General features: G+C 35.6%; 1 protein-coding gene across 1 annotated transcript; it reads left to right on the top strand.

The window, feature by feature from the left end:
- The first annotated feature begins 2,986 nt into the window (after window positions 1-2,986).
- TMPRSS15 (transmembrane serine protease 15) lies at window positions 2,987-59,142 on the top strand. Its single transcript, XM_065048833.1, has 25 exons — window positions 2,987-3,088; window positions 3,397-3,464; window positions 4,270-4,314; window positions 6,210-6,343; window positions 13,897-13,938; window positions 15,856-15,975; window positions 21,357-21,465; window positions 24,571-24,680; window positions 26,627-26,764; window positions 27,754-27,903; window positions 30,220-30,322; window positions 30,801-30,951; window positions 32,143-32,284; window positions 36,906-36,995; window positions 38,295-38,420; window positions 38,875-39,006; window positions 41,824-41,934; window positions 44,551-44,683; window positions 48,828-48,923; window positions 52,301-52,350; window positions 52,776-52,950; window positions 54,924-55,105; window positions 55,352-55,447; window positions 56,350-56,489; window positions 58,206-59,142. Exons 1-25 carry the CDS (start codon window positions 2,987-2,989, stop codon window positions 58,359-58,361), a joined length of 2,901 nt encoding a protein of 966 aa, XP_064904905.1. The 3' UTR covers window positions 58,362-59,142.
- Window positions 59,143-62,898: the final 3,756 nt, after the last annotated feature.

Below are 62,898 nucleotides of genomic sequence, written 5' to 3' on the forward strand. Positions count from 1 at the left end.
GAATTATTAAAAAACCTGTATAAGCAGTAAATCTGACACCAATATGTTATATTCAATTTCACTTAAAAATATCAAATGAAAAAGTAGTGCAAATGCAGTGACCGACCTTACACTTCTGTGTTTTAGCTTGTTCTTTGTCTGAGACATAATCATGTTTCCTTTCTGAAGAGATTTCTTTTCTTCATATTGCATATCTTGTGCATGGATATGGTTGTTCAGGAATGTTGTAAAAACTGATGTCAATGAAGTTTTATGGTGTAATTAATTTACAGGCTTCTCCTATAAATATCTGTTCAGGTGGATTATTACCCTCCTATTCAGGTTATTTGTGTCTTTTGTCAGTCCTTAATTTATACAAGCTTTTAAGACAGAAATGAAACTGAGAAAATCATCTGATAAGAAATATGTTCCTCTTAGTTACTATGAAATTTTGTTTGTTTCTCTGCTTGCAATTTTTGTACTTGTTTGCGTTGCACTGGTTGTACTTTCATGGCTAGCAATCCAGGAGTTAGAACAAGGTGAGTAGCCAGCCTTTAACTTTTTCAGAAGTTCTTCAGTAGATGTTCAGACTTCAAAGGCAGTGATGGTGTCATTGTAATTATATTTAATATTTCATGCTATGCTTTTAACGCTGGGGGGAGATGGGGGTGGTGTTATGTTTTTCTCCTTCCTGGCAATTGATGAAAACAAAACAGGCAAAAATACAAGCACTTGAAGCATGTTCTGTAGCCATAGAAAAGAATTTTCATGGTTTAGACTTTGCAATAGGTTCTTGGAATACAACTCAAACTGTAAAGATTTGGTTATTCAATTATATTCATCAACTAGGGAAGGTAATACGGCAAATTGCAAATATTTGCTTTTTTCCTTGGTGTATGAGGTCTAACTCAGAAAGATAGTGATAATCCACTGAAGTCTGTGGGGAGCTTCTACATCTCTTAGAATATTTTCATTAAAACAAAACAAAACAAAACAATTATTTTAGATAATTTATTGCTATGAGAGAGATCCTGCATTAGATAGTCAGCTCCCAGCCCTATGTACAGTTAAAATACTTAGCCAATGCTCAGAGTGTGACAGGATCAAGCTACTGATACTCAAAGTAAACTAAACAAACAAAAAAATCAATATAGGATGATTTTCAAATGGAACTGAAATTTTGGTTTTAAGATTTTGTGGATATATGCTAACTGTTTCATGGTAAGGCTACACCTGGAGTACTGGGTCCAGTTCTGGGCTGCCCAGTACCTAAGACATATGGAGCTACTGCAGAGAGTCCAGTGAATGACTGATGAGACTGTGGAGTCTCCCTCCTCAGGGACAGTCAAAAGCTGTCTGGGCATGATACTGGGCAACTGGCTGCAGGTGGCCCTGCTTGAACAAAGAGGTTGGACCACAGGACCTCCAGAGCTCTCTTCCAACATCAGCCCGTTCATGATCTAGATTTTTGTTTGAAAGGAAATGTATCTAGGTCTATGGAGCCCTCACAGCTAATAGCAAAAAGAAGTTTTGAAATGAGGTAAAGGAAACAGGTTAAGCAAAAGGTTCAAGAACTATATTTTAAAATTATAATGATTTTTATAGCTGAAAAAATAACTCTAATACACTGAAGTTTTTGGTGTCTTCATTAACCAGATGTCTACACTATTTCATACTGAATCACATGAAGATTAAAATAACAGTAAGCCATACTTTTTCAAAAAATGTTTTATCAGAATATTCATGTTTATGCCTTTAGTTGATATTGTTTTTTCATTCCTAATTTTAAACCTTGTTCTTCCTACTGACTTCCTTCCCCTCTTACAGAATACTATCACATTCCAGGGAAATAAAATGAGCTTAAAGGTAATGATAGTCTATTGTTGCATATATTTAGAGACAGGCTTTAATGGCTTAGGTATTAGAAGATGAATAGGCAAGAATTTAGTTATGTGCAAAGGATAATTGTAAAACACTTAAAATATATATTTGACATATATAACAAAAGAAACATTTGTTTAAATAGATTTGCAATTGTTTTAAGGATAAATGGCCTTCAAAGAACTCAAAGTGGTCTGCTACTAGTTGACAGTGGGAAGTCAGTGTCACTAGGCTATGTATTCTATCACAAGCAGTTTATTATAGCATTTATTAGTTATCTGCTTTTGTGTTAAAACTGATTTTGGATGTTAATGCCTTCAAACACAAAGCAAAAATACCACTGGGACTGTAACTGGTAAGCAAAAGACATTTTCTATCAACTACATTAACTGAAGTCTTGTCTGAAAATTTCCAGTGTGTTACACAGTGAGGAAATACGTTTGTGTATAATGAATTGCTTTATGCATACCTCATATGCTGTAACATATTAAAAATCAAGATAAAATTTCAAGTAAGGACCTGTTTCTAATTTTCTCATAAATGCTCCCAGAATTTCATGCATGTATTGGTAAAAAAAGTCAGGTAAAAAATAATTTAACTGGTCTGACACTAGTGTTTCCAGCGCTGTTGTCAAAAACAGTGCACATTTATATTAAGAGTATACAGCAGTTAATACAGAGAGTGTGAAGTAGTAATTATTAGTATTTTCAATCCAGAACACACAAAAACTCATAATACACTAACTATCATTCTTCCCACATATATTTGTCCCCTGTTTTAGACATAGCTGGGCATACCATTGTCTCCTTTATCCATTCGCAGTGCAGCTGGGAAATTCAGCATTTAAAACAGAATTTGAGTAATGAGAGCAAACTACAAACAGTATTCATAAAAATATGTTTACAGTTGTGAATATTGTAAACATTTTAAAGTGTCTATCAGTTTTTTAAAATCAGGAAAAACATGTCTGATTACAAAGAAAAACAGAAAGCTAAAAGTTACTGTATTGATGATCTGTGTGGAATAAAATCTAATGTAATGTTTTTCATTTATTTCTATAAAATTCAGAACATTGAATTTTATTTTTAATTATCTAGCTGAAGCAGATGGGAGTATTCATGTCTACATGGGAACATTTAAAATACTCTCTGGGACATCGTTCAATCCTGATTTGCAAAACAGATCATCAGTTTCTTTCAAAGTCCTTGCTTTTGATGTTGAACAACTGGTAAGAACACATTGGTCTCTTGTTAATTCAAGACTATGTAGTAGGTACATTAATTCCCTAACACAATCTGCTGTTGATGGCCTTTTCTCCCTCCAAAATGAAATATTTCAGGTCCTAAGCCTGGTCAGAATTTAATATATTCTCTATGTGTGAAAATCAGTGAAGTATCAAAGAAAAAGTTTGCTTCTGTAGTCTAGATTTGGGAAGGAAATATTTAGTATTACAACCGTGAATGCAGTGTGCAACTGGCTATACTTTTAATAACTTTTAGTAACTGTATTGGTTCAAGATTTCTCTTTTCCACCTAGATACAAAATGTCTTTCAAGCAAGTGATCTGAAGAATGAATTTGAGAGGTGTGAAATTTCCCAGTTCAAGTAGGTACAGTTTAATTAAACTTTACAGTAACTTACCAATAACTTGTTTTTCAAGACATCTTTGGGAACACCCTATATTATTCCTTTCAGTTCTTTTGTCTCCCAAGTGCTGCTGTGGGAAATTTGGCACCACTGGGTTTCCTTGGGAAAACTTCCTTCTTGGGCTCCTGTATGTCCATGCCTGGGCCAAATCAGTAAGGCTGAGTCCTAAGACCAACCTGCAGAACTTAGTTATTTTAAAGAATTGATTATTATTATTATTTTTTTTTTTTTTGCCAAGCTGTATTAGTCATGCTGTGTTTGCAGGGTTGTTGACTCTTGCTGTCTAGAAGAAAGTTCATGTTAGAGATCTGCAGGCATCAGCTGAGATGAATGGAAATACGCTCACATGTCCCTGTGGACACGGCTCCACTTAAATCATATTCCTTAAGGTGTTAGCAAGTAAAGCTGTCTTTTGACACCAGGAAAAGCTAATCCTAAAGAGTCGATAAAATAGGCACAGTAAGACCTGCTTCATTTATTAAATCTTCTTTTATCTCATTTCTCAATATCCCATTATGTTGGTCATCCTACTGAAGGTCAGCTGGCAAAAAAGTCCAGCATATACAGTAAAATCCATAGTGTTAATTCCATCTATACTGTTCTTTATGAGGTCTTAATTCAGTGAAACACATGTAATACTGTCTCCCATTATTAAACTTTCAGAACCTGTTTCCATCCTGTTCACAAGATCGTAAACTCAAGGGGAATTATCTGCTTTTGTGTTGTGCTTTAGTTTATTGTTGTTTTTTTTTTTTTCCTATAGGAAATCTGACGATGGTCATGAAAGACTCGAGATGTCAGAGAATAGGTAATTGTATATGACAAAGCTTATTTAAAATATGAGCAAGAGACAATGATATTATTAATTTGGAAAGTTCTTTTGAGGACAGTGACTGGATGAGAAAATACATCTTTAGAGATTGGATAAGGCCCTCTAAAGAGCATATGAAGCTTCAAGACATATCTTCCCTCCAACAACATCTTTTAGGATTAGAAGAAAAAAGATCTAATAGTTGCTAAGACTGTTAATTTAGAAAGAAAAATGGGAAACCTAAGGACAGTGAATTAGGTAGGAAACTAGCTAGCAAGGAAAGCCTATCAGTTTGTGGAGAGCTTGCTTGTGGAAACCTACTTAAACTGGATGGCTGATATCACTTCTTATCATTGGCAATGAGTTTTTGACAAAGAAAGGTCTGACGACACACTATGATAGGTGAGAACAGAGCAGAGCACAAAAGATTAGGAGTCCAGAAGACCTGGAAAGCCTTGAGAAATGAATTATTAAATTAGTTGCCTTGCAGGTGAGACCACAAAATTAAAGCACACATTACGTGACAATGGATGATGCAATGCTGTGATTCTGTGATACCAGCAGTTTATATAATAGGAATGTTTTCTGTAAATACATAAAGTGGATAAATACTCAGAGGAGAGCGTTCAGTTTGCTTGCAAAAGAAAAACACGTATTAGCCAACTGTGAATACATGTATGTTAACAGTGAGCAGCAGATTTGAATTATTTTTTTGACTGGAATAGTGAGGGCATAAACCTAATTGGTTAGAAAGGTGGAGTATGATCACTTTATGAAGGATTTTATAATGTTAAAGGAATAGAATACAGAGTGGTAGGAGTAGGTCATTTCCATTTTTTTGTCTTTGTGAAGATCAAATCAGCACAATTTGATTTCTGCACATAGAATGGGACTATTCTCTTGCAAAATTTGGGCATAAAAGATGGAGACATCTCTGAGCTAGCTGCTCAAGACTGTAAGTGGTGGGTTTCCAGAGTTTTCACATCTGGTCTATTTTGATGCATTTTTTTAGGAGATCAGTCATGCAAAAGGATAGCTTATTTCTTCCCATCAGTTACAATGGGAATCTAGGTATCTGCACTGCAAACATCTATATAGATACTCCTGTATCTTGACAAAAAAGACCACTGAAATCACAGAAAACTTGATGTCAGTGGATGTTTCGTCTGGTTTTTAATAGATCAAAAAGGAGCTGTCTGCACTTCTGCTTTGAAATAATACTTGAAATATTACTTTGTCTCAAAAATTATTTTCTAGTTGACTATGTTAATTTAAAAGCTTTTACCCCTTTGGGCAATCTCCTCATTATTTCACCCTTGAAACTGCTGTGTCACAAGGATAGCAATAAAAGCTTTTGTTTCGTCAGTTTGGCCTAAAGATTATCAGAAACATGTAAGAAATTAAAGAGGAGAGTTTTTCCCTATATTGCAAACTGCAAACAGTGCTAAGTAAAATAGCAGGATTGATCACCCCTTATCAAAAACAACTGATGAGTCAGTTGCAATAAGGTAGTATAAATGCTTAAAAATAAAAAATTTTGCAATTAAATTTAAGTTAACAGAGAAAACCTTTAGCTAACATATTTTGACACTAACTTAATCTTGCTACAAATATATAACTTGAAAATAATATGTAGAAGGGACGTGAAAATGAGTAGATTAAAAAAGAAGAGTAGATAAAGAAAGAAAAACTGTTTCTCCATGGTTCAAACCTACCTGATAATTAAGAGGTTTTTCTTTATGTTTCATCTTAGTCAGCCAAGATGTAAAGATACTCTGACTTTGTAAATGGAAGCTGTGTCGGAATTAAATATTGTCTATGTGATACATCATATATTGGATTTTCTTCACTATCTTGCATATCTAATCACCTTTTCTGTCTTATGTTGCTAGTGTTATTGTGACCTTCGACCTTTATTTTACCGAGAAGGTAACAGTTGAGAAAGTGAAAAATGAACTGGTTTTGGGTATCAACACAGATAAAACTCAGACTTTGAAAATTGATGTGAACAGCATACAAGTCACAGGTAATGCTAGCAAACATTTTTTGTCTGTACAGATCCTTGAGAACCACAGTTCACACAGATGAAAACTTTGACTCCCAATCAGCAAAAGAGCTCTCATGGGCATTCTCCTTCCCTGTTACAGAACTTTCAGCAGCAGCTGAAAGAAACATTTACAATCTTGTCAATGAGAAAGTGTGAGTCAGCGTTGGGTGTGTTCACTAAGGAGGCACTAAAGGACGAAGTAGTGATTTTCCAGTCAAAACCCCTCAATTTAATCTCTTTTATGTAGCAAAACCTTCGTAATTTCATTTTCCCTCAAGTTAATGCAATGAAGCCCCAACCGTGTTGTTTCATCAGTAAATGCAATTATCATTGTGTTTTGCTAAAGAATAAGGACAAGGGCTCAGCCTCACAGAGAATGAGGACTCATTTATTGAAAACATGTCAGTAAGAACAACAACCTGAATACAGGGTATGGCTTCTGGAGAAGTATGCCCAAGGAACAGACTTCATAATCCTTTAATGCTTAGGTAAAGTGTAAATGAAAAAAAAAGGAACGAGGCTTTAAAGACTAGGTAGTTTTAAATTCTGCAAATATACAAATATAATGATTTTATTTAAGTACTGGAAAATCTATCAAAGCCTAAGTGGAAATCCAGGAAAATCAATGTGAATCATGGTTTTTACCTTTATTGAGGTAACAGGTCTTCACTGAGGATGAGGGTAAAAAAGTGATTTGCATCCTTTGAAGTGGAAGTTGATTAGCTGATATTTGAAGACCTGCGGGAGATACTATTAAGTAGCAACTGATTGCTTTAGGAGGAGTGGGACATCTGGTGCACAGTGTCTCTTATTCTATTCTAAAAGGTTCATTTTTTGCCAAGTACTTCAGATATTCAAAGGCTAAATTCAGAGTCTTGACATCTTTATTTCTCTTTACTGCTTGCACCACATATAAGAAGTTGTTTTAAATAACTGCACATCACTGTGGAAAGTGATTGCTCATTGTACTTCAAAAATGCCACCAAAGAAAAGTACGAAGAGCTTTTTGAAAGGTTGTGTATCTGTTGATGAACTTTGAAGTTGCCAAGCTTTTCTTGTTGTGTATCATTAAAATGCTGCTTTTCACATGATATGTCCATTGCATCAGGAGTGCTTCGATAACATAACCTGTAACAACTGTAACTAATTAACAATTACAATCACATATGGCACTTCTGCATGCCATATCTCAGTATGTTGTGCAAGATGAGTATTATTTCTGTTTCAGAGGGGGAAGGAACTATGACACAGGTGTGACTTGCTTGAAATCACAGTTTTTTCACAGTGATTAAAAGTAACTTGTAAATTATCCCAGGTTAATTTTAACTCATATATCTGATCCAAATACTTTTCTATAAGACACAGGTGCTCTGTAAAGCTCCATAGTATAGAAAATGTCAAGATGGAGATTTCCCAGATGAAGATATATTATATGAAAGACAATAAGTAAGGACTGAGGATTGAAAGGGATTATTATAGACCTTTCCTCCTGAGGAAGATCATAGAGTTTGAGAAAAGGCTGGGAACAAGGTGAGATGGTCAAAAGGAGGGAAGTGGGACACTGCTAGTGATTCAAAGTGAAACAGTCACAGCTAATTTATTTTATTTTTCAGCCTTTCTTTCTGAGTTATATAAAACTAGATACTGTGCTATAAAAAGTGTTCATAACAAACAATATGCTTTCTTCCAGTGGCTGCTGAAAATCCTACTACAATGATGCCTGTAACTTCATCAGGTCAGCATCTTTTATAAAACAGAACTTATTTTTTATTATCAATACAAGATGAAGACACTTGCTATTCAGACGGTATAACTTAGTAAAGCTTCCTTGGCTGTAGTTATGGCTTGACTGTTTGGGTCAATTCAGTGGTAGTTAGCTGCCCTTCATAATTTCTGACCATTTGAGAAACCTGTGATCTGAAGTCTGTAGGAAAGCTCCAAGAGCTTAATTAGAGGATCAAAACAAAACCTGAGTCTCTGTCAACCAGCTGAGACACAAGCTGAAGTTTTTGCAGCTTTAGACCGGTAGATGAGGCTGAAGTCCTACTCTCATGCTGTGGTTACTGATGCACTGAGAAATGTTGACAGACTTTCATTCCACTGTTACTAGAAGTCTTACAATGAGAGTGTATGGAGCAGACACAAATCCTTGGTCTTGCATTTTCACTGAGTACAAATGTGCCAAAAGTTAGTCAGACAGCCAAATAACACAGTAGGTTCTTTGTAGCGCTAGGTGCAGGTATTGTTATCACGTTTGTTCATGGGTAAATATGTATAAGCATAAGTATGTACATATGCCTGTGTGTAAACATACAAATACTAGACAGGTTTGAGAGTCTTCTATTCACACTGCAATAACTGATTTGCTGAGCAACGTTATTTATAAGAAGATGCACTTACACATTTTAGTACTAATATTAAAGTTGTCACAACTTGTTTTGTTTCAACAGATCCCGTGAGTCTAACTACAAGCCCCTTGACACCAACTCCAGGTCAGAACTTCTACATACTGGGGAAGACAAGAAAGCATTGTCATGACGTATTTTGATGGGAGAGAAACACAAAAAGTTCTTTTGGAGTTATTGAAAAGCATGTGACTAGATCTAAAAGAAACACATTTCAAGCTAACTTGGGTTCCACATTAACTTTCTTACATTTATGATGACATTTGACCTTCAGGATCAAGCCACTCAAGCAGGCATTAATGTATCATTACCTAAGCTGGGGTTTGGGAATACAGCAAATACTGCACATCTCATGAGGGCAGATTGGTTGCTGCTTAGTTCTGCCCAAGCAACTGCAGAGACACTCCCAGAGAGCAAGAAGTAATGTTCTAATGTTGCATTGTGTTTGCCCAGGTTCAGGACAACTCACCACAAGCAGGTCCTCAACAACTGCAGGTAGGTAACTATGTATGGGGAGGAGGAGGAAAGTTGTATGAAACAGTCCTCGCATAATTCAGTTCTTGCATCCCATTGCTACAAGTATGCAACATGAGGGTTTACCTTTGATTTGACTAAGGAGATCTCTTCAAAGTGAAGGGACTTGTAAGATTCTGCATTCTACAGAAATGGTATATGTGTTCTTATGTTGATGTATATATTGACACGTGTACTGACTGCTTGTTTTTACTTCCTATCATTTCTTTGGGTTTTGACCAAAAAAACTGTTAGCAGACTCTCACATGACCTCCAATGGAAAGAAAGCCAAAGCTGATGAATTTTGAAAACCTCCACTAGCCTTATCAGTTGATAAAATACATATGACAGATAGATCTTTGTTCCACTGCAAGCATTATGGTAATACAACTCCAAAGTGATAGTCAGTAGTTCGTTTCTGCTATCATTCTGTTGTTTTGAGACATGGTTGTTGTTTGAGGTATTGTATATTATATCACATTATATTTTAGATATCACTAAATAAAAAAGTGCAGATCCTTACAGTTAAAAAGTAGTACTATACATCTCATCAAAATGAATGTTTTTTAGTTACTATGAATTATTAGGTTGGAGTTTACAAGTTTTGCTCACATTTTATTAAAGATATTACAGTCAGACCTGTTCTATAGGACAGAATTTAACTGATATTCTTACACTGGTAGATACAGACAAAAAAAAGCTCACCCACTTGCAGTCAAAGCTATGTACACGCAGTCAAAGCTATGTACACATGATTTAGCTGTGCCCTGGAGGCTACACAGTAGTTTAAGTTACGAATTGTGCTTGAGTAGAACTTTGTAGCTGAAGTGTAGCCTCTTATGTCCACAGCTTTTGGATATGATTTGCATCTCTCCCTGAATCACTACCAAATATAAGTTGTGAATGCCCTCTTCCTTTGTAACTAAGGATGTTATTTCTCAAGCAGTTTTAACAGTCACTGAAGAATACGCACAACTGAGCTGAAAATGTCAGTGATGTGCATAGATGTAAAAATAGACAGAATGTCCACTTAATGGAGCTGGTTGATTTGCCCCTTTTCATCTTCACTGATGCCTGCTATTTCCGAGCAATTGATTCAGTTACCATTGGTTTAGCAGTTTCAGCTCATAACCTCACAGAAACACAATTCTGGCTGGAGGACAAATTGTTGCTCCATGACTCTTATGTTACATTTTCAGTCTTAACATTTTCCATTCAAAAGCCCAAAGCTTTTCTAAATTTATATATCTAGGTTTCTTAGCAGACTTTGCAAAAACAGTGGAATGAGTGGCAACAAGCCATATGTGCGTTTGGGATACCTGCCAATTTTTCCACCTTTTTAATTTTTCACTTATGTGAAAGTAAAGTACAGTTACTAGGGTCACTTAATACAGTCGTATAAAAGCTAAAATTGTCTAGATTTTCAGGAGTGCTTCAGTGTTTCACAGTATGATTTACAGTCAATTCATAATTCGTGCTACAAGTGCTCTTGCACACAATAGCACTATTGCCCTTTAGACAACTTGGTTTGTTTTTTCACCATGATTACTATTCCCTTTAGTACTTCTGATTTTAGAATATGTTAGTAGTTTTAAAATATGGTAGGTGCTTTGTAGCACTAGATGCAGGTATTGCTATCGCATACTAAATACAAATTAACACATACAAATTCTCCAGGGCAGGTTACCAGACCAGGAGCTTCGTGTAATTTATGTGAGTTAAAGAAATGTACCTATGAATATAGGAGCCAAGTATCTATTGACAGTCTGATTATAGCCATAATGATGAAAGAGTTATTATTATTAGTCCAGTTACAGGCCTAGTAACACACATAGTCCAAAGTGCATAGTTACTAGAGATTATTCCCAATGATATAGCTAAAACTGCTAACATAAAATTTTTCTCCTATCTATACCTTCCTCTGCTATCTTGGTGCTCCCCTGATTCATAAGTTCAATGTTGCTAATCTTCCTGAAGAAGAAATGGGGAGGTGAGGGCAAGGTGCCAGAGGAAGGGGTAGGAGAAATGGGAGTTGTCAGCATCCCAGGATGGAAAGGGCATAATGTTCCTGCTGTGGATTCCTTCCCTCTTGCTCTTGGGTCTGCTTGGGGTCATTTTTTTATGTTTGGTAACACTGTCTGCTTCCTTGTTCCTTCTATTTCAGTCCAAAGCCTACGTTATACACAAGTTTTAACACATGTGGTATGTTTACATCTGTTCAGTGCTTGGGGTTTGACTCTGTTGACCCTAAAAACAGCTTTATCCACCTCATGTGTTACTTCAGTGAGATTGCCCAGTGACTGACCATTTGTGAGTTGTGCTTATACCACTGATGCATCTGTCACTGTCTTGTGCTTTTACTTTCATGGCTTTCGCAGTCAACTTGTGCATGCACTTTTGGGAATGTCTGTAACAATCCCAGTTTTTTCAACAACCTCCAAGATACAGCTTCGACTTCCTGCTCTTGCATGCATCCATGTCTTAGGTCTTCGAATGTTTCATTCCTTCTGAAATAATGATCCTTTAGAAAAAGTACAGACAAATATATAGGTAGATATATGTATATAAGACTTTCAAAACTACTGTGAAGCTATGAATGAGGCTTCCTTCTCTGAAAGCAGCTGTGTGAGAACAGTCTGTCCATCTGCACCTTCCCTTCATCTTCTGCTGGGCTCTCCTGTCTCTCTGCTGGTAGAACTTCATCCTTAAATTTGCCGACATAGGATGCTTTGTAACCCGTTTAATACAAAATGGCCTAGCTTAGTTTAATAGCGTCTGCTAAATCAACATGTTTTGATAGATAATTACCAGGAAGTCCTCATGCAATTTGTGCACTGGTAGGTCTGGGAGAGCAGGAATATCTAACAACAGCAAGCCTGTGATGGCCAATGATCAGCAACTTCTGCCAGCAAAACTGGTAGATGACAAACTATAGGGTAGGCCTTACTACACCTCTCACTTTATTCCTTCTAGCCTTTCATTTTATAAACTAAGGGAGGGATCCACTAACTGTAGTGACATGCAGATCTTTTCTGCTGGGGACATTGTCATCCTGCTCACATATTTGAGTCTTAATGTAGTAAGTTAAAACAGTAAACAGGAAACCTAATGTAAATTCAAAGAGGAAAAAAAAAGACTATTTGGGAGCTGAAAATGCCAGAGGCATCCTCAGTATGAAGATCATTACTAAAAGCACCACTAAGTAGGAAGCTGTGTTGGAGCAATCACAAATAAGCATTCATTTTTTCCACAGTGTTTGGCAGTTTACTATCACTAATTCAAATCTCCTAATGTACTTATGCATTCTTTCACGTGTAAATATGTATATACATAGGTTGTACGTATACCTGTATGTAAATATACAAATACTAGACAGCTTTGAGGGTCTTCTATTCATACTACAACAACCGATTTGTTAAGCAACATTATTTATAAGAAAATGCGCATACACATTTTAGTACTAATACTAAAGGTGTCACAACTTGTTTTGTTTCAACAGATTCTGTGAGTCTAACTACAAGCCCCTTGACACCAACTTCAGGTCAGAACTTCTACATACTGGGGAAGACAAGAAGTCATCGTCATATTTTGATGGGAAAGAAGCACAAAAAGTTCTTTTGGAGTTATTGAAAAGCACGTGACTAGATCTAAAAGAAACACATTTCAAGCTAACTTGGGTTCCACATTAATTTTCTTACATTTATGATGACATTTGACCTTCAGGATCAAACCACTCAAGCAGGCATTAACCTATCATTACCTAAGCTGGGGTTTGGGAATACAGCAAATACTGTGCATCTCATGAGGGCAGATTGGTTGCTGCTTAGTTCTGCCCAAGCAACTGCAGAGACACTCCCAGAAAGCAAGAAGTAATGTTCTGTGCTGGTTTGACTGAAAATGGGTTAATTTTCTTTGTGCAGTTAGAAACCTTTTTTTTTCATAGCTAGTAAGCTCATTATTCAGACTTATTTTGAGAACAAGCAGATAACACCCCAGCACAGAGCTAATGTTTTTAATTGCCCTGGTCTGAGCACCAAGTTCACTGAATGCTCTGCCCACAGGTGTAAAGCAACGAGGCACAGCTTGACTGACACCCACACTGATCAATGAAAGTATTCCATTCCGTTAGCGTCATGCTGATTATTTAAGAAGTCAGGGCCTTCTGATTGTCCCTTCTTCCACTTTTACTTGCTTGCTCTTGCTATCAAAGCTAAGGGACTTTTTGGTGTGGGACATTTAGTCTGGCTTTTGCCATTTTGCAGAGACCTCTGAGCCTTTCTGCCTTTTTCCTCTCTTTTCTCTATCCGGGATTGGCTGCGGGACCAGGTGCAGCTTGCTGGGACTGGCTGCTCAGTCGTGGACAGAGTTAGTGAGGAATTGCCTTGAGTATCTTTTATTTCTAATTTATATATATATATATATTTACTAGAAGTGTATTAGTATTTTTTAATTTTATTAAACGGTGTTTATCTCAATGCAAGTTTCTCCCTTCCCTTTCAATTCTCTCCCTTATTGGGGGTGCTGGGGGAGAAGGTGAGTGAGCAGCTAGGGTGGTGGTATTGTTAGTTCGGTTTAAACCACGACATGTTCTAACCTTGTGTTGTGTTTTCCCAGGTTCAGGACAACACACCACAAGCAAGACCTCAACAGCTGCAGGTAGGTAACTATGTGTGGGGAGGAGCAGGAAGGTTGTATGAAACAGTCCTCACATCCCATTGCTACAAATACACAATATGAGAGTTTACCTTTGATTTGACTAAGGAGATCTCTTCAAGGTGAAGGGACTTGTAAGATTCTACATTCTACAGAAATGGTATATGTGTTCTGTATGTTGATGTATATATTGACACTTGTACTGACTGCTCTTGTTTGCTTCCTATTATTTCTTTGGGTTTTTTGAAAAAAAAAAAAAAAACAAACCTGTTATCAAACTCGCACATGATTTACAATTGAGAAAAAGTCAAAGCTGTTTGAATTTTTGAAAACCTCCACTAGCCTTATCAAATGGTAAAATACATATGACATTTACACACATTTTCAAATGGTTCTAATGTATTTACTGCCATTTTTGAGTATAGTAATCACATTGCAATTTAGGGAAATCTGCTTTTTTTAAAAAAAAAAAAAAGTCAAAATGTTTTCCTGAAAATGTTAATTTATTTACATCCAGTAGGTGGCAATGCTGTTTAGTTTTCTGAGTTGAATAAAATTAGAATTGATCATGTCATATATAAACAATGTTTTACTGCATATTTGGCTTATGACAAACACATTCCTAGATTATAGGCTAGGTTTTTGTTCTGGATCTGGAATGCACAGTTTCATCCCTGCTCATCTGTGGCAGTTAATTCATTGGCACTGTATCACCTCCAACACTTGACTAAATACGTTAATTTGTTTCAATTACCAACTGGATGCAAAATGGCAGCTCTTTTGCATTACACTGTCTGTATTGCTAATACTAAAAGTGTTTTGTAAAGCACTTTGAAAAGCTATATTACATTCAAACCAATTCCAGTTTTTGTCATTTATACTGATATCATAAAACACAACAGCATACAAGTATTTACTTAATCTAATTACAGAACTAACAGTTTTGTGCAAAAATAAATCAATCAATAATGGTTAGAGGCTGCAAGACCTATTTTACAAATTAATATTTTACCTTCTTGTGTAAGAAATTTTGACCTTTTCCAGTAAGCATTTACTGAAGTGAATAAAAGGAATCAGCTGAATAGTTTTAGGTGAATAGTTTCCATAGCATTTAATGAATTTTTCAAGAATTTTGAAATGTGTATTTATCTGAAGCTTATTTTAGCTGCATGTTTTTGTTCACTTTAATAAGACCCACTTGAACTCTACAGAAGTCTGAGACCAAAGCCATTTAAAGACTAAAAGAGCATGTTTTCAGTGGATGAGCATTTATGCTTTAGGAAAATACTATTAGTGAGATTCCACAATTTTAACGATCTGCTCGTGTATTCTTTTTGCAGAAATTTGCTCTTAACTTGTACATTTAATTTATAAATCTGAAAAGAATAGGGTTTCTGATATTCCTTGCATTTTGAAATCCATTCTTAAAGGCTTTTGTTTTCAAGATACGCTGGTTAAAATATGAGATTCTTTAGTATCATGAAATGCAACATTTTGTTGACGTTGAAGAAATTACATTAAATTGTATTTAAACTGGAGATTTTCAGTCTTATTTAAACCAAAGTCTACTTTTCTCATTTTATTCAAGCATAAGAAACTGGAAAATGTCATCTACTATCTTGCATAAAGTAGTTTATTCAGGTAGAAGAAGGAAATGGGAGTTCACGGAAATATTCTTCCAGCCCTACTTCAAGCTTAGATTAAAATAATATGTCACTTTTGAGAACTTCTTCTATTCTGCTTCAAAATTCTTTTCAGTATGTGATATTTCATTCCAGGTTTCTAAACATGCAGATTTGTAAAACACAATAAAATGGTTTATTTGATTTGAGCTAGAGTAACCAGAAGTCAGTCAGTTTTCCTTTGTAGTGAAACTGCATTACTGCTGTGCTGTTATTGCTGTTGTCCTTATTATTTCAGTTGAGTGTTTGCCACCTGCTGAACTTTGTAATGATGGTGTAACTTGCATTAGAAGCTATTTATTTTGTGATGGAGTCTCGGACTGCCCAGATGGTTCAGATGAATCTGAAGAAAGATGTGGTAAGAACATAAACCCCTGTAAATCAGTCTTTTTAAACATACTTATACCTGTCAATAGTTGGTAAATAGTTTATAGGTAATAAACTCCACAGTGAAGTTCAAATCAATTATACTACTACTACTAAGAATGACTTATAATCTTTCGCTTGTAAATGGAAACAATTTTCTTTAAAATTCTCTTTAATGAAGAATATGCTCAGTAAATAATGAAGAAATAGTACAATCTGACTATATTAATATAAAATAATATAGAAATTATTGTTTAAAATATAAATATTATTAATATAAACAAATATAATGTAAATTATTAAAAATGTAGACATTTCATATGAAGTTGTGCACCAGTAATATGACATAATGTTCTTTCCAAATAAATTAAAATTATGATGCTATACAGATATAAAGTCAGATTACCTCGTATTAGAAACCACCTAATGGCATATTTGGAGTCAGAAGAGAGGCTTCTCTTTTGTTTCCAGCATTAAGAATATCATAATACAAAACACTACAAAACTGAGATGGGGTGGGCAGGGGGCTGGCTGGGCAGTGGCGGCATTTTGCAACCAGGGCAGTTGAGCATGGCTGCTCAACATGGCAGGATGGAGCCCTGGCAGGACCTCCAGCTCTGCTTGTTGGCTGCTCATCTGCATCTCACTACACTGAGCACTGGGAAACAGGAGTGTCTGTGTCACTCCGACACAAAGGTTCAAGTTGCTGCCACCACAGTGAGAGATGCAAGGTGGTGATGTGAAAATCTGGGCAACCAGCTCCAGGTGGCCCTGCTTGAGCAGGGGATTGGACCAGGTGACCTCCAGAGGTCCAACACCAACCCTTCTGTGATTCTGTGAAAAACTTACAAACCTGAAACTTGACTGGCTTTTAACTGAAAAAGTTCCTGTCCTTCAGTGCCAATGAGTTTGTTTGCCTTTATCTGACTGTGTGGATTCCCTGAGCACCTTTTTTGTACAGAGCAGCCGCTGCTCTGTGGAACAGTGAACACAGTGGAATTGTACCAGTCATACAAAAGCTAAAACTGTCTAGATTTTCAGAAGTGCTTCAGAGTTTCACAATGAGATTCACAGCCAATTCATGGTTTGTGTTACAAGTGCTCTTGCACGCAATGGACTATTGCCCTTTGGATAACTTGGTTTGTTTATTCATCTTGATTACTATTCCCTCTAGTACTTCTGATTTTAGAATATGTCAATCATTTTAAAATATAGGATGCAAGGGTGAATTTTAATAGCATCTTCCTGCATTACACTGAATTCAGTAAAATTCTCAGAAGAGATTCAGGCAACTGAACATATTTTTGGTTGTCTTGTTTTATTGACCAAAATGATCTTGAAGGGTTTCTCTCCAGCTCTGCAATGCAGTGTAGTAACAAAAGGCATTACAAAAGTGCAGTTAGCAATTTCAATTAAAGGGTCTCTAGAGAAACATGAAAAACTGAACAGCATCTATTAATAATGGTTGGCATTGCTGAAAAGCAGCCATAAGTGTACACGTAAGTGTAAGGAAAGGGAGACTGGAGGCTGATCCCAGGAGCTGTTTGCAGTTATTGTATGTGTAGGATAACATTTTGTGACTACCTACCTCACAGCATCACCACAGTGCTGAGAGAGATTAATCATATGGAAGCCAGGAAGTAACATACTGCCTTTGGTACAGAAAGGTCCTGTCAAGTGAATTATGTGGGCTTGATCTGACCAGTTTGGGAGCTTTTCCCAAGGATAACAGGATTAAGCCCTCCTAATGTGACCTGTATGCAACAGAAGTAAATAGAAATAGACAGCAAGATGCATGTTGGGGAAGCAGTGTAAGTGGTTCCTACAAAAGATGTCTCCTGTCTCATTAGGTGAACAACTGAGGCCTTTCTGAGGGCTGCAGGAGGAGTCAGAAATGTAATGACTTCTGTAACCCTGCCCACCTTTAATCACAGCTGCCTTCTCCCTGCAATGAGGAAATACTGTGAGCATCTTAAAGCTGGCTGAGGTCATTGCTGGACCACTTTCGATCATCTTTACCAAGTCTTGGGAAGTGGGAGAGGTGCCTGAGGACTGGAGGAAAGCAAATGTTACTCCAGTCTTCAAAAAGGGCAAGAAGAAGGACGTGGGTAACTATAGACCTCCAGGAGGTCAGCCTCACCTCCATCCCTGGGAAACTGATGGAACAAATTATCCTTGGTGCCATCTCAAGGCATATTAGGGATAAGAGGGTCATTAGGGGCAGTCAACATGGCTTCACCAAAGGGAAGTAATGCTTGACCAACCTCATCAACTTTTATGAGGACATAACAAGATGGATGAATGATGGCAGAGCAGTGGATGTGGTCTACCTTGACCTGAGTAAGGCAGTTGACACAGTCTCTCACAGCATCCTCACAGCTAAACTGAAGGAGTGTGGTCTGGATGAACGGGTAGTGAGGTGAACTGTGAACTGGCTGAAGGGAAGAAGCCAGAGAGTTGTGGTCAGTAGGGCAGAGTCTAGTTGGAGGCCTGTATCTAGTGGAGTGCCTCAAGGGTCAGTACTGGGGCCTGTATTATTCAATATATTCATCAATTATTTGGATGAGGGAATAGAGTGCACTATCAGCAAGTTTGCTGATGACACTAAGCTGGGAGGAGTGGCTGACACGCCAGAAGGCTGTGCTGCCATCCAGTGAGACCTGGACAGGCTGGAGAGTTGGGCGGGGAATAACCTAATGAAATTTAACAAGGGCAAGTGTAGAGTCCTGCATCTGGGCAGGAACAACCCCAGGTTCCAGTATAGGTTGGGAAATCACATATTAGAGAGCAGTGTAGGGGAAAGGGACCTGGGGATCCTGGTGGACAACAGGATGACCATGAGCCAGCACTGTGCCCTTGTGGCCAGGAAGGCCAATGGCATCCTGGGGTGTATTACAAGGGGGGTGGTTAGTAGATCAAGAGAGGTCCTCCTTCCCCTCTACTCCGCCCTGGTGAGACCACATCTGGAATATTGTGTCCAGTTCTGGGCCCCTCAGTTCAAGAAGGACAGGGAACTGCTGGAGACAGTCCAGCACAGGGCAACAAAGATGATTAAGGGAGTGGAGCATCTTCCTTATGAGGAAAGGCTGAGGGAGCTGGGTCTCTTTAGCTTGCAGAAGAGGAGACTGAGGGGTGACCTCATTAATATTTACAGATATATAAAGGGTGAGTGTCACGAGGATGGAGCCAGGCTCTTCTCGGTGACAACCAATGATAGGACAAGGGGTAATGGGTACAAACTGGAACACAGAAGGTTCCACTTAAATTTGAGAAGAAACTTCTTCTCAGTGAGGGTGCCAGAGCACTGGAACAGGCTGCCCAGGGAAGTTGTGGAGTCTCCTACTCTGGAGGCATTCAAGACCTGCCTGGACACCTTCCTGTGTAGCCTCATCTAGGTGTTCTTGCTCTGGCAGGGGGATTGGACTAGATGATCTTTTGAGGTCCCTTCCAATCCCAAACATTCTGTGATTCTGTGATGTTCAGGAAAATAGGACCAGTGCCAACTATTTTTCTGCTCATTCATGAGACACTAAACCCTGACTATTGCTGTGGATGAGCAGCCTAAGGACTTTTGCCTGAGTCTTTGTGTCTTGTTTCAAGTTACTCACTGTCTCTTAAGAGAAAACAAGAAACAAATAAAAGGAAACAAGAACAGAAATGAATTGTTGAAAACAGTAAACCTTTGCATTAATTTTATGAGAACAGTATATTCTCATTTTGTTACTGTCAGTGCTATTAACTCAATTTTCAATCAGGGTGTGTCTTGTTAACCACTTGTTAACAGTACCTCTTTTTTGCAATCTTCATTAATAACAAGCTGGGCTCTTTTTTTTTCTCACACTGATTTTATTATTCTCAATGGGAAATGGTTGTAAATATTAGCCTGTTGGTAATGATAGGAAACACACTAATCAAAATGGACAGAAGAAGTGCTTCTACACCACTATCCAGCTCTAGAGCTATAGCCTATTCTGATAAAAAGATTATATAAAATAGTAACTATCTCTTTCATGTACCTTTTTTCTCTGTGTATTTAAAATCTTATGTGTTCTCTTTTCTGCCCAAAAGCCATGAAGATTATAAAAGGGAATATGTTTCTATTCCGTATCACAAATTAGACACATAATAATTGGTGAAGTTCATTCTGCACAGTCTTTATCAACAGTGCACGTCTGAATCTTACTGAAACAAAGCTTAACTTTTATGTTGTGTTTGCTACAGCGGCAGTCAGAAAGAATTTTACACTTATAAAATGAATACACAAGGAGCCCAAATTTGTCATTTCATGTAGCATTTCCCAGGGGAGGAGTAAGCTCAGTGAAATTTCCATTGAATTTTCAGTATGATTGATTATTCATAATTTGGACAGTCATTATAGGTATGGTTTCATTTCTGATGTTAATGAAAGCACCATCTAATTTCTGACTGTGTCTCACATTGATGATCTTGTCCATACCTCTACAGAAAATCATGTATGGTGCTGATTTTGTCCTTATTTGAAAGCTCTATGATGCTTTCTGAAAAACTGAAGAAAACCATCTTCAGACAGATTCCTAAAGTACTGTTCATGAAATGCAGAAAAAGCTTCAATAGTGCTTCAGTGTCTTCTGAAATAAAATAACTCTACATGAATTAGCATTTTAAATCTTGCTGAGGCTTAAAAATACATTTTTTTTAGGTAACTGATTTTTAAACTGAAGAACATGTGTTGAATGGAATAGTACCACCAAGGAAAGAAAACTAATAAAAGCTTTTGGAAAAGATATATGATGATGGATGACATTCAACTGAGATGAATGAATTTGATAGCTGGCAGGAAACTTGGGATATCCACTTATCTCTTTGAGTACTTAGTAACATACTAGACAAGGGTCTAGGAAGCTCATAAAAGTAGAGGTAGTGATATTTAACCATATCCCTTCTTGCTCTTATTCACATGACATAAAGTTCTTTCTGGTAGTGCACACACAGTTTCCTGATTTAAAGTAGCAGTAGGTAAGAACTGTTAAGGCAAGATCTTGTTTCCTTACCAATGTATAAAATGAAATTAAAGAAGAAGAGTTGCATCAGTTGAATCCAATGGTTGGATTTTAATTGTTTGGATTGGTTTGGACTAGTTTAGTTGTACTGTCTCTATTTTAAAAGTGAATTTTCTGTACTGCTTTTCTTCTCATATAGTGTTTTGAGATGATATAGTCATAGGAATTAGAAGTGGGAGTAAGTTGGTAGTGTGTTTTACTTTGTCTTCCCATTGTTTACAAACCACTTCCAAGGTAATCCATGTAAACTGATATCTAAGATCTCCCTCATGTTGGTTCTGATTCTGTTTTTCAAATGGTATTTTGACAAATGTTCTTCATTATATCTTTACAGCTTCAGTTTGTGATGGAAAATTTATGTTGACTGATTCCTCTGGGTTTTTTCACTCTATGAATTATCCAAAGCCATATAATGAAAATATAATTTGCCAGTGGATTATACTGTAAGCCATTTTCCAGTTATTATCTATCTAAACTTTTTGGTTATGAGGTGATACTGTTTCCTGCACACTGACCTTATGCCATTTGTTTGGATTCCCAAATACCCCAGTGTGGAAAATATGTAATAGCATTTTCTCCTTAGGCAACTTTTATTTAAAAAATTACATGCCTAAACCCCCTAACTGTATCAATAATTTTCCCACTTACTAAGATTCTTAGGTATAATTTGAGAAATCTTTTGTATTATATACATGCACAGAACATATTTGTAAGTTCAGAATAAATTACTTAACTCAAAATAATGGCAAGATATATGTTTCAAAGTATTACAATAAATACTTCTCTTTAGATAATGGTTTTATATGATATAACTGTTACAAACAGATAGAGTCTTCAAGAACTCCCTTGTCATTTACAGGTACATATTTCATTCGAGAGTTAACAGTATCTGGGCTCCTCCATCATTTAGGAATATGTTTAAAAAAGCGCATGAGTATCCTTTGACATAATAGCACCAAATGCCTTTTGAACCCTAGGCACAAGAAGTGGAATTTGTTTAATCAAGGATACATACCTACAGGGAGGGACAGCTATTTGACTTTGGCACTCTAGGTGCACTTCAGAGGACAGGGGGAAGAAAAGGTTAGCCATAGTATGTGATAAATCTCATCCTAAAGCACACATCTAAAATGTTAGATGATTGCAATCTGGAAGCTCCTAAAAATCCTTATTATCACAGTATCACAGTATGTTTGGGATTGGAAGTGACCTCAGAAGATCATCTGGTTCAATGCCCCTGCCAGAGCAGGAACATCTAGATGAGGTCACACAGGAACATGTCTAGGCGGGTTTTGAATGTCTCCAGGGAAGGAGACTCCACAGCCTCCCTGGGCAGCCTGTTCCAGTGCTCTGTCAGTCTTACTGAGAAGAAGTTTTTTCCTCAAATTTAAGTGGAACCTCTTGTGTTCCAGCTTGATCCCATTACCCCTTGTCCTATCATTGTTTGCCACCGAGAAGAGCCTGGCTCCATCCTCATGGCACTCACCTTTTATATACTTATAGACATTAATAAGGTCCCCCCTTAGTCTCCTCTTCTTCCAAACTAAAGAGACCCAGCTCCCTCAGCCTTTCTTCATAAGGGAGATGCTCCACTTCAGTAATTACTGCTTTGAAAGGCAGTAATTCAGATTATGGCTTTGTAATAATGGCCACTCTGATTCTGAGAAATATTAATTTGGTAGAAGGGTTTCAAAGGAGACTAAGGAAATGCCTGTAAAATTGGATAAGATTTGGAGTTCTCATTCCCAAGGCTCCTTTGGAAGTGCTAGCCTTTGTGTTTGTTCAGAACTTTCATCTTCCCCTTGACACTTCAGGAGAAAGTAATGGTTTTCCTTCTGTTTAGTACGTTTGTTCCTTTTCATCTTCAGCAATGCTATCCACCAATAATTACTGGCTGCACCTGGTTTTAAGATATAGGTGTGTCATATGAAAAGCACAAAATTGTATCCTTCAGAATATAAGCCTGACTTGTTCCTGAGTTCACGGCGTCACAGAATTTAAGCAGGATAAATAAATCAGATTTCAAGTGCACTGCTTCCTTTTGAGCAGTTAATTTTGCTTCAAATGCTGCTATAGCTGCAAGAAGCATTGATTAGGTTGATATCTATACCAGGTATGCAGCTAACAAAAGCTCAGTTTTGGAAAGTATCATGAGTAATTGTAATTAATATAGCACAGGTGCCACAGATCTGTGTAGCTACAGATTGATTGATGAAAAAAGAAACCATCTGATTTTATTTGCCAGTTATTTGCTTTAAAAAAAATATGGCAACACTTGACAGTAAAGGCCTGAAAAATTCAAAGTGATACTCACATTTCGTCTTAGTTTCAAACAGAATTATTTCTATGAGGGAGCCTTTTGGGTTTTTCAGTAACCAATGAGAGACATTTTGTTCTATTATTTTTATTAAGCCTGTAAAAGCTGTTAAAAGTCACCCTATAATACATACTAAAGATAATTTCTCTCTACCTTTTTTGTCTAGAAAGATTCCCTCATTATATTTAGGAAAATTTAACTCCTCCTCAAATGAAGATATAATTTCCTCTCCTTTTAAGAGTAAGAAAAGTATGCCTAATATTTTCCTGAAGGATTAGCTTCCTGAAAGATTACCTTTCAACTATATATAACTAACACACACACACATAAAAAGCAAATGCAAATATTCAAATATTTTCACCGCACTTCCCTACAAATTAGTACTGACAAGCACCAGCAGATTGCTGTGTAAAAGCTGTCTTCACTGGGTCTCTCAATTCCAGAAAGCAACAGAAATAGGTATAGGAAGCTAATTGATTGTGATAGTAGAGTTTTAGAATGTGGACTACTATGTATGTTTAGTGCAAAGGCAATGAGACAGCTAGTTAAAGACAGATTACTGAAAGACCAAAACTGCAGCAAAATAAAATGCAACATTTTTTACATTTAGTTAAAATTACTTCTTTTATTAAACTTGCTAGCTGATGGTTAGGTTTGATAACATGTTCCATGTTCCCAGAGATCCTCAAATCTTCATGTAAATCCTGTTTTTATCATAAGAGACATTATTTTGGACTTTCAGGAGAGAGATTCTGATTTCTCACTATTCATATTGATACTATAATACTATTCCTTTGACTTCAGGAATTCAACTTGAGTAGTGAGATGTAATCTATTAGTAACATGTCTGTAAAAATAATTGTAAATTTATGAGATTACAGACAAAAACAAGCAAACAAACAAACAACAAAAACCTAACAACAAACAAATGAAAAAGCCCACAAAACTCTGTTCACCTGAGTATCACATTCTAGAGTTTAAAAGATTCAGTTCCTAAAATATATGTAACACCAGTGAGAAAAGGAGTACTTTTACTGTTACAAAAGGTTTATGCCCTATTCCTTTGCTAATGTTACAAACTAGAAGTTAGCTGAAGAGGTCATCTTGATTAAAAAATTTCACATTGTTTCTGAACTTGGCATCATTCAAGCAATGAATTTACTACAGTCAAAAAAAGATTACTAGAATATGAATTTAAGTTTTAAGGTTTATTTTTTTCTTGCTATATTAGAGTGCCTCAAGGGTTGTCCATTAAACTGAACTTCACCTCTTTTGATACACAACAATATGCGGACGTTTTAGATGTTTTTGAAGGTATAGGACAAAACAAAATTTTAAGAGGTAAGTTTATTTTTTATTTAATATTACTTTTCCATTATTAAAATGTAAGTGGCAAAATAAGGGTCTGAGGTGAAAAAAACTGCATACATATGTTTAAGTGGAGAATTAGTATGTGTTAAATTACTGTGTTAGACAATTGATCTTGATATATATATCTACTCTTACAAAGTGGCCAGATAAATGCTTCCCTAACATATTAAGAAATGTCTACCTGTTTTTTTTAAAAACTTATTTGAACAATCTTGATAACTTGACCAGAACTATGGTCTTGTGGGGTCCATGTTTCATTGGAAATATTTTGTCAGAAGATCCTGTAACATCACACATGGTAACATAAAATTAAAGCATCTAAACTTAAACTGTTGGGAGAAGTACTATGATACTCCTTGAAACTCACTGGAAGCATGACATTGCTTTCCTCAGACTTTGAAATGTAGATGGTATCTCTGTCTCTACATTCTATTGTGGGAAACTGAGATTTTTCACAAGACTCAGTGTATCCAACTGAATTCCATCAGAGGTGGTATGCATGTACTTGAAGACAAATATATAGAGATTATTTATCCTTACTTTTGGAAACAGGGAGAGAGTGGGAATGTCAAATACCAAAATAAAGAATGGAGAAATTCTACCCTTTCAGTACTGTTTTGATCTTGACCTCCCTTTGGCATTTAAATTTATTTGTGAGTTTCCATCGATAACATTCTCTGCAGCAATGATTATCTTGCATGGTTTTAAGGAGTGCTGTGGGGATGATAAGTGATACCACAAATACATAAAGACAACGTTAGAGACTGTGGATTACCTAAAATTTTGCAGTTTGAGTGGCAGATTTCCATGTATTGGAAATACCAAATGTAGAGGGAAGGAGGACTACAAGGCATTTACAGATTAAGACTCTCCTTATAAGTAAGTAAAAGAATATGAGAAGGAGGAAGGAAAGTAATGCACATATAATTAAAAGTGTAAAAGATTATGCCCATTGTCTTTCCCTAATAATTTTATGTTGTTTCAAATATCTAGTAATATGACTAGGTAAACAGCTCCTCCTCAGGAAAGCAAGAAGTCCCTCTGTGCAAAACTGGGTGAGGACTTCAGAAGAGAGAGAGCAGAGGTAAAAACTTTCAGAAAAGAGTGAGAAATTCAGGATTTTCTTTATCCTGAATACCGTCACTAGTCTAACTGTTGTTGCCTGGCATCATATCCACTTTAAATGGAGAAGCAACTATTTTACTGTATGATGATGTGTATTGGTCCTTTCATTTCACACATATGGAATTTATACGAGTGAATTTAAATTAACTTAGAATTTGAAGTAAAAATTTAGATACATTACACCTTAGAATCATAGAAGTGCCTAGTTTGGAAGGGACCTTGAAAGATATCTGATCCAACATCTCATGGGAAAGGGAACTTAGTTGAGATTATCTAGCACCCTGTCCAGTTGCTTGTCAGAACATTGTGATTGTTCCTGTGCCTTCATGCATACATCACAAAATTAAATTCCTATGCAGTTGCAGAGTTTCCTTATTCTTCGAATATCAGTAAGTGTATGTGTTAATTATTAAACTGTAAGTATACATAACAAAACCATGTAATCAATACTATGATTCTAGAGTTTCAGAGTGCATATCTGTAAATTTTACGAACATTTACAGCATAATTACCAAGGATATGAAGATTATAGTGTTGAATATGTGTACTACAAGCTGATATCCATACTTGAGGATATGAGAGATGGGATATGCAAAATACTTACATGGCAGCCAGACAGCTAAATGTCTTTAGGATTTTGAAGCTATTGTAGGCAGGATCACAGTACAAGAGGGAAAACATTCTTTAAGACTCAGAAAGCTAATCCACTGTGTTTTTGTGACAACAGTGGGAATTTCAATACACATGGAATTGTTTTTTCTCTGACTATATTATTCTTTATTTGTTCTCAGCTTCTCTGTCAGGGATTAATCCTGAAACAATTTACATTTTTTCTCATGAAGCTACAGCACAATTCGTATCTGATTATTCTGAAAATCACGATGGCTTTAACGCAATGTACACTGCATTTAATGCAAGTGAACTAAACAGTAAGTGTTTTTTTTTTTTTTGTATGTGTGTTTGTTCGTTATCCCAAAAGTTTGCTGAAACTATATTTTCAATTTGACAAACGGGAGATGGAAAGGGAAGCAGTATTTTCTGGCCACAGTCCGCTACTAGATCCACTTTGAGAAATTTCCTCCTATTTTAAAGATCAATTTGTTGATTTCACTAAGATCGTCCACTGGTTTACAGGCCTGTATCTAGCAGCAGGGTGATATCTTACAAAGTTAATCTGTTTAAATAAGAGTAAGACTCTGGTCATACCTCCATCAGATGCCTCTCAGCCATTTTGTTCGCTGATGAACACTTTTAAGTCACTGTCACTAATCATTATTCTGCGATCACACTACAGGATCTGTTCTCCAGAGTTTCTTATGTCCTAACTTGTGCTCCCAAATAGTAAAATTAACATCCAGGAAAATACCTACTTCAGCAAATAGGCATTGGAAAAAGTCCAGATGCAGTAAATTTACAGTGACAATAATACACCGTAAATATATGCGAGCAAAGAAGGAGCAAAGAAGAAGGACGAGGAAATGGGCATCCCTGGTGCATATAGCACAGCATCTACATTGGGAGTATTCGGCTCCGGTGGTAGGCCCTGTCAGCTAGGACAAACCAGACCCTGGCAAAGAAGAGAGTCAAAAAGCATGGTTAGTCCTTGGTGTTAGCTATGCAAGGGGTGCTCTCTCATTCACCCACCACTTTACTTGTGAAGGAACAAAAAAGAAGGTTGATGAACGACTGCAAGAGCATGTAGGCCCACTTTCAGCAGTTGTGTTTTGTTAACAAGTACAAATGACACATTTATTTGAGCAATTATGTTGCACTGCACGGAAAAGGAAGTTGAGTCACCATGGGCTCCAATTTTCAAACACAGAAAAAATTTACATTGCTTGGCACTCATTCTTCTGTATTTCTGAGAAAATACTTAACATCTCTGTCGTTTTTATTTACTAGAGGTTCTTATTCACAGATTATGAAAAAATCAATTGTACTTTTGAAGATGGCCTTTGCTACTGGATACAAGATTTAGATGATGATTCAGACTGGGAGAGAGTTCAGGGACCCAACTTTCCTTTTATGAGTGGTCCTGATTTTGATCATACACTTGGCAATGAGTCAGGTAAGTTCAAATACAAGTTGCTTATAGATTAAAGGAGAAGCTTGTTTAAGCTTAAGTTATACCACTGCACAATGGATTCTTCGTAGCGGTAGTGCTGTGACATATTTTTATTCTGCCATAAAAGTGAGTCAGGGCTACCAGACAAAATATTTTATGCTGCTCATTGCCATCTTTTGGAAATACACCAAAACTAAAAGAAGAAGTAAAGGAACACATAAAGTGATTAAAATGTGAAGTGTTGTCAAGTTTCAATGTAATTAATGTACCAAAGTGCCTTATCTGAGAAAGGCATTTCTATTGTGCAACAGTTTTATAGGTTGAATAGCTACATGTGTACCTTAAAGAAAAACAAGTGTAGTTATATAGGGAAATCACTTCTATTTCATCCCTATCTACTAGTGACATCCTCATGGTTGCCACAGAATAATTTTTATTTAACATAAAGTTGACTTGCAGGGTACATAGGGCACCTGTGTCCCCAGTTAGAGTAGCACACCAAACACAATAATTTTCAGCACATGCAAAAGAAGCAAATGCTCCAGCAACTGATATAGCAAAACAACTTAATTGGAAGAGTGATCATATCAAATGTGGGTTTTAATGAAAGAGATAATACTGATAGGAATCAGATTTTGAATGTGTATCATGAATGTATATACCAGAATTAGACTCCAAAACTTTTTTCTGCTTCAACAGGAAAACCAATCTCTTTCTCAGATGGTCAGTCCAGTGAAAACTAATTAACATAATTTGAATTTTGCAATGGTTATTTGTATTCTATGAAAGACTTACACAGAACTTATTCAGTGACAAATAACTGGAAAAAAAAGCAAATTATTCTAGAAAAAGTTACTCCCAGGGGAAAAAAAAATATTATTCAGTACATTACTAGACAGAAATTATTCACCTGTCTCTGAGTAAATGCACGTTTTCTAAACAACCTTCAGAACACTGTTTTATCTTCCCACTTAAATCACAGAATACAAATAAAGTGAAATAATATAAAGTTTGCTTAATAAAGCAATGATTTCTAGCTCTCTTGCAAATAATAGTTTATTTTAGGTGCTCTCTGTTTCACTGAGTTACATTTAAGCTGACATATGCAATGTTCCTATATTTAGTGTTGCTATTATATTAAATATTCAAATTTCTATGACCTGTATTTGAAATAAGAATGTGAGCTGCATCATCAGTATGTAGCTATTACATAATTTCAGAAAGACAGTGTATTTTTGTTTTGCTGCTCTTGAAAAACAAAGGACTTAATACACACTCAACAATTGATTATGAATGCTCAGGAAACTGATGAGACAAAGGCAGAGAACTTTGATTTTGTCTGTATGAAGACCTCTTCTGAAAAAGAAAGCTATGCCCATTTTCTTCAAGCTAGACACCACGTATATTTTAATGCATGATTTCTAAGTCAATAAAGGAAATGAAAGACCTAATTCAGGTTTCAAACTAATTTTCAGGTACTTCAACCTCCCACAAGAAAAAGCTAGCTACTCTAGAAGTATAAATAAGATAATATATTATATGTAATTTAAATTATATATTTATTTATATATTCTATTAATATAGTATTTAAATATAGTATTAGATAGGTAGATAAATTAAATCCAATACAGCCATGATTTCAATACAGCAATAACTTTATTTTAGGACTTTTAACTCTGCCTAATTTTGCTTTTCTTGTGACAAATCACAATGTTTCTGTAGCCTGACCTCACATTATCTTTCCATATGACAGCAAGAAGTCCAAAATCCCATCTACAGGTAATGAACTCACGAAAATCTAAAAACCCAGTTTTCCCATGTAATATATATATATATTTTGTTTATCATGCTTCACCTTGCTTAAAATACTAATGTAGTCATTTTCTCACCCCCTCAACATGCAACCCATATTTCCCATTATTATATGGATAAAAATTACAAAAATATCGGGAAATTTATTTGCAAAATTGCAAGAAATATTGAACAGGAAGACATTTTTACAAACTAAGTAGAAACTGCTCAGGTGAATTGTTGCTTTCACTAAATAAAAGATAGATTTCCCACTGATTTTGAAAGGACTAGTTTCCTATATCATGTTTAGTTCTGAGGAGTGTCCAAAAAGCTTAAAAGCTGATTTTAATGTCATTGGCTGATGAATGTAACTTGGGAAAATCATTCACATTTGTCATGTAAGGAATCTTCCAAGTCATGCAACACTATCTGTGCTATTATTTTTAATATAAAAATTCTCATTCAAAACAAAACAAAACAAACAAACAGTAATTCTGTGCTGACTAACATGTGCTCATTATCTTGCAGGATTTTATATTTCAACACCCATAGGTATTGGATTCATAGGAGAGAGAGTCCGTATTCGGAGTTTGCCTTTGGTGTCTCCAGATCCATCTTGTCTAAGCTTTTGGTATCCTTACAGAATTCCTAAATATATACTTTGTTTTAGAATAAAACCAAATAACTTTCTTTCATATAAAATACTAATCCAAGTCAATGTGCCAGCAACACAAGCCTGCTTCTGTTTGGATTTCCATGATCAGTCTCAGTTCTAGGCCTGAAACATTGTCTCCTTTAAAGGCTTGATGCTTGCAGCTAGCTTCAATGTATTTTCTTTTTCACGCTGCATCCAATATTAATTTCTATACAGAAATGATGTTAAGAATCCCTGACATGTTTTTTTGTTATAAAGCTTAGCTAGGCCGCTGCAGAAAATACAGCAAAGTACCAAGTAAAACTTCCAGTTAAACATATGATCCATTTTGTTTTCATGCTTATTGCAAATTTGTCTGAATTCCATAAAACTGTTTATAAAATAAAAGTCTTGATACTTTTTTGTGAAATTTCGCTTTGTTCTAATAATACTAAAATTGCTCTTCCCTCTCTAGGTATTTCATGTACAGTCCTAACGTTTACCGTTTAAGAGTTATCATAAGTAATGAGCATGGCTCGGAAAAGATCATTTTCCAGAAAGAAGGCAACTATGGAAACAACTGGAATTATGGACAAGTAACTTTAAATGAAACATATGATTTTAAGGTTTGTTAAACTGCTAGTTCTTTAAAAATATATTTTAACTAAACTAATTTCAGAATTTTCTGCTGAATGAACTCAATGATCCACAGCTCCAAAGATAATATCTAGCACTGTTTACTAACGCATGTCATCAAATAAAAGTTAGCATGCAGAAGACTGGAGTCCCCATTTCAATTGTCATCCAGTCCTTCACTACTCTGAAATTTAAATTATTATTATTTTAGAAAACAGAAAACCTTAACATTGCCATGGGAAAATCAATGCTATCATGAAAGAGAGCTTTCTACAAGAGTGTTCAAAGTCTGTCAAAATCCGATGTGGAGTTTAAAATCTTGACAATGAGAGTGATATGAGGCACTTAGCCATGAAAAGATTTAAATTGAGTAACTTCAGATTCTGAAGCAGTATTTTCACTAATTAATTACAGAAAAATTCACTGGAAATGTGTTCCGTACGGAAATGTGTTCCGTACAGAAATGTATTTGGTATCACGTGGTTAACAACCAACCTGACTTATCTGTAAACAAAAGGAAACTTATACTAGACAATTCTTTCAGCAACTCTCTACTGAAAACATTTTTAATAAGCATTTGGGATGGCTGGTTCTACTATAAAAGCTTTGATTGGTGCAAAAGCACTGCCAGAAAGATGCATTTACCATCTGAGGAAGTAAATGCATCTGCAACCCAACTGCATCAGATTTCCAGGAAATGTGTGCTTTATGGTCTTAGGATGAGTGATACACCTAGCAGCATTTCACCGGTGCAAATTCCTTGGTAGTAAGATGACTTTAAATATGTGGAAATAAAACACAATAACAAACAAATTATACTAATGCCAGTTTTTCATGGGGATATGCCAGTAGGTCCGCAGAAGTTTGGACTGATGAGTGATATAAAATTTCTATTTCAAAAATTACATGTATTTATATATAAAAAGTAAAATTATTGAATAGTTTTAAATCACGTTCATGCTTTATACAAAGATGTTACTGCATTCCTGAGAATGATCCACTCCATTTCCACAGCGTTTTGAAAGGAATCCTGTCTCATCCCTGACGCCATTGTCTGAGTGTAGCACCAGTGTAGATTTCAGTGGAAGTAACAGCATTCAAGAAAGAAGACAGAATGGTTCATCGTAGGAAGCTGTTTCATTAAGTTAAAAAATTCTAATTCTTTTTTTCATGAACTTCAGGTTATATTTGATGCCTTTAAAAAGCCTGGTCAAAGCGAAATTGCATTGGATGACATTAGCCTGACAAAGGGAAAGTGTGATGAAAGTAATTATGTAGAGCCAACTGCGATTCCAACTGTTACTACTCTCCCTTCAGTTCCTAGTAAGTAAACACTAAATTACAGTTGATTGCCATTTCCTATTACTGTATGTATGTGTTATTCAGAATCAACCTTCAGTTTTATAAAAATGTCTCTTCAGCATTATGAAGTTGTCTTCAGGATAACATACTAGGGATCAGGTTCTCTGCCCCTGTCTCTGTTGATACCAACAGAAGGGCTTCACAGCTTAAGTTATCAGTACAGTATCTTCCAAAACTTGAATAGTGGAGGATAACTGAAGAATTTAGATTCCTCTCTAAACTCTCTAATTGGTAAAGCTTCTAGGAAGCTGCTGAAGGGGAAGGAAGCTGAAATATTTGAAATTATAAGCAATGTAGTAGTGGAATAAGAGATTTAGCAAAGTCACATAATAATATCACTAGAGGTCTCAATATTAAAAATTCACCAAGCTCTGAAAACACATGCACACTGAAAACTCCCATATTTAGGGAAATGAATCTACAAGAGTGCCAGAGTGACTTAAGAATGGAGCACAAACTATGTGGGTGTCTAAAACCTAAAACAGTGGTATTATCTGGAACAAGGCTCACAATGAGGGACTTCTTTCCATTATACATTTGGCCATATTGACTTTCCTACTATATATGATCGCACTAAAAAGGAAAAAGAAAGCAATATTTGCTTTGAAAAAATATAAATAGGGAAACAGAAAGGACAGAAGGACATTTAGCAGTTGTTCTGGTTTTGGAGGAAATGAGTGGACAAAAAAAAAAAACAATCAAAGGACTCTTTCCACTGCCTGAACTAATAAGAGGTTTCATTATTTGTGTAAATGATGGAATGAGTCAAAACCTAAGCCTGATTTCTTCATTTTCATCTTTGTTAACTCTACTCCTCATGGTACAATAGGAGTGATGAATAGGCACTTGTTCTAGTAATAGTGGATGGGACTTTTTTCCTGCTTGAGAAGTCCTCATCTTGTTTTATCTCACTAAATTCTTGTCACTTGTTCTGAATCCCAGATTCGGTGGGAAACTGGAGGAGGGTTGGCTTGATTTGCACATTATTGCTGTCTTCTTCAAGTCATGTAGAAGTTAATGAAACACAAAATGTCTCTACCTATAGCACATATGCACTTCTCCAGACAGGTTGTACAGGCTGATCCAGATCCATCACATTGCAGAGCCTTTTAGAGGAAAACACAGTGATTTAAGCTTCCTCAAAACATTCCAGTTTCACAGAGCTAGTTAGAAGAATCTCACTGAGAAAAATATGAAAAAAATATCCACAATCATGATTATAAACATAGAAAAAGTATATAAAACAATGAAAAAAGATTGCATATGATGTTAACCAGGTCCACACACATTCAAAGCAGAATCTGGTACAAATATGAATAGAGCATGTGGGAAAAAGAATTAAAATAGCTGATAGGGCTTTGTAATTTTTAGTGAAAGAAGGTTGAACTTTCAGAAAAAAAGAGATTTCTACGAAAGACCTATCCACAGATGGCTTCAAGTCATTAAAACAGGGAGTATGTTCCAGGCCTGGTTCCTGTTGAATTTACTGTCATTTACAAAGCACAGCTAGTTGCTTTCTTGACGGCATATGGAAAATAAATATGGTCTATAATTAAAATAATAGAAAGACTGTTTGCATTGTGTTCATGTTTAAGCACTGTGTACTAATATTGTCTTTCTGTCGAATCTATCACCTCTAAATCTAGTACATCATGACAGGTAACAAGGAAAAACCTTCCAAATATAGGAGCAAAATTCAGTTTTAGTCCTGAGACACAGGGAAGTAAAGTTCAACAAGATGTCTCTGTCAGCAAAATTAAATTTAAATAACACTAGTAAATTCAATCATAATTTACCAAGTGAGTTTTGAAATTTGATTGTTGTTTTCATTAAAGTAATACTGTGAAAAGGTGCTGATGTCTGCCACCTCCAGCCATCTTTTAGTTGTTGTAGGTAAATGCACTTACAAGTTAGCATCATTCTAAATACCAGCTGAGTGCCACTGTCAAAACCGCAAAGAAACGTCATTCAAACTATAGTTGTCTGCTCGAAATATGGTGATAAACTTTTAATATTTTAAAAAGGAAGTGGTCATGTGGCACATAACTCTCTATGAAACAGATTATAAAGGATCTGTGTTGTCCTTCAATATGATGCGAAAGCACAGCCTAATCTGTTGTTGAGGAAAAACTAACTTGTTTAATTTTATGCATGCTATGTACACATTTATCTGTAACCAGCAATAAAAAAAAAATAAATAAATTTAACAATCATCTTCAAAGAAGCATGAAATCACTTTGATGGATGTCATGCAAGCTTACTAACACTAATGTTTTCACTACAAATGTCATGTCTATAAACAAGAGATGAAAGAATTTGAGCTCAGTTAATTTATTTTGTGAGGATTAGAGCTTTAGTAAGCAGCACTGGCATCATTCACAGTGTCACAAAAGCTCATTGAAAAGTCAAAAAGTTTTTGGTGGCGGGATATGTAAGCTGGATTTGCTTTTGTCTTTTACATAAGACTGTCAGCTTGCAGTTTCATCTAAACCAAAGATCGCTTTCATCTTCATATTAGTTTATAACATGTCTTTTAAAATAAACATCAGTGTGGAAATTATGGTGTAGATTCCACACTTAAGATGTGTCATGTGAATATAAATTAAAGTTTTGTATGGCGATATAAAGTTTTGGCCATAGAACGGAGGAAGATTTTATGAATAGGCCATATGTCATTTTCTACAGTGTTGAGAAAATAATCTATTGTGCTCAGTGAAAGGACCAAGATGAGTAAAATCGATTACTTCTATGCCTTTTCCATGTAAGAGAAAGATCACTACTAATGTGCCTTATGTGGAGTCAACACCAGATCTGATTTCATAATAAGTTGCCCTTGTTCTGCTATTAAGAAAGCTGATTTTGCTCTGGTCATATCGTCAGATGATACTGGCTAATAATCATATATTTTTCATGCAGCTTTGCAATACTTGTGTGTCTGTACATGCAGTAATGTTCATTAAAAAAAAAAAAGCCACTGCAATCTTTGTTTGTTGTTAACAGCATTTACAGAAAGTAGTCTTGATTGTGAGCTGTACAGATGAGACGTAATATCCCTGTTAGTCAGCGTGTGTTTGTTAACAGTTCCTTTTCCTTTCAGAGAGTTCAACTTTTCTTGATTTGGAGTGATTTGGTGACATAGAGAATTCTATAAAATGGCTGTCATGAGAAAGTTCAAACCTTTCTTGTGTTTAGTAGAGCTTCCTTCCAGTGGGATTCAATGGGTAAACTCAGCAGGACTTGTAGATTTTGCAGTCCCCAACTAAGTGGCTTAGAGTATGCAATACTGACACACATAATGAAACACAAAATTTGAGCCATAAGGGGGGAGCCAGAAGTGTTGAAGTTTTGCCAAAGTCTGAAAGTTAAAAAAAAAAAAAAAAAAAAATTAAAGACAACAACAAATGAAAGAAAAAATATAGATTTGTTCTGCTTTAACTTCTATTTCATGAAGCAGGTGGAGGGACACTGTTTATTTTTGAATAAAGTAATTGTGAACAACAGAAGTGGAAAAACACCAAAGTTCATTCTGATGGTACAGCTAAAATGAAAATAAACAATATTTCTCACCATGAAATGAAGTTTTGAAATATGAAGCTGACGTATTTCAGATGTAAATCACAGTCTAAACTAAATATTGAAAGATGATATTTAACACTTAAAATACAGTTAGCTATGTCTATGTGTGTGAATAAATGTATGTGTATATATACATAGCTGCAATATTTGCTTTTAAATACATTTTATTCATTTTTATATATAAGTGCATAGACTCTATGTTAAAGACTTTTGTCAGTGGAGCAGTTGTTTCAAGGAAAAAGCAAATGGTTACTTTTACAACATAAAAGGTTTAACAGCAAAAGTTTTACAGTCCTGATGAAATCAAAGTGACAGTATAAGGTCTTTTTTGCTATGAATTTTATTTGCTAGATGACAAAATGGGCATTATGCTTGAGTATCTCTGCTAATGCTACAAGAAGATCAATCAGATAATAAGCAAGGCATACCAACTAAGTGTATAAAAAGATTATATTTGCAGGAGGCAGGGCTTTCCTCTTTCTTTGACATTTTCTAGCTTTTGTATTAATGTACTAGTAAGTCATGCAGTTAACTGTATCACACTCCTTTCTTCCTATATTCTGTCACCTGCACAGTTTGGCAGACCAATAATCACCAAATCAAGGGCAGACTGTGTCCTTTCCCTGACTACATGGTGAAGACTTCTCAGAGCACTGCCATGAACACAGTTGTGCACCTGGGCACTAGCACTTCACAAACAGCAAGATATGAACTCTAACTGTAATTAACACTATGGCATCAGTTGTATGTGTCAACACATCTGACTTAAGGCACTGTAACTAATAAGGACAGCAAATTTCTTGTTTCCTCAATGCTCTGTGTCCTTATCTTGTTGGCTTCTCACAACTCATTGTTTAAGCTTTGTACCAATGACACCATAACTGAACTGTTACAGTGATTAAGTTAGCTCTTCATCAAATTACTTTTTCCAAATTATCTTTGTTACGATGGATTTCAAAAGTAAGACAATAGTTTAATAATGTATTTGAAATATTTTCTTTTTCAGCTGACTGTGGAGGGCCAGTCGAACTCTGGGAGCCAAACAGTACATTCAGTTCTGAGAACTTTCCAAATAATTACCCTAATCAAGCTTCTTGTAAGTCATTCTTCTCCAAGTCTTCAGGAAAAGTTTAGCCATATAAAAGTACAGATATACTAAATCTACTTTCCCAAGTCAGGTCCTGTGAGGCAAAAAAGATCTAAACTATTTTAACTGAAGCCTATACGGTACTTAGCAAAAGCTAAGGAACCATATGTCAGTTGATTAAATGGATGAAAACAAGCATCAACCCTTGGAATGGGTTCAGACAAGCCAATTCCATCATGCCTATTATGTCAAATATCTGTATGTCAAGAAAACAACAACAGACAAGGTGCTGAAAGTCCTCATTTTACCATTACACCTCAATGTATTTGCCAAGTTAATATAATAATCTCTTCTGTTAAATAGCAAACTTTTTGTAGGGGCAAAGAATGTGTGTATGCATTTTTCAAGGGATCCTCTATTGAATATTTCTTAACATACTAGTGAAAAGACATCCTCATTCTACTGCTCTTACTTGATTTAGATTAAACTACAGCTGGCAAAAGTGAAAATGTTTCAAGGTGGTCCATTGTCTGTTGTTGATGGATGAAGCAAGGAAGACCACTTTGTCATGGCTTCTTAATGAAATTTTAAGTATCTACTGCTTCACTTTTAGCTAGAGAATTGTGTTGGGATGTTAATCACAAGAGTTGTAATTTTGTGTTTCTGTCTCGGTTTAGATATGGCTCCCATTCCCAGGTATTAATTTCACAAGTTCCCAAATTAGATTCCTACTAGTGAGAAAATATTTTTCATTCTATGAACAGCTCAAAAAAGTGGCTTTTTGTGTGTGTTTGCTTTTGTTTTTGTTTTGTTGACTTTCATTACAAGATTTCCATAGTATCTACACTTCCATAGATTAAATATGACAAAGTATAGGCTAATCAGAAGCAAATACTTTTTCTCTAGAAAGACATCTAACTTGAAAGACAGGCTCTTGTGACTCAGAACAGAAATCATCTTACTGTCAAATAAGACTTAAGTGACAAGACTATTTGTCACATTTATACAGTTTAAAAAGAATGAGCTTTGCTACTTTAGAGAAACTCACAGTTATGATGAATAGTAAAAAATGCATGTGTGTGTATCTTGGGAGCCTAAATCCAGTTTTCAAAAGTGTTTTAGACAATGAGAGTCAACTGGATTGTGACAGCGTAAGTAGTTTTTAAAGGTAAGATTTAGACTTCTAAGTGTCTTGACTGATTCTTAATAGTTTAGCAGATATTTTTTTCTCCAAAATCCTTGAACATGAAAATGATATAGTGAATTTAACAACTGAAAAGGTGATTTTTGTGTGTTATTATTTTCTAGGTGTGTGGTATTTAAATGCTGAAAAGGGAAAAAACATTCAACTTCATTTTCAGGTTTTTGATCTGGAAAATATTTATGATGTAGTTGAAGTCAGAGATGGCAGAGGATCAAATTCCTTACTTTTGGGCAAGTAACAGCATTGGGGACTAAAATGATTGTAATCAAACAACTGGAGCAAACTGATGGATATAGTATGAAGGAAACTAATTATCTCTAATTTCATTCTATAATTCTTCACATATCTGGGTCTCAGAAATTAGGAGAAAAACTTGAAAAAGCATACTGTAACGTCACATTTCCCAAATTTTTACACACACTCGGCTTTCTATGCAATCCAAATGAAATTAACTTCTCAATAAATAAGACTGCTCGTGTGTGTGGACAAACAGGAGCACAACCTCTTAGTCAAACCTTTTATTTCTATACTGATGTGTCAAATTTAGGGTTGGGCTTTGATCAATGCAGTCTGATGGTTAGGAGAATAATTGTATGTAGTAACAGTGTTTGCTTTTGAACCCAAATTTTTGAAACACGTAAGAACAAAAAGGCTTAAATGTATTTATGTTCTCTTGGAGAATAGCTGTTTATACAGGACAAGACCCGTTGCCAGATGTCTTCTCTACAACAAACCAGATGACAGTAATCTTCCTTACAGACAAGTCCACAACAAAAAAGGGATTTCTTGCAAACTTCACTACTGGCTACAATCTAGGTAAGAATATGACCCCACCTATTTAAGAGGTTATAACACTAGTCAAATACATTTGAGAAAAAGTGGAGATTGGAAGGTGACTCTCAGTTCTTGATCAACAGAAATATGAAATGTTAAAGAGAAAAAGCATAGTAGTTAACCATCTATACTTTATGTTTTCTAGCATGAAAAGTTATGTTTTTGTTGCTTTAGTGTAACTGGACCAATGTCGGTATAAACTGCAACTCTATGTGATATTATTTGAAAAATTGACTCAATTGAAGACGGACTATTCCCCTTACAAGCCCCAGAAAAGATGATCACTTTGTGACTCATTTAAGGATGTCATTAATATGCCTTTAAATGCATTTGTAAAATAGAAAAACATATATAGTAACTCTGATTAATGTTTGCTATATGGTCCTTCTTGCATCTTTAAAATTCAGTCTTTAGCATGCGAAGGATCTGGGAAGACATAGTCTTTTAAATATTTGGACAGCAGTGTTTCTGGTCCCAGCCTGTCCACTTCTGAAAGATTCCTGTTTTTGTTGGGAACTTCAATTAGACTTGTCACTCATGTAAGTAATTCAGCAATCAGGTCTCCAAAAAGATTAAAAATAGAGCCAAATGCTGAAGTATTTGGATGGACCAGCAATACGCTTACCAGGACAAATATTTACACCAACTTTAGGCCAAATTTTGATGGAATTAATTAAAGACTTTGTATTACTTCTGTGAAAGTCTGACAGCAGAAGGAAAAAAAAAAAAAAAAAGAGAAATAAAAAGCGGGATGTATTCAGAGATGTGTGAAGTACCATTTATTTGCATGAACAGAAAGTCAACAAGCATCTAATACATTCTTTTCCCAACTTCAAATATCATAAAAGGCAAGTGTCTCCCAGCATGTTTAGCTAGCTGCAGCTTTTTTATAGGTTACTATTATTATCGTTAGCAATAACAATAATAATAATTTTCTCAATCTTTAAAAACATCGTAACCATTGATTTATCTTTGTAAAATCAACTCCATTTAGTCCCATTTTGCAAGACTGAGATGTAGGTTTATACAGACATGGTCATTTTGCTGCTTCTTGTTCTGCCTTCTCTATATCGTCTGCTCAGTCCAAGAACACTATGCATTTGTTTTTTTTTAAGCTGGTTCAGCATCTTTGCTGAGCCAGCTTTGCACATATTTTGTTGCAAAATAAAAATTAAGCTTAGCAAAGCAGAGTTCTCAAAGTGGTCATTGCCAGTTCTCGTTAAATATATTAAAAAGGTTTCTTTTGCAAAAGAATTATGCTTATTCATGATCTTTGCAGCCAAAGGGCAGAGACTAATGGCATTAGCATGCAGGCCCAAAGAAAAAAGGATTGATAGTAAATCAATTAATTTTACAAGAAAAGAAGATTTTTCTTTCTATTTTATTTTTCCATGAAATACTGAGTTTTTTAAAAGAAAGCATAATGTGAAAAGATTTTTTTTTTTTTTTCAGTATGCAATAGAATAAAAAAAACATCTACATGAGAAATAGGTCCTATGTAAAATCTGGCATTAGTTATGGCTACTGTGTGTATGAAAATCTGGTTCAGGCCTTTTCATAAACCATATTCTTTTGCTTCCATATTGGACAACAAGCCATACTGACTGATGAATTAATCATTTTGTATGAATATTAAAAATTCAGAAGAAAGGAACTGGCTTGACTTAAATAAGACTTCTAGAAAATTAAATGTTTCAGCCAGTAAGTCCAGGAAACTAAAATAAAGAAAGTAAAGAATTTTCAATAGAATTTAAGTTTATGACTGTATATTTCCTGCAAATATAAAGAATGATACCATTAAAAATACACTTTGTCCATCGAAATCATTACATTTTTATATTTTCTCTCTATCTGATTTGTTACATAACTGATACTGAAGTAGCTTAATCCTACTGTGGTGAATGCTTTCCTCATTTATTTCTGTTGCTCTTGCGTCTTCCACCTTTCCTCCCAGACAGGTTTTAAAAGGAGACTCCTGGCTTCCAGTGTCTCTAGACTTTTATGTTTGACTTGACATAGTTTATGGTCTTTAAACTTTTGTGAAATGCTGGTTATCTGGCACTCAAAATCATTAGTCACTTTTTGACAGGATTTGATTAGGATTTGACTTTTCTCATCCTTCCAAGGTTTAATATGTGTAGCAGAAGAATGCTAGTAACTGAGCAATGCTAACTTTAGCAGAAACTACAATGTATAATACCATAGATTTTATTCTCATTTAGCTTCTATTTATCTGAAAATAATACTTGTTTGGAAAAGGGGAGGGGAGGGGAGAGGAGAGGAGAGGAGAGGAGAGGAGAGGAGAGGAGAGGAGAGGAGAGGAGAGGAGAGGAGAGGAGAGGAGAGGAGAGGAGAGGAGAGGAGAGGAGAGGAGAGGAGAGGAGAGGAGAGGAGAGGAGAGGAGAGGAGAGGAGAGGAGAGGAGAGGAGAGGAGAGGAGAGGAGAGGAGAGGAGAGGAGAGGAGAGGAGAGGAGAGGAGAGGAGAGGAGAGGAGAGGAGAGGAGAGGAGAGGAGAGGAGAGGAGAGGAGAGGAGAGGAGAGGAGAGGAGAGGAGAGGAGAGGAGAGGAGAGGAGAGGAGAGGAGAGGAGAGGAGAGGAGAGGAGGAAAGGAAGGGAAGGGAAGGGAAGGAAGAGGAAAAGGGAGAGGAAAAGGGAGAGGAAAAGGGAGAGGAAAAGGGAGAGGAAAAAAGGTTCCGCATACTGTCCATTCAATTTTTCTTCAGGTGAAGTGTGTGATCTCTGGTAAACATCTACCTTCCTCATAATTATAGATTAATTTCATTTCCTGTTTTCTTTCAGGAGCTTGTGCAGCTGATGAACATCAGTGTGGTAGTGGGGAGTGTATACCCTTGCACAACCTTTGTGACAACATACCTCAGTGTGAAGATGGGTCTGATGAAGCAAAGTGCAGTAAGGTTTCCTTCATACAAAGAGAAGGAATGCATGAATATTTGGTGGGAATTGCCTAGGAAAACAGCCACAAAACCACAGCTAGCATAAACTACTGCAGCATTAGGCAGGCCATGCCAATTTACACAGCAGTATCTTGTTCAGTTTGTCAGGACCAAAAAAACAAAATCACTTTTCTAAGATAGTATATGTATGCTGGTGAAGATCTCTAGAAAAGGTAGGAAGCTCCTCTGTGTTTAAAACTGTGGCTCCTTATAGTGGTATTAAAATTAAATGAAAACTCATTACATGCTTTCCTTCTGTATCCATTTTGTATTCCCAAATTCTACCATTTTTTTTCTGTAATAATTTGAGTTTCACAGTAGTACTAATTCTGCAGTGCAGGGTAGAGAATAATGAGCGTGCTACCTATGGAAAAGAAAGGTTTCGTGGAGGCATTGCCACAGAGTGAAGGGATGGCAAAGCTGCAAAAGCAGCGTTCATTGCTCATAGTTGATGTGCATGTTCCTATAACAAAGAGATCAACAGCTGCTATTGCTTAGTCATCTATTAAAATGGTTTTTTCCAAAAGGTAGGTGTCCAGTGTATGACTTCATTTCACAAAACATGGAAATAACATTCTCTAAACAATAATTTAAATGTAAAACTGATGTTAAAATCACGTTGGGCCTAACACAGAAATTAAATTGCTGCTTCAGAACAACTGCTGTTCTGGCAATTTATTAGGGAGCACTAATGGAAGATTTGAAAGCGGGCTTTTAAGCTCAGTACAATATCAACTTCCTTTGTTTTAAAGGGGACTGTTAGGGATTAGATATGTCCTTCTATGTGTGCTGACAGTTCCCATTGATTTCAATGTCTGTAACATGCATATATATATAAATTAGTGTATATTAAAGTATGTAGACGTGTATGTATGTTCAAAAGCATAGATTCACTCTTCGCACTAAGTATATTGTTGCAAACATATTCTTTTCTTAAAATGTGTAGAATAAAATGTACTTCAGCTTCTTAAGCAAAGAGGACTTGAATTTTTTTGTTTCCAGCCATTGCTAAAGAAGATCTGAACAAGTTAGCCATCACCTACATTAACATGATGTACATTTTTGCCAAAGATTTATTTTGTAATAGATTGTCTATTACTTCATAACAAATTACCTCACATTAAAGAACTGGCAGAAATGTTTCCAAAAACCCATTTAATCCAAATATTGGCTGAATCTGTCTAAGCCTTAAAATAAAATGAAAATTCAATTATGCATCCTCACATGAGTCTTTTCAGTGTCCAAAAGTCTTGCTCATTTTCCTGAAACCAATTTCAATTTCTGATCAGAAGTGGCAATTTTAACTAGACAAACTGTAATTTTCAAATATTCCAAATTCTGAAACTTCCCAAGGACTGCAAAGAAAAGGCATAGGATATCTCTTCCTTTGCAGAATTCTAGAAATATATGACATTTGAATTAAGCAGTTGTTAAGTGCTCAATGACTCTCAATTCCCTACCAACAATGTATTTGGAGAAGAACATGAATCTGATGAGGAGAAAGGAAAAGGAATTGTAGTCCAAGTAGAAGAGAGAGGAGATGTAAAAAGTAGTTTGGAGAAATCTTGCAGTGCAAATAATTCTGAGATTTTGCAAGACTGCTTGAAAATTTCTCATGATCGAGGTTTACCATTAATTAATCACTTCTGTCATTCACGTGCTCTGGGTGCCAAAGAGGTGTTCCTAAAATTCTAATACTTTTTCTACTATAGTGGGTATGTTTTACTTTTTTTTGTGGAAATATTTTGGTGGAAAATGGTTTTCTGAACAACTAATATTAAAAAAAATAGAAAAAAAATTGGCAATCAGTAAGTTTCAAACACATTATGTGTTTTCTCCTACTTCATGCTGGCAACAACTGTCCTCTGTCTGCAATGCAGCTGTAGGTCCTGAAACGTATGTGGGATTCTGTTGACCTTCTTATACCTTAGAATCCAACTTCCTTAGTCATTACATCAATAGCATAAGATTTTTCACCAAATACTTCATCAGTTTCTGCATTTTTGTTCTGAATATTTCAGTTTGGGAAATGTTTTAACAGAAAGATTGGTTTCCAGGGAGCTTTTATTTTTTTATATGTGTATGTTTTAGCTAAAGCTGCAATGAAAACAGTGAAAATTCTTGTAGCAATTGGAAATGGAGAATCCAATTTTTCTGTCATCTCTTGTTTTAACCATATTTCCAATCATTGTTACTGAGCATCAGATAGCTAAAGCTTCACACAGCATCTGGAAATGACATAATTCTGGCTAAGAAAAAACATTGGTTAGAGTCAATGGAAAATGTTGTTTTTATTGTCTATTCATGAGACATTTGCAAAATACAGTGTATGAAATTCTCCTGTGGCAAAAATATAGAAGGAGATAACAATAATATTTCCTTCCTGTGGGAACACAACATCTGGAGTTACTGGGTTTATTACGACTGTAATATATTTTAACTTTTTGTTTTGTTTTGTTATTCTTTTTTTGACAATAATAAATCTGTTTATGTTACATTTCTGATTGCTTGGAGTGGTGGGGAGGATGGTTTACCACCTATCTAAAGTGCTGCTGTTCATTTTAATTTGCAGTGAGATTGCTTAATGGTTCTCTATACACCGAAGGGCTGGTACAGGCCAGGATTGGGAAGACATGGTACCTGGCATGTGCAGATGATTGGAATGAAAATATTTCAGACAGTGTTTGCCAGATGCTGGGGTTAGGGTGAGTGAAAAATATTTATTGTCCTTGTAACTTGTTTGCAGGTTTGTTGAGTCTGCATATTGATGTTTTCCTCATAATTTTACTGCTGTCTTTACCATCCAAAAAAGGGCAAAAGTATTATTCTGTGGCAAGTGAAGTGCTTGATATGCAGACAAATTTGTAAGTATTGCAAGCCCTGTTTTAATGGCACCCATTGCAGGACCGATGACTCTGAATAAAGTGGCCCAAGTGTAAATCTGGAGCAAACAGCTGCCTTGGATGCTCTGCTATCATACTAATTTTCATTTCAAGTAAATTCAAGACGATCACTCAGGTATTCTGCTGTTGGGCTTCCGATGTGTTTCATACCTATCATTAGACCTGAACTGTTGGGAAGGGAAACTGTTTCTCTTGAGGAATACTTAGAAAGGGAGAGAGGAGGGAAGCATGTGACTTATAAAATAGATTTGGCTTCAGTCACTGTTCAGCAGAATTTCCAGGGAAAAGGTGGGGACGGTTGAGTGATGAAGTGTAGTTTTCAATCTATGGTAAAATTTATGGCTGAAATTCTGACATTACTTACACTGTGTGTAACTTCATTGCCATCAACTGGATAATAAATGGCTTTCCTACAATGCTGAGGTTTTAAGGGAATGCCACTCATTCAATTAATAATCAAATTAAATTCTAAGCTTGCAATTCATTATGTTTGTCTCTGACCAAAGTAGGACATCTGCAAATGCCCTTCTGATAAATTAATTCTAGAATAACAGAGTTAGTAGGACTTAGAAGAATATCCAAATGTTATTTGAAAATACTTTTAATTGTTGGATGAATGTGTGGTGGTTTGTTGTTTTACTTTTCTCCCTTTGGGTAGGTACTTCATTTACATAAATATCAGATAGCTGCATGCACAAATCCTGATTGTAATTTATGTATGTAGTTATCTCATTTACTCATGCACATAAGAACATATAAACTATGACTAAATGTTTTTCTAGTCCAACACCTTATCCTTTACAGTGGCAAATAGACTTCTTCCTCTTTCTCCTGCTCCCCCTTCTCTTTTGTCTTTATAACTTCTGGACACTAGTCATTTTGTGGTCTGTTGATTTAATTTACATTTTATATTTTATAGACTTCAGTGAACTTTGTCTTCCATCGTACTTTCTGTTACCTTTTAAAAATAACTTACGGTTTTGTCTCCATAACTTTCTGTGGCAATATGTTTCACTTTGTTTCTATAAACTAGTCAGACAATACTTACTAAATGAATTTCTATTAAATTTCCCAATTAGTTCTTTTTAATTCCATTTCTCAGTTTATTACATATTTTTAAACATAAATTTCATCACATTCTTGTATCCTGGGTGCTACTGTTATTACTGATCCTACAGACTAGGATAAAGTTCTCATACATACATATATATATATATATAACTCCTGTAAGCATCATGCTATTTCTGTCTTTCATGAATCCCCCTGTAGTAGCATTTTTGTTAATAAGTGGCACCATATTTGTTACTAAATGGATGTTTGTAATAACATGTCTTGAGTCAGATATAGCTCATGCTCCTATACTGAATCATGCTTTGTCAAATAAGAAATGTATTTAAAATAAAAAAGTAACAGGGAAAAGAATTGTAGCTATCAGACAATTGCACTTCTATCCTTACTCTGAATATATTTTGAGCATGGTATAACATTATCTGAATCTTCCCCAACATTTGCTACTGCTTATTGTTACTGAGCACATCTGAGACAGGGTTAGAGACTGAAATCATAGTGATCCACAGAGTATTTAGGTACATGAGGACCAATAATATCTGAGGAACTTACTGCGCAGGTATCTCTGTAGTTCTGTGTGTAAGAAACTTCTAAGAAAATTCTCTAATTTTCTGTAAGTTTTGCCTAGTGGCCACACTGAAATGAATGAGGGTTACTTTATACCTAGGTTAGCCTCTTAAAGGCCATTTTTGTCACAATCTGCAAGATCTCTAAAAGACCATTTTCATTAACAGAAGTAAAATAGCTGTGATGCTGCATTTCTGGACCTGCAAAACAAATTATATTCTTGTTACTAAACTGAATATCTCCAAAAAAGTGTATTATTTCTTATGCTTACAGAAATGCTTAACCCACATCATTTGCCATTAAGGTAATTAAAAGAGTAGCAGATTGATTTTTGTGGTCGCTATAAAGCTTAGATATTTCCAGTTGCACTCCAGAGCACAAAAAACCAAACAAAATTATCAAAGGTTTTTCTCAAGAAAAGGCTTAGATTTTATTTCAAAAAGCTGGGGAAGATTAATAAAGCCCCTCTGGTTACAGAGATGCTCGGAGAAGTTCCAAACTGTAATCCAGAAATTTCAATGTTCATTAAAAAAATATGGATGCAGAAAAGTGGGAAATAGCTTGCTGAGTCTTTGCTGAAAAAGATCAAGAAAGATGATGAGGTGAGATGAGAGACCTTCACAAGTATTATGAGGTTGGTGGAAGCTTTGACTTGCAAGGTTGATAGTGTTTGCACTGTTACAGAGGCTGTTACAGTAATCTAGTGAAAGACGCATTAACTGAATTGAAGTTTCCTGGCATAACATGCCATGGAAATTGTAAACCAGTAATATTCATAAATGTATATACTCTAAGCTTTTTCTGGTAGCACATTTATTTTTTACATTGGTAAAATCTCCTGCTCACTAACTTTCTCAAGAAACAACTTCACAACTTATTGTAGCTGAGTGATTATACTGGTCTCAGTGAAGTTCCTCATAGAATTCGACTCTGCATACCTGGATTGGCACTTCACTATTCTCCTGGACCATCAAAAAGGCTAAATCAGGGTTCTGGGGGAATCTCTGAAGTTTATATTAGTATACGGGTGGTTTATATTGCAAAAAGTCTGTACACAAGGCTGTACATATATCTAGAGAGAGAATTAAGTGGGCTTTGTCATTTCCAGATTGAGAAATGCTGCAGTAATGACTTTTTCAGTAGGATGCATCATACAGCTCTCCCAGGGGCACAGCAGGGCTATCGAACAACTTCTTTATCTCATGCCTACCCTTACTTCCCATACACAGTAGATTTGCAGGCAGATTCTAGTCTTCATACTTCCTAGGAAAATTAGATTTAACGTACTTGCAGAGATGGTACTTCCTTGATACACAGGTACTCCCTGTGTATTAAACCTGCACAAATGGTTCTCTTCTTTCTCATGAGATATGTATGTCTAAAGGGTCAGATGGAAGTAGGCTGTCACACGCCCCCAAAATGAGTTACTCTGACCACAGCTATCCTTTTTGCCCATGCTTCCTCAAGTGAAAGAAAACGTGTTTCCTGGGTGTCTGTTCCAAGCTGATCATATGCAGTATCACAAAGTATATAATACAGAAGGGATTATAAAGTAAATCTGGATAGGGGTTGTAAACATCAAAACAACTACTCTCACTAGTAATACATGGAATTCTGGGTGTACAAAAGCCCATTGTTACGAAAAAAATAAACAAACAAGCAAAACAAAAACCAACAAAACAAAAAACAAACAAACAAAAAACCCAAAACAAAACAAAAAAACCCCACAAAAATGTGAGTTGAACCATCCTGTTCAATAGCAGACAACCTTGACTTATTCCACAAACAGTTACTTTGATTTCAACAGATTTATTAGGTGAGACTTATCTTCCCATCAGATTCTTCATGACATAAAATATAGCTTCATTTATTCTCTAGACTCAGAGGTATAGTATCAATGTAATTACCTCCCTCAAAAAAGCAAAACTGTGTTCTTCCAAGGTTCGGCTCTTATAATAATGTTCCAGTTTGCATGCTGTTTTACTTCCATATATGTAAGAACTAGTACTGCAAATCCTTCATTGTGGCACCAAAAATCAGAAATTGATAATTTACCACTATTAATGTAATTAATTTATTTCTCTTTCAATATCATTGTAGCATTGGAAGTCTTAGAATCAGATGTAAGAGTGAAAATTACATTTTAATCCGTGTGAGTTTCAAGCTTCAAAAATATCCTGATAAATAATAATTATTTTAGGAAAAAATATTATGCAGTTTATTCCACCAGCACAATCATGTCCCAAACATTCCTCCACTGGCGGAACAGGATAAATAGCTAAAAATACACATGTGTATCTTTTCCTTCCAGGAATGGAAATATGTCATCAACTGTATTATTCACTGGAGATGGCCCATTTGTCCACATCAGCAAAGCAGCTAACGACAGCCTAATATTTCTTAAAAGGTGGGTAGACTGAATTTTCTTCCTCATACAAAGGATAACTTAAAGTTTGGTGATGATCATCTTCACACTAATTTCTAACTCAAGTTTATCTGATGGGTAACATGATTCTGTGTGAGTTCTGGACTATTATTGCATCTAGGTTTTATTTTCTGTCTATAGTTGATTTCTGTGTTACATTGGGAAACTCATCCCTCTTCCATTCTTGTCCATCTATTGTAAATTTAAAAGGATGGAGACGCTTGCTACATTTTTAGCTAGCATTCAGTACAATCTCAATTGAAGTATTTATACATTTAGTTTGGCAATGATAAATGCTGCTATTTTTACAAAATATTTTTTATCTAGAAATCTCTACAGTATGAATATACAACATAGCAGAAGAATTAAAATGGAGCGCCATTCACCCATGGTTATGTAGTAGTTATCACACTAGGTACTCTCTGTAATCAACAGAGAAAAATAAGCACTCCAAATTGGATCTATCAAGGCATCTCTTGAAATACCATGAGTCACACTTTGTAATCGACTGATAATATTGACACAGAGTTAGGATTAAGTGTGGATTGCGAAAGTAAGCAATCCACAGACCGGTATGTTTATACAAATTAGTTCCACTCAAAAATGACCTCTGGATTTGTCTTCACATTTCAAACGGAATCATTGGATTAGACGATCCTCAGAACGTATTTTATTATATTTCGATATTTCTCAGTCCAAATAACGGCTGGAGTGATTCTAAAGGGTCCTACAAACTGGTATAATTTCTTGTAGATTAAATGAAAACATACTATTAACACAGGATTATATTCTCAGGAAATGCTGGGATTTACAGTGCACCTCCAAAATGAGAAAGGCTTGCCACCTTCAATTACTGTCTTTTTGCTTGTAAGAGAGCTTATTATACACATTTTCCTGGAATTCTACCAAAGCACTGAGGCAGAAAATTACTGTCTAACTGCTAAAATGCTGAAACCATGTTGAGAATGGCAAGAGCCCATGGTCTTTTAGGTTTCCTTTAGAAACATACCACATAGTAACAAAGCAGGAGAGAATTCTTAATTTGCTATGCTGTAGTTTATTTCCAGCAAAAAAAGAAATTCAAAAAGATACATTTTGTGTTCTAATTATACTCTGTTAATCCCAAACATTTATCCTTCTCACTTGTGGTTAAAGTACCTTTAACTAATGGAATATCATTGCAAGCAATTTTTCTTTCTTTCTTGAGTGGATGTCTAAACCAGCACTGCCACAAGAGATCAGTAATGATTTAAAGATGTCTTCTCTTAATATCTATTAAACACTAAAAATTGATTAATGTATGGGGAAATGGAATACGTTCATTCATCTTAGTTGTATTTCTGTTGCAGAAATAGGTATCTTCTACCATGTTTCATCTTGACAGCTGATACAAATCATCTTACAGGATGACACCATTACAGATTCACACAGTTTTTTTGTACATATAATCGATGATAGAAAGGTGACACAGATTTGATAATTTAAAAAAAAAATTGTTAACTGGTAATCAAATTATAAAATGTATTTCTCACACTCTCTTGTATCTTTGTTCAAGTGTAACTACCATTGAAGCAAAAGAGGGCACATATAATACTACTTGAAAGCTGTGGTGGTGGAGATAGTAAAACTGTTCTCTGACGCCTTTAGGTAATGTATTTCTTGGCAGGATAGCTTTGTGACAGGGCAAAATCCCGCCTTGAAGATATATGTCAGCAGATTCCACAGGTATAATTGCTTTTGCCAGTATTAAGTGAAAATCATACTCACAAATGTCCCAGCTACTCCAGATTTCTGTCCAGCAGGCTGCTTTGCAGATGATACTCAGAGAGGCACATAGATGGCTACATGCAATGCCTCTGTTGCTTTTTGGATTCTCCTGTGCAGACCAAGAGGCAGCTGAGGACCGGTGGCTTAAAGTGCAGGCAAGGAAGTGGTTTTCATACTGTGAGGTAGCTTCAGAAAGCAGAAGCAGCAGAGGCCCATTAAATAATTTTTACTGAAGTGATCAGTAGGTACGAGTGGTGGGACAAAGACCTTAATTGCATGTGACTGCCTGCTTCAACATAAAAAACAGGGAAAAAACTGACATGTTGAATGTTAGTTTTGCTAGTTTAGGCATCTACCTAAGAGAAAAGCACAGGACCAGCTACCATACAGTACCACTGACCACCATTTTAAAGCCTATGGAGGGAGCTTGGTCTATGGTAGTTGCTACGAAGTTTTTGCAGAAGATGGTATTGATTTCCTGTGGGTTTATGTGTTTCTAGTCGTCCTACTTAACATTTGTCTCACTACCAAGGGACTCCCTTATGAAGTCAATACAGATTTAAACACGAATTACAGAATTTGTTTTCCATTTTTAAAATACAGCTTTAAAATTATGCATCTATCTTGAAGTGGAAAATGGCTATATGAGACTTCAGGACTAGAGGCGTATCTCTTTATTACACCCTCTATGGTGAAGATTTAACTTGAGAGATGGGGAATGGTTACAGTTCCCACTTGCCCTTCTTGTACCATTATGCCAAAATGCTGGGTCACGTCATGCGTTATTATATCAAATTTTAGAGCAAATATAGTGAGGGATACGTAATACCAGATCATGTTTAAAGTATCCTTCATTTTTCTATTCAAAAATAATGTGGGAAAACACTGTAAATAAGCTGTTGGCAGACTTTTTCTTTCTCTATTTCTATGTGTATCAGCTTTAAAATACAAGCACACACACTGTCCCAAGTGTTCGAATTCACTACAGGCCATGACGACAATCTTAAACATTCTGGGTATCAGAAATGCTTGTGTAGTTTTGATCTCTGGGCTTGGGCTTTTCATGCTCTTGCTTTATATCTCTGCTGAGTGATTTCTAAGCCTGTACCTGCAACTACATATTTTACAGTGCATTATAATATTAGTAAAAAGATGGAGCGATAACAAACTAACCTCTTAAATTCTTTGGTCACACTGATCTCTAGTGGTAAAGTATTGAAAACATCTCGAAAGGTAGAAAAAATACCATATGCAGGTACAATTTTATTTGGAATCTGTCACAGAAAGATGACTTGTTTCCCTGAAACATGAGGGGAGTCTACTTGTAGTTTCATAACATACACCAATTAAGTGTCCATTGAAAAGAAATATGTACGTTTAATATCATGTATAATATCATGTCCTATATTAAAATATAGTTAAAACACAGACAAAATATTATATTTAACATTGATACTGATAAACTAATGTACTTCTGTATGTAAGTATATATAGGCTTATATACATGTATGCATATGTATGTATGTGTATTTGACAGTCATTTTGTGTTACTCGGTGTGCAGACACGTGATTTAATTACAATTTCATTCTAGAGAACACTGTTTGAACAACCTGGTGGTTCATTTGCAATGTAACATTAAATGTAAGTACACATACCCTGGGAATATGTCACACAGAAATCAAAATGTTTACTCCATAAAGCCTAATGTTTAAAGTTTGGAGTGAAAGGTTAGGGAATGGACTATAAGAGCTATTCTTGTAATGATATAAACACAAGAAAAATTGCAGTCTTCACTTGTTTTCAGAAAGAACGCAAGTTGTAAAGTTGCATCTTAATTTTGGCTATAATACACCAAACTTTTTTCACAGTAGTGGTATTTTCAAATAGCAGTTCCAATACTACAAAGCCTATTTTTCCAAGAATATTATCTAGAGTAAGAAACCATGCTATATACCCCTAAAATATAAATATTTGTTTTTTAATTTTTAAAAGGTTGTTTGTTTGGTGGAGTTTGTTTTATTATTATTATTATTATTATTAACTATTTGTTTGTTTCTTTGTTTAAGCTTGTGGAAAACATCTGATAACACAGAACAATCGAACAAGGATTGTAGGTGGAAGTGATGCCAGAAGAGAGGCTTGGCCTTGGATAGTTTCACTCCACTTTAATTCCAGACCTGTCTGTGGAGCTTCCCTTGTCAGTGATGGATGGCTGGTGACTGCAGCACACTGTGTATATGGGTAATGTTCTCTGCACTCAGAGCCTAATGCATCCTGATACTCCCACAACACGCAAGTACCCAAATGGTGGATAGTTATCAGGAAAGCCGGGTTGAAGAATGACATGAGCCATCGATCAGTCCTGTGTAGAGCAAAACACACTTTCAAAGGACTGTACTGAAATCACTAGGGAGCAGCACTTTTTAGAGTGTTTCTAGATGTTTGCTTTAGAATATAAAATTAATATAAATCCACAAGTGCTTCTTCTGACTCCAGGGCATCATTCCAGCTAGCTGAGGTGGCCATATGACATCCATGTCATGTCTTGTGTTTTTGATTTTAATGATGATGGAACTTGGTTTTTTTGCACTTGGTTTATGTGCAGGTTCAATAAGGCAGCATCAGATTATAAATAATTTGTGAGACTTACATAAAAACATTAACAACTAGCTCACTGTTTAATTACTGTGTTTTGAATCACTTAGTGGGTGCAGTTAAAGGCTCTTCTGGTAAACTCTCAGTCCTTACTTTAAAGCAGAGAATCATGGAAACTAAGCAGCATTTTCTGAACAATGAAGAATTGCTCTTTAAATATATGGTATTAACAGTGAACATTTACACTTAACCCATAAGTAATGTGGGCCTCCATTAATTAGTTGAATCTCTGCCTGTTGTATACAGGATGGCATCATACCTCATAAAGGTAAACCCAGTGTTGCATGTTCGTCCTGTATATTATCATAGATTGATCAAGATTTACTGCACATCATTGGAATGAATCTTGATTTATGTGCATCCATTAGGCAATATTGAATATTCTCTACATGGTGTTATTTGTGCCATTCAAAGAAGTGATGCATATTTAAATATTTTCTAAGGTTTGATTGCATAACACCTGTAACAAAAACAAGTGCTGTAGAAGACACCTAGAAACTGGAATGGCAAAAAAAAACTACAAACATTGATATTCAGATTTACAGTAGAGCTTTCATTATAAATAGCTAAGTAGTAAGGCAGTGGAGACTCTGCCAATACATTAATGCTGCCTCATTGCATGATAGAAGCTATATTCTACACAAAGACATTGAAATGAGAAGGATCAAGCCCTCTTAGTTTTTGTACAGTAAATCCACACCTGCCCTCGGTACTTTTCACTTAAGTCACTTTTCTATTTTCACTTAAATCTCATTTCATCATCTTGACTTTGCTGTAATTTTCCTAAGCAGGAGCTTTCCGTTTCACACCTTAATTCTGAACATTTAACTTCAATGCTCCAGGTTTAGAACATGATAACTTTTTGATGTCAAACCAAAAGATCAGCAGAAACCAATTCAATACTGCAATCAGGCTGAATTCATATTTTTGAAATTACAGTCTGGTTGATTAAAAAATAGCAAATTATTATGGTTGATTAAAAAATAGCAAATAATTGAGTTTTTTAACTTAAATACAGCCTGAAACCAGCACACATAGCTCAGCAAAAAAAGCAGATTATGTCATATTTTGGCTTAGCATATATTTTTCAGTTTAGATTTAAAAATTAAGAGACCAGTGTTCTGAATCTATGAGCTGCAGCATCTTCAACAACATTTTGGACCAATTATTCTTTGGATATTCCATAATAATTTTCTAACTGTGACTGATATTAATTACCTGATATCAATTACCAGCAGTATTCTTCACAGTGTTTAAAAAGCTCTAGTAATTTAATTAGTGTATTTTCGTCCTCTGCACTACTGTCTGATTAATTCTTTATAAATAATGCATTGTAAGCATAACAAAAAAAAAGTCAACCACATAGTTCTACAGTGTGGATGTTTAAGATAGTATTACTATGATGAAATTGGAAGCACATCTGCTACATTCTGTTTATTTTGACAAAAAGTGCAAATGCTATGAATTACCATGAAGTTAAAGATTTGTATTTTGCCTAACATATTTTTTAAAACCTTAATTAATCATTCATAATTTTGAATATTCCTTGCAACTTCCAGGAGGCAATTAAAACCATCTCAATGGAAAGCAGTTCTTGGCTTGTATGACCAATTAGATATGACACAAGCTTCAACAGTAGTTCGAAACATTGATCAAATAGTTATAAATCCTCATTACATGAAGAATACAAAAGATAGTGATATTGCTCTCATGCACCTTCAAGACAAAGTGCAATATACAGGTGAGTTGTTATTTTCTCAATAACAGGTTTATTCTATTATGCAAGACTCTAACTGTGCTAAGCACATCAGAGTGATGGGGTGGTTGCACATTTTTTACAACCTAATCATTCTGGAGTCAGTCCAGTACTTCTTGGATATCTTGCCCCAGAAATGGGTTTGCATTAATTAACATTTTCTTACATAGCTTCATAAAAACCTGAATACAGGAAAGAGGTTGAAACTGATTCCTTGTTTCTCATTCACAGATTACATACAACCTATTTGCTTACCAGAAAAAAATCAACAGTTTTTACCGGGAATTAATTGCTCCATTGCTGGCTGGGGTACTATTACCCAAGGAGGTGGGTTGTCTGCTTAGAAAATTACGACAGTCATAACACTGTGAGGCAAAGCTTGCTCCTGATGCCGCAGGGGTTGCTAAGGTGAAATAGTTTAGAGACATAGTGCTCCATATGAAAATTTGGGAACTATCCCCCTCCACTGTTGCTTCTCTAAAACAAAGTAATAGACTTATATTTATTAGGAAAAGTATATAGCTAAGATCATTGAACTATGAAAAAAATCTCATTACATCCTCTTAGAAGTTATGATGACTACTTCTCTCAATATGAAGTATGTGCATCTTATTTGTAGATATTGTGTGGGGGAAGAGGCAGATTAGTCTTTCTGACAATGTGCAAATGATTTTCCCCAGAAGTCAGGAATACTGACTGTAGCATGAAATGTATGTTCTGTTTGCATATCCCGTGCTACAAATTTGGACTCTCTGTGAAATAATAAACATGACATTTCACTTCCACAGTTGCTTGTAAGCATTTGCTTCTACATTTTCAGAATAAAACTGTGTTTAAAATTTTGGGTAGGAATTATTAACAGAATTTTTAATAAAAATTTGAACTAATAAAAGCTACACAATGAATAGTGAGGAAACATTGAACAATCCAAATTCCTAAGCCCTTAATTATTCCTTCTATTTGCCCTCAGTGAGTTCATAGTCATGGATTTTAGTAATCTGGAATTAATTATAACCAAATTCAGTCCCATTACACAAATGAAAGACAGGACTCAGTTAACGAGCACTGTTTAATCAGTGACTGTGTTACAGGGCCTGAATGATACAGCAGAAAGGCCAGGCTTCCTGCTGCTCATTCCAGCTTGCTGGAATGGGAACAAAACCATCCATATTCTGAGTAGGATGTACATGCTTATTACAGGGGGTAGACATACTTTGTATTTTCATCAGGTCCCACTTCAAATGTATTGCAAGAAGCAGAAGTCCCTCTCATTTCAAATGAAAAATGCCAACAATTGATGCCAGAATATAATATCACGGAGAATATGATATGTGCGGGACACGACGCAGGAGGAGTAGATTCCTGTCAGGTAAAAAAATACAAGCGACTCATTTCTAAGGCTAGCATACACTACATCTAATTACTGAATAAAATGCTCCCTGATTCTCCAGTCATTAAAAACAGGAAAATCACTGTCTATGAATGTAATTTCTACTCACAGTAATTTGCCCATTTAATACTTTTTCAGGATACAAGTTGAAAAGATAAAAATCTACTTTGTATTATGATGACATGAACAGCCATGGAGGAAGATAAATTTGAGGACTGGCAATTAATTTTGTGTACTAAAGTTTAAATAATTACGAGTAATTCCACAAAGGAAAGAGGGACATGCTTAGGGGAAAGCAGAGTACAGAGAAATAAATATCAAATAGACTGAAGTCTCAGAAATGCTTCATGCAGGGAAAGTGAGAGAGCAATGATGCTTTTCCCCAGAATGCATAGACTCTGGAGACCTTTTGTAAGTGAATGCTACAGTATTTTGGAGAGTCTGCCTTTATGCACTGATCTCATATGCTGCTTACTCAGGATCTAGTTTTTATCCATTCCAGCTCTGCTTATAACATGATACTTCTCTTTGAGAATGTAGTCAGAGTTGGCTGTCACATAATTTTTCTTCCAGCAATATGGAGTCTATGGCACAGAGGCTGGCTGGTTGTCCTCTAGTCTGGCGAGGAGCACTCTCACATAATTGCTCTTGCTTTGCCCTCAAAACCAAAACCTTCATCAGGTGCAGTGACATTGGCTAGTTTAGTCTAGAAGGAGGAGTGTATGCAAGCCTAATTTCACTTGCCATTCCTTCTGCCTCTGTGGCTTTCCTTTTTCCTTGTTGTCTTCTGGACCTCACACTGAAAAAAAGCAGTGTACCACCATAGGCTGATATAGAGTACAAGTGACGAGCGTTGTGATCAATGACCATTCAACCATGAGCAAAGATGAACAAGTGAGTCCTGACTGTGCTTCAGCCTTTAGGCTGCTGTCACAGCCTTTGAACTTTTGCCAACGCCCTAGAGTTATGGGCAGAAGTATTTTAATAGCCGAGTCCTTGCAGAACTCCCCTGTAAAGCTCCATTATCAAGACCACGAGAATATAAAAATACTACGGGTTCAACTAACTTAAGAGACAACAAAAATAGTCATTGTCTTTTTTCTCATCAAAACAAGACACTCATGGCTGACTCATGCCACACTCAGGCTGTGGGACAAATCAAATTTAGTCTCCCACACTACTGCAGTGTTACATCGTGGAACTATTGAGAAGGAGGTGTGAGAAAAGGACACCTCTTCTGACAATCTTGCCATCTTTTTCTCTAAATTTGAAATTGCAGAAACTCTAGGGTGACTGAAAATAGAATTGCATTTTGGCTGAATAGAATTGACTAAAATATAATTCCTACACATTTACCCAGGCTTTGTGAAAGATGAAGGGCTAAATGTAAAGTTAATAATAATAAAAATATTTTTAAACCCAATCCTGTATTGAAAGCCTGATAAGAGCTTAAGATCACATCCTTTAAAACAAACAAACAAAACTCCCAAACCAAACAAACAACTAAAAAAATGGAAATGGACTATCTCAAGATTTTTTCCACATGGAAGAATTCACATTGATCTCACTTCAGTGCCCAAGACATACAGGGATACAATGTCTGCAATAAAATATAAACATGAACAAAACATCATAAACAGGCTCTGCTTCAGAGTTGACACTGCTCGCTTTTAACTTTTGAATTTCATGTTGCAGGGAGATTCAGGTGGCCCTCTGACATTTGAAGATGGTAACAAGTGGGTTTTGATTGGTGTAACATCATTTGGCTATGGGTGTGCCCTTCCCAAGCGACCAGGAGTATATGTTCGAGTCACCATGTTTGTGGACTGGATCGGAAAAATAATCTATTAGTTTGATATTTTTTAAATGATAGAAATAAAATTTAAAGGTGGAAGGTAAGCTATTGTATAATGATGTAAACCAGACTGGCTCACACTTAGATAAATTGAATCAATATTTAAATTTGGGGGAGCAAACTCCATTACCAATTGAGAACAATATTTCAAAACAGATGCTGTGGTTTTCTTAATAAATGGTTTTATCATTTTACTTTTTTCTTTTATATGAGACCATGGTGAAACAGTTTCTTTGAATACCACTGTGTTAAATGAATAGCTTTACAAAGCATAGGCAATAAAAAAACATTGCAAACTGCAAACGCTTTGTTGAAAAATGGTCTAAATTATTAATTTCAGGCCAAACGTTAGTTGTTTTTATGTTTTTACATTGTATTTTTCAATGTGCATTTTCATTTCAATGCATAATCAACTCTTCTCAGTAATCTCACCACATATTCAAATGAAGGTATAGGTTGTCTCTTTAAACTGGGCTCATGGGAGTTCTGTCTTGTCTATTACAAAAAGCTCTAGAATAAGGTTTATGGATTGTGCATAAAGGCTGATCATGTATTATGCTGCTTTCTAATGAATAAACTGAATGTAAGCCAAAAGTTCTCTTGTGTGTAATTCATTGGAAATTAATACAGTTAAATAAAGATTGAATATAGCTTTTTTGTTTTCTTTTTAGGGTAGTATTTTGACAAATATTCAAACAATTACAGGTATGTGCTTGTCTACACCCAAACACAGACTCACAAAACTGCAACTTCCTTTCATAAAAAGTAATGTTTTTAAAAAACCTCTGACAATAATGAGTATCAGCTGTTCCTAGTGAATAAAGAGTAATAGGGTTCTATTTGATATAATACATACTTTTTCTGCACTGGTGACTTTTAATACTGATTTTGTGCTTTGTATAAAAACTATGATGACAGCCAGGTACAGCATTCTAAAAGGGAAATAATATGAAGACATAAATGTGTGGGGGGGCTTGTTTTTAAATTTTCTTGAGCTCTTTTCTAAATAAGTTTCTCTTAAAATATAATTATCTGCTTTTGAAATGCCTTAAATTCAATGGTGTCTTCTCAGTAGTGTAACATGATGCATTTCTTTGATTTCTGTTTTCAGTCTAGTGTAGGAATTTAATATATTTTTAATTCCAATGTACTACATGAAAATACAAAATGCATTCTAGTTTATTTTGTATGTGTATCTACACATATACACATAGATCTATGCTTTTTGTAAGGACCTCCCACACTATGTGCTTACAATACTGAATGCAGATATAAAGTGCTCAGAATACAAGGCAAGCTTACAAACACAGGCTGGCAGTCACTGATAAAAAATATCAAGTCCCAAACTGCTTTCAGATCTTTATAAAGCCTTAGAGTACCAGGTCCAGGTCAAAATATTTAGCTTTATCACCAGATCTGCGACCACAAGGACTACAGACAGATGTAACTGAGCCAGAGAGAAGATAAAAGATGGTTTAGACACCTTTCATACAAACCACACAGCTTTTAACATTAGAATATTAGTTGCAAACCCTATAGTTTGTAGTACTCTACTGTTTCTGCTGTTACTCTCCTTCACTTGAAAACAGCCACTGAAAATAAAGTGCTTTCTGCTAGCCGTGTAAATTGATTTGGATGAAGCAATTATGTTAAAATGCTTAATTAAAATGTGACATGATTTCAGCAGTATTTACCATACCTCACTGTTGTAAGTGGTGTTTCAGTCTGTTAATGAGGTACAAGAGCCAACTCAAAGCAGATCCAGTTACTAGAAAATATGCTTCCCAGAAATACAGTCATACACTTCTATTTATGTGTACTTTTTCCTTCAAAAATGCAAGGCACAGATGTATTTTGAGGTATACATGAATAAACCATCCCCTCAGACTAAAAAAATTCCTGTTATAAATGCTAGTATAAAAACATACATTAATACAGACTGATATAACTAAAAAGAAATATTTTATTTCAACTAATTTATATCTAGATAAAACTAACATAACCTTAGTCGACTACATTCTAGACTTCACTCAGAATCTATTACCTCATTTGCCTGCATATTAACCTTTGGAGAAACCAGTTGTCACTATATTAAAATGTGTGGGCAGAATAGATTATTTTCAACTGAATCACAGGCCCAAGATGCTTTGAAATAGGTGGTGGAAGCTTGAGCTGACTTACACTTGTTTGCACCCAAAAAAGTATAAAAGATTAAAGAAGGATGCTTCTTCCTTGCAAAATGGCAAAGTTCACTATGGGAAACAAAAGAAAAAAAATTATGTTTCCCAGGGAAAATAGGGGCAGTGGAAGCATAATGTTTCCATTATGCCAAACTGAAGCCATGCCAAGGACCAGCTAAGGTTTACTGTTCATCCTTCAGTCCTTGCCTCGCCTGCTGCTGCCATTTGGAAGAGATTTAGAGGCAGTGAGCAGAAGGGAACATGGTAATCATGAGGGGACCCCATAGCTGTAGATAAAAGCCAATGAGCTTACTCAGTATCTCTAGCTGATGAAATCTGCCACCTGAAACTGGAAATCATTTTGCTTTCTCCATTCTGTACAGTTTAATGTGAATACGAAGAAAAGAGTTTTTGGTTTTGTTCCTTTTCTTTTTAAATGGGAATTCTGTTGCCAGTAATGAACTATACCACATAAATACCTCTTGTTTTCTTGGCGGCCCCAACAAAATCCAAGGGAAACAGCAGCATGAATTCTAATTTCTAGGTATTTTCTCTACAAGTGTTAAACACACCTATGGTTCTACCTTTCCTCTTTTACCCATGTTCCTATCTCTTTTTTTTTTTTGTGTGTGTGGAAGTTTATATATGGGATTTGTCTGTTTTGCACAGAGTAGAATCACCTACTTAAAGCTGGAAGTCATCAGACCATAAGTTTGATCTGGGCTCTGTTTGCAGTCTTCGAAACAGATTCTTAAGATTGTTTAGCTTTTACCTTGTACCTACGAATTACATCCTCCTAAGTGAAGGAAATACGTGGAAGGAAACTATTTCCTTCCCCTAAGCAGGTGATATGATATGGAAATATTTTGTTCCAATAATCAATATTTCTTTTTACATACAGAATTTGAGCTCATTATAATAAAAACATTGCATAACACTTTCCATTCTTCCTTCACATAGAGTTTAAGCCTGGTCCATGCTGATAAATGCCCAGCAATCACCTTCTCCCTGTAAGAAAGACATCTGAAGGTATTTGCATTCTCCTAATTGCTATGTGGAAATTACTTCTGTCACTTCTGTTGCATTAATCAAAATATCAATTGCTACACCTTTACGTGTCCTTCGGAAGCATAATGTACTAAGAAATAGTTCTATGTAAATCTTTACTCTCCTGTCTTCCCTACTTTATGTGAAGAACTAAGCCTTCAAGACCACTAATAAAAAATAAAAAAAATATAAAAAGAAAGCTAAAACCCACCATGTTTAGCAACTGTTCCCAAGAAAGGGGATTCTCTTGCCCCCACTTGAGTTAAGCAATACTTAAAGTCAGGAGAAAAAGAATTCTGGTCTTGGTGATCATACAGGATCATAGTATTTTCTCTCTATTTACAACCCCTACAAGGGAAATTGAAGTTAGTAACTGAACAAAGAAAAAAATTGTGACTGACTGGGAAAACTATAGAATATTGTACGTATGAACAGCACTACTTACCATACAGAACTACAGAAGAAGGCTTCTTCAAAGAGGAAGTAAAAACATGGCATAACAGCAACATCAAGATGCTTCCAGAAGTGCTTCAGCAATAGTATTGCACAATTAGTATTAGAGGTAACGAACTTTAAATACCCTTTTTATTTTTTTTTCCTATACTAAAAAAAAAAAATTGATACACATTTGTCTTTAAAATTCAAAGCTGTGTTCAACATCAGCTAGCACAGTGTAAGCAACCCAAAGAGTAACATGCTTTTGCATGTCCAGCTCTCCCCAACTTTCACCAGCAATAGTTTTGCATCTGTGTTAATGGAAAGCCAGTTAGCTTGAATTTGTGCTCTTGAACTCCTGCTGCAACTGCAGCAAAACCCCTTAATGATCTGCTACAGCACCAGACTGTCACCAACAAATCAGCCAAAGTGCTATTGCTACCACCTCAAGATCTACTCCTGATGACTAGTAAAACCATTCTTATGGCACAGAAAGCTCTTAAGGAACCGAAGGGAATGGAAATTAATGATGTTAATAATAACTCTAAAAGAAGACTTTAAATGTATCAAGGTTACCTCTAAATCTGTCTATCAATTAGCATAATTAATGCTTTTCTAGCTAATAGTCTGAGTAATGTTGGAATCAATCTATTAGTTTCACTTCCAAGAAAAGCCATTTTTCTTCTCTCTGATCCAACTTTACATTAGTCCTAACAATCTATTAGCTATATTTAAATGATCTTTAATGTTTTTTTACATAGATTTACTGAAAAAAGTAATCTTAGACTCTTACCATTGTGATATTATTTTTCTTCCCCAGAAAAAGTAAAAATATTTTACTTAAATAACAACTAACGGCTGCCTTCAAAAG

The sequence above is a fragment of the Columba livia genome, chromosome 1, assembly GCF_036013475.1.
Source record: "Columba livia isolate bColLiv1 breed racing homer chromosome 1, bColLiv1.pat.W.v2, whole genome shotgun sequence".
Taxonomy (NCBI): Eukaryota; Metazoa; Chordata; class Aves; order Columbiformes; family Columbidae; genus Columba; species Columba livia.

What these genes read in the sequence shown, in the direction of transcription:
- TMPRSS15 (XM_065048833.1), top strand. Translation starts at nt 2,987, where the DNA reads ATGGGAACATTTAAAATACTCTCTGGGACATCGTTCAATCCTGATTTG. An exon ending in TGTGAAATTTCCCAGTTCAA is followed by an intron (nt 3,465 to 4,269) that starts GTAGGTACAGTT and finishes TTTTTCCTATAG; the next exon opens with GAAATCTGACGATGGTCATG. An exon ending in GAGGAGTAGATTCCTGTCAG is followed by an intron (nt 56,490 to 58,205) that starts GTAAAAAAATAC and finishes TTCATGTTGCAG; the next exon opens with GGAGATTCAGGTGGCCCTCT.